At 37.8% G+C, this 72,089-nt stretch overlaps 3 protein-coding genes across 3 annotated transcripts; all 3 read left to right on the top strand.

Moving 5' to 3' along the window:
• Positions 1 to 3,757: 3,757 nt before the first annotated feature.
• si:ch211-202f3.4 (calpain-2 catalytic subunit) lies at positions 3,758 to 17,916 on the top strand. Its single transcript, XM_056477212.1, has 12 exons — positions 3,758 to 3,993; positions 4,074 to 4,146; positions 6,495 to 6,613; positions 6,730 to 6,863; positions 6,940 to 7,114; positions 9,585 to 9,659; positions 10,034 to 10,119; positions 10,205 to 10,279; positions 10,387 to 10,577; positions 12,754 to 12,924; positions 16,257 to 16,491; positions 16,578 to 17,916. Exons 1-12 carry the CDS (start codon positions 3,763 to 3,765, stop codon positions 16,600 to 16,602), a joined length of 1,590 nt encoding a protein of 529 aa, XP_056333187.1. The 5' UTR covers positions 3,758 to 3,762; the 3' UTR covers positions 16,603 to 17,916.
• Positions 17,917 to 20,395: 2,479 nt separating this feature from the next.
• On the top strand, positions 20,396 to 23,567 carry vcpkmt (valosin containing protein lysine (K) methyltransferase). The gene is made up of 5 exons (XM_056476695.1): positions 20,396 to 20,659; positions 20,867 to 20,980; positions 22,237 to 22,309; positions 22,442 to 22,561; positions 23,046 to 23,567. The coding sequence occupies exons 1-5, from the start codon at positions 20,403 to 20,405 to the stop codon at positions 23,151 to 23,153; spliced, it is 672 nt and encodes a 223-aa protein (XP_056332670.1). The 5' UTR covers positions 20,396 to 20,402; the 3' UTR covers positions 23,154 to 23,567.
• Positions 23,568 to 25,315: 1,748 nt separating this feature from the next.
• On the top strand, positions 25,316 to 51,455 carry zgc:162184 (uncharacterized protein LOC559822 homolog). Its single transcript, XM_056476694.1, has 14 exons — positions 25,316 to 25,421; positions 30,186 to 30,398; positions 30,671 to 30,920; positions 34,516 to 34,588; positions 34,685 to 34,803; positions 34,891 to 35,024; positions 36,006 to 36,180; positions 36,312 to 36,386; positions 41,176 to 41,261; positions 43,567 to 43,641; positions 43,725 to 43,885; positions 45,578 to 45,744; positions 45,847 to 45,858; positions 48,980 to 51,455. The coding sequence occupies exons 3-14, from the start codon at positions 30,687 to 30,689 to the stop codon at positions 49,211 to 49,213; spliced, it is 1,545 nt and encodes a 514-aa protein (XP_056332669.1). The 5' UTR covers positions 25,316 to 25,421; positions 30,186 to 30,398; positions 30,671 to 30,686; the 3' UTR covers positions 49,214 to 51,455.
• The last annotated feature ends 20,634 nt before the right edge of the window (positions 51,456 to 72,089 follow it).

The following is a 72,089-nucleotide window of genomic DNA, read 5'->3' as shown; positions in this document are numbered from 1 at the left end:
ATGAGAGGAACAAATCAATAGCATCACTGCTGTTTGAATAAAGATGTTGCATAGTTTTACTGTAGATCAAAGGATTTAAATTGTTTGCCTAAGTGTTGTTTTATTATCAGAGATTATCTACTTTCTCCTAGATCTGTTTAGTTAATTTGCTTTTCCCCCAGAGAACAGAAACAATACAGCGAGACTAAGGAACTATAAGTGCTTCAATTAAAACTACAACTGTGTATTTCTTAAATGTTGCTAACTAAATTAACTATTAACAATGTCAGTTTTTTCATTATTATTTTCATTTATTTAATTTGTATTCAAATTTTTTATTTAGGGTTTAATGCTACGAGAAGGGATTAGAAACCTGTGCACAATTCACTTATGTAACAGGTAAGTTTTACTTAACAAGAAACAAATTCACAAAGAAGTCCAGATCATCATACAACATCAGATTTACAGCATGTAATGTGTACTTACGGGTTTTGCGTACTCACCTCAGTGTGCTGAGAAGAGAAGTGCTGTACATTTTGTAATAAAAACTGCTACAGCCGTCCCTCAAAACTGCTGGTATTAAATTGTAAATAATAAGTGTGATATTATATTTCTTTGAATCTATTCTTTGCAAATTATTTTAAAACACCCTTATCCGGTTAATGGGGAAAGTATGTGCTAATTTGTAGTACCTACTATTATGACGATTTGCTTTTAAGCACGTCATCACGCAGGCTAGTTCCATCAAAATAAGCTGACCAGTGCAGCGTCTGTCCGAGCGCTCGACCCTGCAGAGAGAGAGGTACGTTTGCTGATAGCTGGGCACAAGAGTATAGAAATGAGGCTTATTAAGTGAAATATTAGCTGTAATGTATTATTGACATAGTTTAAGTATTGGAGCTTGATTATTTCGATTTTTTAAATTGTATTCATTTATATTTTTATTACCAGACCTTATGCAGGTTGTGCAGAACCGAGAGTTTTTTCAGTCTATAAAAGAACAACAATTATTAGCAAATTTAGATAATATTGCTAAATTGTACCAGTCTTTGTTGTGCTTGTTTTTACTTGGCAGTAGATTGTAAACGGTCTACAGAACACGTTCTGTATTTTCAGTCGCTGTTCAACATAACTGTTAAGCCCCATGGATCAATTCAGTTTGAACCATTCAGTTCATTCACTCACTGTATTGCTGACGCAACTTAGCCTTCAAAACGCCTGATAAATACAAAGAGCATTTTTTTCACGCTCTTATGTTTATTTTCAGTTATTTTATGTTAATAGCGATGAAAATAATCTATTCTTTGCCATAAAAGAGAAATTAATGAATTACCAGAAAGGAACCTGAGAATTAGTAGAAACTTTCAGATTGCACTTAGGTTTTTGCATCTAAACTCTTCACATTATACATATGCATAATGCATTATACATAATGCATGAATATAAATATCAAAATAAATATAAGGTCTATTATGCCAAAAGATTAATATCATATTAAAAACATATCGGCATGTTGGCAGGTACCTATGGGCACTAAGCCAAGAGCTGCAAGGTACACGCATGCAAGGCTGTATATATATGAGGGGTGTAATTAAAACGGTACCAAAAAACTATAGATCTGTAACCCAGATTTCTGGCTCTTTACACACCAGTCTCTCCAACGTGGGTATATCATAAATTAAATAAAGATAATTCGTTCCTTTTTCTTTAATCTGGAGCATCGACATAACATTTTTTTTCTCTTTCTCTCTTGCTTTCCGGTGCGCCTCCCTTAAAGGAGCCAGAGCACAACAATAACCTTCTCAACTAACATTTATCAAACCCTGTATCAGACATATTGAAAGTAAATAGAAAATCTCTCAAAGTAGATTCAATAATTTTTTTTTACATCTAAGCATCAATTAACAAAAAATAAATTAAAATAATTAGTAAAATATAAGGTTAGAGTTGCAACACTCATGGTACAGTGGTGGTAGGCTACTCTCATGGCATCTATAGATTCCTTTTTTTTATCTTTCATTTTATTATTATGATATTAATTGTTGTGCTGAAATTCACATATCACTGGCTGTAGTTCAAGTCAGCTCAGACAGAGCTCTCATTGTGAGGAAGGGAATCAAAGGTGCTCTGTGTTTGTCTGTGGGCCACATTTACATGTATGCACACTGTGGAGACCAAAAGTTGCCAATTCATAAACAACTGAATATTGAGAGTAAAAAAGTGAAGAGTCTGTTACTTAAATGGTATATATCTGTATAATAATCCGTTACCTTGATTATGATTTTGATAAGAGACAGCAGACTGACATATTTGCATATTTGAGACATTAAAGCTGCTTTCACAGAAAAAAAACAATTAATGTCGCTTGGGGATTATAAAGATGGGAGAACAAAATTTTATAATTTATTTCTTTTAAATAGTTATGTTATAAGTGCAGCAAATAAACCTGTGATATAGAAGCTAACTAAGATATTTGATTGGAGTAAGTGCACAGATTGCATATCACCCGTGCTTTGACGTTTGGCTTCATTTAAGTGTACATTGTTGGTATGTGGAGTGCCAATGGTAGAGAATGTGAGCTGCAAGGACAAAAGAGCCATTATGGGAGCTGAGAAGTTCCTTTATGTTTTGAATTTGTTGTGGCAGATGTACTGGGATGGGAAGGCTTCAGAAAATGACATGGAAAAGACAAGATTTTGCCCAACTGAGCAGAAGTATCTTTTTGATGTGAGCAATGAAGAATAAAGTGGACAGTTGTGCTGATTTTGGACATTTATTTTTAAGCTATATGTTTACATATATGTCCACTGTGAATTAAAGACTTACCTCAGTCTCAATTTCATTTGTTATGATAAAATTATGTAAATGTGCCTGGGTGGAGTATTTCCTATCTTTAAATAATAATAAAAACATTTCTAAATATCAATTGGTCATTTATTATATTAATTTTTCCCTTCCATACTTAATTGGTTCCCAAAGATCTCTGTATTACAAATATTGCCAATACCCTGGGCCTGCCCATTGGTCATAGGACACTGCATCAGAAAAGAAAAACACATAGGTTTGCAATAGTGATGCTTTGTCATGCAGCCCAAGAGTTTGCTGCAGTGCACTTTGGCATATACATCTGCTGATCAGTTAGAATTAGAGACAGGCCTTGTTTTGTTCTCACAAATCCAGTGTATTTATTTTCTGACAGGGTCTGATTAGATTCTATTTGTCCTACGAGCAAATATACTCTTATACTATTTACAGTAAAATGGCAATACTGTACAGCATCAAACACACAGGGTAACAACTAACAAGGAACTAAGCAAGGCAAAGGTGAACATAATCAGTGACTTTGTAACTACAAAAACAGGATAACAAGAAAATCCTAACAAAAATCCAAGGAACATAGCATAAATGTGAACTTGTCCCTGCCTCTAAAGCTCGTCCTGCTGCTAATTATTTTGAGTCTGCAGATCAGTTAAGTTTCATCAAAAAATCCATTTAAATGAACTACGAATTTGAGCTTGGTAACAATATGTGTCAGATTCATTTGTGGCAAAAGCTATATTCAATGTTCTTATTCTTCATGCCACCATCCCAATTGCTGCTTAATTAGGTCTTGTTCAATGAGATAATGCTGGGTAGATTGACATGAATTCACCACAGCCTTGCGTACCCACATTAAAGTTACTTTTGTTACTCCACATAAATGTCATGTCCACTGGGGTGGTGATACACTTATGTGTTTGTATTTGTTTGGTATGCAGCAAAAGGAGGTTCTGAGTGATAAAAATGCCTCCTCCTAATGATTGCCACCACAACCCAAATGAAAATGAAGTGGATTCCCTCACCAGTCCTTTGAACTTTTTGAATCAGAAGTACCAGGAGCTTCACCAGAAGTGTCTGACTGAAAACATACTGTACAGCGATGAGTTGTTCCCTCCAGACAACAGCTCCATTGGCCTGTTTGATGAAATTCCTCCAGAGGTGGACATGTCCCAGATTGTCTGGAAGCGGCCATCTGTATGTATAATGTACAAAGTTTACTATAGATATACATTTACCTTGGCATTCAACTTTTTTTCACATTTTCTTCCTGTCAGGAATTGGTGTCGGACCCTACCTTAATTGTAGATGGTGTGTCCAGGTTTGACTATGCACAGGGGAGTGTATTAGGTAGGATTGGGTTCACATATGAGAGCGGGGACGAAAGTAACATGGGGTGAAAGTAACAAACTGATTACATGCTGAATGTGCTGAGGTTATAACAGCACATTCAGCATGTAATCCTTGATGGAGCTGCCAAATATCATGTCATTTCGGGACCGTGTCCCACAGTTAGCTCCAAATTTCTGTTTTTAAGTGCAAAAAGTAAATTATTGCAGTGGCTTTTTTTACTTATTACAAGTTCTGTTTCTCTTTTCATGAGTCACACTTATGATCAATCTACAGGTTATTTAGTGCAACAACACATCCTTGAGTTTAAAATATCTGAGTTTAAAAGTAAATCCGGTTTAAATGGCAAGAGTTCCTGTGAGGACGAAAGTAACACTGTTATTTATGTCCCACTGCTAATAGACAAACCTTATTTTTCACTTCCACATTAGAGTTTGCAGTATTTGAATTAAGATGTTTAAAAAAATCAATGCATATTGCCAATAATAATAGAAAATATAAAAAAATTTAAACCTTGCATTGTTGGATTGCCTTTGAAAAATTTGATGGAAGTAAAATTTAAAATGAAAATGCAGTTTAATTATATATTTTTGCAAAAATAAAGGACAAAATGTGTTTGCAGTTAAAATTAACAAGGTTACAGTGTTGGGTTACGGCCGGAAGGGCATTCGCTGTGTAGAACATGTGCTGGATAAGTTGGCGATTCATTCTGCTGTGGCAACCCCTGATTAATTAAGGGAACAAAGACGAAAAGAAAATTAATGAATGTTTTGTCAGTTTAGTGGCTAATCCGTATGAATTTGTATGAGTTCAGTCATATGAAATTGTACGATTATAAAAAGGAGGCGTGGCACCTTAAACCCGACTGTAATTGGGGATAAGCAAATTGTACTAAATTGTGCGAATGAGATTGTAAGAATTCATGTGAATTAGCCACTAAATCAAAACGTCATGAATTTTTTTTTTTTTTGACAATGCATTAACCTTTTTCATTCATTCATTTATTCATTTTCTTGTCAGCCCAGTCCCTTCATTAATCTGGGGGCGCCACAGCGGAATGAACCGCCAACTTATCCAGCACGTTTTTACGCAGTGGATGCCCTTCCAGCCACAACGCATCTCTGGGAAAGCCTTAACGTTATTTTTAGTTTTAATATTGTAAACATGTTTTCATACCGTTAAAGTCCCATGTTATATCGCTGTTCTGAGAATGTTATTTATAACATTATTAAAACATCCCGTTCACATTCTAATAATGTTCCAAGAACATTTATCTAACATTCTCAGTAAGTTAAATTGAAACGTTATTGTGTAAGGTTTATTAAACGTCCAGTTTTGTAGACTTTATATAAAGCATATTGTTTTGTCATAAGAACAGTATTAAAATGTTTTACAATGCTCCAGTCATGTATTAATATTCTCAAAACACAAAGGAGAGTGGTGACAAAAGTATTGTGGGACAAAAGTAACAAAGAGATTTTCTTGAAGCCCCGACAACATTTGCTTTCCAGGCTATAACAGCACATTCAGCATGTAACCCTTGATGGAGCTACCAAATATTAGCTGTTATCAGGACCGTGTCTCGCGATTAGCTCCAAATGTCTGTTTTTTAAAAGATAATGTTTTTAGCAGAAATATATTTTGCTGTTGTTACTAACTCACAACAGTGGTCTATCAAAATCAGGTGTTATTCTGTATCAGTGTAGAACAACTCCAATATAACTTCACTAGTTGCACATTGTTACTTTTGACCCAATCAGCAGGGATGAAAGTAACACACGTGTGGGTCAAAAGCAACACAACAATATTTGCTAGATTTACTGGCTTAATCTTGCTTATTTTAAATATATCTGACTATGACCTTGTTAATGTTTACTGCAAACATAGTTTGTTCTTTATTTTAGCAAAAAAAAAAAAAAAAAAAGAAATATATATATATATAATTTTTTTAAACGTCATTTTCATTTTAAATTTCAGTCCCATCAAATGTTTCAAATGCAATCCAACAATGCAAAATGTTACAATTTTCTAAAAATTTTTGAATATTGATTTATTATTATTGGCAATCTTTTAAAACATCGAAAAAATATAGCTTAATGTAGATAATAATTTTGACCTTAAAATGTTTATTAAAAATTAAAAACTGCTTTTATTCTAGCCGGAATAAAACAAATAAGACTTTCGCCAGAAGAAAAAATATTGTCAGACATACTGTGAAAACTTACTTGCTCTGTTAAATATCATTTCAGAAATATATAAAAAAAGGGGTCTAATAATTCTGACTTCAATTGTATATATATTACGGTTGACTCATTATTCTCTTTATGTAAATATTAATTTTTTTAAAGGAAACTGTTGGTTTTTGGCTTCAGTCGGAGCTCTAACCTTTGAGAAAGACATCATGAAACAGGTCCTGCCAGCTGAACAATCATTCACCAAGGATTATACTGGGATATTTCATTTCAGGGTGACTATAATACCTGATCAATATTTCATTATATTTTCTCATACTACAATTTTCTGAGCTCAAAATAATTAGCTTGGTTTCTATTGCATTTTCCACCATGTTTGTTTGTCTTACAGTTCTGGCGGTTTGGAAAATGGATTGATGTTGTTATTGATGACCAGCTTCCAACTATTGATGACGAACTGCTTTTTGTGTGTTCAAAAACGTCTAATGAGTTTTGGCCTGCCTTACTGGAGAAAGCTTATGCCAAGTATTATTTGAAAGAAGCAATGCTCTTCAGTTTTCATCATCCATCAACAGGTTTAAAAGCAAATTTGTCTTTACAGGGTGTGTGGGTCCTATGCTGACTTGAACGCTGGCTTCATTTCTGAGGCCCTAATGGACTTCACTGGTGGGACGCATATGTATTATACACTGAATTCAGCTCCTGCTGACTTGTGGAAAGTCCTGGAATGCGCATTTATATCAAAGACACTTATTGGTTGCGGTTCCAATACAGAGGTAGGAAAGAACTCTCTTAATCTTTCCATTTCTTCTCTAAAAGAAATGTAATAGAATGAATATAAGTGGGCGACGTGGTGGTGCAATGGGTAGCACGTTCGCCTCACAGCAAAAACATGTTCTCTCCTTGTTCGTGTGGGTTTCCTCCGGTTTCCCCCATAAGTCCAAAGACATGTGGTATAGGTGAATTGGGTAAGCCAAATTGCCCATACTGTATGTGTGTGAATGAGTGTGTATGGATGTTTCCTGGTGATGGGTTGCAGCTGGAAGGGCATCCATTGCGTAAAACATGTGCTGGATAAGTTTGCGGTTCATTCCGTTGTGGCTACCCTAAATTAATAAAGGGACTATGCAGAAAAGAAAATGAATGAATGAATGAAATTGTACAGAGTGTATGTGTGTGTGAATGGGTGTGTATGGATGTTTCCCAGTGATGGGTTGCAGCTGGAAGGGCATCCGCTGCATAAAACATATGCTGGATAAGTTGTCGGTTCATTCCGCTGTGGCAACCCCAGATTATATAAAGGAATTAGGCCGAAAAGAAAATGAATGAATGAATGAACATAAGTGATCACTGTACAAAATATACATGCCCCATATAGAAATATGATATATATATATATATATATATATATATATATATATATTTACAGTTTTATGCAAAAATGTGGACACCCCTCTGTGACTACATAATAATGTGCTCTTTCTTTATTAGAGAAGATTGCAGTAATATGCCATTCGGTTTCTACAGAAAGCTACATAATGTCATGTTTTTCAGACAGAAATACATAGTGTAGCAGTATTGAGATGTGTGAAATAAAAGCAAAGGCGAAGAATGACTAGAATGGTCAAAGACAAACCACAGACCACCTCCAAAATGTTGCAGAAACATCTTGCTGCTAATAATGTCATTGTACATAGTTCTACAGTCTAGCGCACTCTTCACAAAGAACAGCTCAATGAAAGGGTGATGCAGAAAAGCCTTTTCTGCATTCTACCAACAAGGTATGCAAAGACTGGAAAAGCCTGAATCATTTTGGACAAATTTACTGTGGACAGATGCCACAACCATAGGCGCTTTACATGGAAGAAGAACACAGCATTCCAGGAGAAGAACATGCTTCCTACGGTAAAATATGGTGGAGGGTCCATCATGTGTGGCAAGCACAGGTACTGGAAACCTTGTCAGAGTTAAAGGTGGCATGGATTCCACCCAGTATCAGCAGATTCTGAAGAACAATGTTCTGGAATCAGTCAAGAGGCTGAAGTTACAGCATGGTTGGATGTTTCAGCAGGACAATGACCCAAAGCACATTTCCAGATCTACCAGGGAATTCATGCTCAGACATGATACAATGTTCTAGAATGGCCATCCCAGTCCCCAGACTTGAACATCATCAAAAATCAATGGAATATTTTGAATCGGACTATTCACACTCTGCACCCATTAAACCTGACTGAACTGGATAAATTTCACAATGAAGAATGGTCTAAAATGATTTCAGCAAGAACTCAGGCACTTATCCTTGGCTATAAGAAGCATCTACAGCAGGGGTCGGGAACCTTTTTTTGGCAAAGAGCCATTTTAGATTTTTTTGGCAAATGCATTTTTTAAAGAGCCATTGGGGATACATATGAAGCATCACATGTTAAGCAAGTCCATGTATTAAGAAATAATAATTTATAAAATGTCTTTCTTTTTGCCTTCCCCACTTATGAATGTTGTTTGAATTTACATGCAAGGTTACCATAGAAATGTAAGTTGCATGCCCTTTATTGGTGTCGCGATTCAAGTTAATCCACAGCGCCACACACGTCTTTTGGATAAAACATCCTTTTATTCTTATTCTTATTCATTTTGCTGTAAAAATATACAATCAAAACATAATTTTAGTTGTATTTTCAATAGGAAAATGATTTTTAGTGACAGTTTTCATTTTTTATTGAAGGGAGACAGCTGGAGAGCCACACATTTTTGGTCAAAGAGCCACATGTGGCTCCCGAGCCATAGGTTCCCTACCCCTGGTCTACAGGCTGTTATTTCTGCAAAATTCTATTGCCGTGCCCAAATTTTGCTCCTGTCTGTTTTTGTTAAGACTTAAATTACATTGCATCTGTTTATTAAATAAGTGTTATGTCAGAACTGAAATGTTGCTTTTTCCCTAGGGTATAAAATATATCTAAATGAATTTGCTTATTTGAAAGGCCAGCAGGTTATGGCTTGCAATTATGAAAATTATTAGGGGTGGCTAAACTTTTGCATAAGACTATATGTGTGTGTGTGTGTGTGTGTGTGTGTGTGTGTGTGTGTGTGTACAATCTTATATGTATATCACCATACTGTTTTTGCTTTTTCAGAATTAAATGTGTGGAATTAATAATAATAAAAAAAAGTAATTTATAAAATATGCTGTATGTGACCAGCTATGAACTGTTATTACATACTTACATTTGTTGTTGTTGTCTTCAGGGCTCACCTGAAGAAAATGAGTTACTTCATGGCATAATTGCAGACCATGCTTACACTGTGACAGGGGTATTTGAGGTAAGGCTGTCTGTTTGCGTATTTTGTGTGCTCGTTTTGGGCTACACAATTGTGTAATGAGTTTTATCATGTTGGTTATACTTGTCATGGTAGTTCAGAAATAAAACTTGTACTAAACCCTGCCCTAAACTGAGAGTAAACACACAGGAAAAACACTGAAGTCTTTGACGTCATTTGTTAAGCTTTTTATCAAGTGAAGTTGTTAGTATTTTACTGCCAAAAATATTCATTTCACCTGGAAACCACAGTGAATTGAATGTAAATTTTTGGCAAGTTTTGTGGAAAGTGGGCTAAGGTACTAGGTTCCAGGTTACTAGGCTCCTTTTTAAATCCAAATCTAATACTCTTTTAAAATATCTGGATTTGTTCAACAGCTAATGAGTGAGGAAAACCCAGTTCAGCTGGTGCGACTGTTAAATCCATGGGGTGAAGAAGAGTGGCAAGGAGACTGGAGTGATGAGTAAGTGCTGTAAATAATGGCATTTCACTAACAAAGTAGTAGAATTTACACTAAATGTACGCATGTGTTGTTTATTCATTTGCAGGTCACCTTTGTGGGAGACAATTTGTGAGGAGGCCCGCAAATGTTGCCGTGAAATTTTAAATGATGGGGAGTTCTGGTGAGCATGACTTTGTCACATTTTTTTGGGGATCAGTAAGCTCTCCCTTGATTAAAAAAAGACTTCCTCATTTACGAAGTACTACATCACGCACATCTTTGCTGCAGGATGTCAATGGAAGACTTCACCAGACTTTTTGAAAGCATAGATATCTGCTGTCTCTGTCCTGATTTTCTGGATGGTTCCTCTGACTGCCACTGGACCTCCAAACGGCATTTTGGCAGATGGAATGCAGAGAAATTCTTGCACAACACATTCATACACCACCTTACAGCTGGTGGTGACATCATTAAGACAGGTACTATTCTATGCAAACACATGTGCTTTCGCATAAAGCGCTTACTAATCAATCAGTTTCAGTGTGGGGAAATGACAATAGCCTATTGGTCATACACTATACAGTAGAGATCAGATTTGTTTTTTAATAGATTTACTCTTTATAGCAATTTATAAAGATTATTTTCAGAAATAATGCCATTTTCATTGTTCAGAATCTGTCTACAGAACAGTATTTTACAAAATACCAATAGCACTTCAACAAAATCCTTTTATTTTGTGGAAAATATAGCCATGAAAATTAGAGAAAGCAGCTTAAAAAATCTGGAGGTTACACATTTAGACACATTTATTGAGAGTTTAGAGACCCTTGATTTGAGTTACTTCGAGTTTCTCTTCTGGAGATTTTCAATTGGGTTTTTGTCAGGACTCTGGGCTATCACTTCTTAACTTCAATGCTTTTAACCTCCCGATTTGCTGCGTGATGGGTATTATTGTCCTGCAATAAATCTTCTGACTGATTGGACAATGAACGTTGACAGGGAATTGCATGTTGCTTAAGGAGCAGCTGCAGTGTTGAACAGATTGCTCATGTCCTTTTGCACATTTGTCTTTTGTGGATGATCACCCTTTTTGGGGACTTAAATGAGTTTATGACATAGTAACGGTGTTGGACGAAGTACACAAATCAGGTGTTTGAATACAATTACAGAGGTAGGAATATAAAGATCTCCTTTTTAACATTACTTGATAAGTACTTTTTAATTTACTTGAGTAAAACCAGTAAAATTACTTGATGGTGAATGTTTATTTTGCAAAAAATGTAATTAATAAAAACTTGTCATGCACACAGATAATCCATGATAATTCAAGTGAAACTGTGGGAAACCACATTCAGATCCATTTGTAAAATCAGTGAATTGCTTACCATAGACTCACTTTGAACAGATTATTTGAATAATTTCTCACTCTAAATGGATCATTTTAATCGGTGAATCATTTACTGGAGACTCACTCTGAACAGTCCATTTGAATCAGTGAATCATTTGCTGAAGATTCACTCTGAATGGATCATTTGAATCAGTTAATAATTTACTGGAGACTCATTCAGAACATTTTCAGGTGACAATTTCTCCCCTTCAAATGAAATTAAATTACTTCTTAAAAGTAAAGAAAAGTAAAAAGTCAAATGTTGTGTTTTGTAATGTAGTTAACGTTTCATAAAATAAAAATACTCCAATAAAGGGATTAAAATATGTAATATTAAAATATTCATATTTGAAATGACCAACTGTTCTTGATATGGCTGTTGCAGAGTCAGTGAAAACTGGAAGTTTGGTTGTCAGTTAAATTTTGTCATATAATTGAAGAAATTACCACCTGGGGCAGATTAACACCTATAACTGCTAGTAAAAGGGTTCTCTAATTTTGATCAGTGTTTTTTTCAAATGTCTTATTTAATTTTTTAACTGTGCTTCAGAATATATGTAACTAATAAAAAATATATTTTTAAAAATATTCCTTTACTTTCCCAGTACTGGGTTGCAGCTGGAAGGTCATCCGCTGTGTAAAACATATGCTTGATAAGTTGGCAGTTCACTCCGCTGTGGCGACCCCTGATGAATAAAGGGACTAAGTCGAAGGAAAATGAATGTATGAATGAATGTTTTGACAACTTAAATGGGGCAAATTGTGGGTTGTTCTCTCTTTTTGATTGCCACTGTATACATCAGGCATGTACAGTACAACTAAGCCAGATACAATGTAAAATAATGCATTAAAAACAAATATTACTTAGATTTTATTGATGTTTCTTTAAGCTGCATTTCAAGTTATGGTATGTCATAATTGAATTTAAGTATTTTAATTCATTAATATTTTATTTTTATATGTTTTTTTTTATTATTTTTTTCATTGTTTGTTTATTTATTTCTTCTTATTATTGCTATTATGCTATTGTTTATTTATTGTGATTTTATTAGGCATGTATATACGTATTCTGTTTTTTAATTAATTATTATTATTATTATTATTTTTCTTTTTATTTATTTATTTATTTTTTTTCTTTAGCTTTGCATTGTTAAAATGGGCATTGTTTGTTGGTGTGTTTCAATGTGTTTTGTGATTAGTAGTTAAAATGTTAATAAAAATATGCAATAAAAAAATAAATATTACAAGCCTTGTTTAATGTGTTACAGAGACTTTCTGGAAGAACCCTCAGTTTCGGGTGACAATTGATGAGCTTAATGAGGATTGTGCTAGTGGGCAGCGCCCTGAAAATATACTGGTGTCCCTGATGCAGAACCATGAGAAGAGAAACAGAAATAGCCAAGAAAATTATGACATTGGCTTTTATGTCTTTGAGGTCAGTATTGGCTAACAGAGTGATGCATATTTACACACAGTACGTAAATATACCCAATTGTAAGCAGTATGTAGATATCACTTAATATGACAAAGCATTATATAAACTTGATTTAGATAGCACTTTATAATATTGGCATGTATTTGAGTCCGTTCACAATAAACTTGATAATACAGTCTGCAAAAAATATACAGTTGAAGATAAAATTGTTAGCCCCCCTATGAAATTGTAATCCTTTAAAAAATTTCCTAAGTGAGAGAGCAAGCACATGTTTCACAGCATTATATTTCTCTTTTTTTTAATAGTTAAACTTCTAAGGTCAATATTATCAGCCCCCTTATGAAATTATATAGTCATATTTGAACTACAGAACAAATCACTGTTGTCCAATGGCCTGGCTAATTAACTGAACTTGCCCATGTAGTGATTATTTACAGTTTGAAGCCAAGAATGACCAGTCTATCAGAAGATGAACAGCCGGAGTCAGAGATTCAATTCAAAAGAAAGTTTACTGAAGATAGTTTGCAGTTTCATCAGCAGAAGCCAACTTCAACAATCTCATAGAGTTTGTAAGCCGCACAGTTTACAATCACAAATCAACAACAATTATACTCTCACATAACATCATTTACTGTGTCATACATATAAGGGATTTAACCTGATTGGTTAAAACACAGATAGACTAGGAAACATTTACATATGGGTGCATGCGTACAACTCTGAACGATTTGCCTCTAATGGTATCTGTAAAAGAGAAATAAAAGTAGAAAGGTGATCATTAATGGGATACTGCAGGGAATGCATAAATCTCAAAAGAAATGTTAGGAGTATCACAACTTTTAAAAAGTTGATGAATACTGAACAACATTAAACAGACAGTTCAACCAAAATTGAAAAATCATTTACTTGTCTTTCAGGTCACAAACCTGCTTGAGATTCTTATATTGAACACAAATGAAGTTATTTTGAAAAAATGTTGAAAACCTGTAACCATGGTGTTTAACTATGGAATTTTTTTTTAATTTGAGAATGGAATATATGATTTTGTATTTAAAAAAAGGAAACTCATATCACAACTCAAACTAACCACTTCAGGATGAGTAAATTTTCATTTTGGGTGAACAAATACATTAATAATTATTCTTTTAATAACTTGCAGTATTTCTTTTGTCTTTGCCATGATGACATCATATTTTACTAGATACTAGATTTCAGCTGAATATGTCATGATCCTTTCGTTTACCTGTCATGTGGTCCATGTGCTATCTGTTATTGTCTTGAAATGATTTTGACTAATGAATAAAGTTAACACATTGCTTAATATAAGGATGTTCAGTGCATTTGCCTGTCTTTTTGTAACTTTATTTTCAGGAGCCCCACAAACCATGACAAAAGTCATGGAGACCTCTTGAGTGGAACTAAAGGGCTTGATGATTGAAAACAACTGTTTTCCTATTTGTATTGCTACTGTATGTGTTAATACTTTCTAAAGTGATTTTGATACTATTATTATGTGTTCTTTTTAAAGTGATTTTTTCCTTTTTATTTAAGAGACTTTGAAGTGAGAATATAGCAGCCTGAGTGTAGATTATACCGGTTTTTAAACGACGTTTGTATTAAGATACTTGCCTCTAATGGTATCTGTAAAAGAGAAATAAAAGTAGAAAGGTGATCATTAATGGGATACTGCAGGGAATGCATAAATCTCAAAAGAAATGTTAGGAGTATCACAACTTTTAAAAAGTTGATGAATACTGAACAACATTAAACAGACAGTTCAACCAAAATTGAAAAATCATTTACTTGTCTTTCAGGTCACAAACCTGCTTGAGATTCTTATATTGAACACAAATGAAGTTATTTTGAAAAAATGTTGAAAACCTGTAACCATGGTGTTTAACTATGGAATTTTTTTTTAATTTGAGAATGGAATATATGATTTTGTATTTAAAAAAAGGAAACTCATATCACAACTCAAACTAACCACTTCAGGATGAGTAAATTTTCATTTTGGGTGAACAAATACATTAATAATTATTCTTTTAATAACTTGCAGTATTTCTTTTGTCTTTGCCATGATGACATCATATTTTACTAGATACTAGATTTCAGCTGAATATGTCATGATCCTTTCGTTTACCTGTCATGTGGTCCATGTGCTATCTGTTATTGTCATGTGATACTTTTTTTCAATTTTCCCACCATTCATTAGTTTCATTAATACCACGTGTTGCACCCCTGTATGTATTCAGTTTAATCATATATATATATATATATATATATATATATATATATATATTTTAGTAAATAATAATTTTGATTTAATTTGATCTTATTTGATATATATATATATATATATATATATATATATATATATATATATATATATATATATATATATATATATATATATACGTAATTTTACGGTTTATTTCTGGCAGCTGGGGTGAAACGTAAAATAATGACCGTTAAATTACAGAAATTTACCATAAAATAACAGACATTAAATTACAGAAATTTCCTTAAATTTTAATTTCTGTAATTCAACCTGTTATTTTAAAGTAAATTTCTGTAATTTATCGACTGTTATTTTACGTTTCACCCCAGCTGCCGGAAATAAACCGTAAAATTACAGATTTTTTTTTACATTGTATATACATATACACGTTTTTATCATTCCCATGCTTTTGTGAGAGAGCTGATTATGACAGAATACTAACTATAAATAAATCCATCCCAGTAAGGATCAACATTTGTCCATTTCTCATTATCCTTTTTCTCAATGCTTTATTAATACTATTTGAATCAGTATTTAATCTTGAAATGATTTTGACTAATGAATAAAGTTAACACATTGCTTAATATAAGGATGTTCAGTGCATTTGCCTGTCTTTTTGTAACTTTATTTTCAGGAGCCCCACAAACCATGACAAAAGTCATGGAGACCTCTTGAGTGGAACTAAAGGGCTTGATGATTGAAAACAACTGTTTTCCTATTTGTATTGCTACTGTATGTGTTAATACTTTCTAAAGTGATTTTGATACTATTATTATGTGTTCTTTTTAAAGTGATTTTTTCCTTTTTATTTAAGAGACTTTGAAGTGAGAATATAGCAGCCTGAGTGTAGATTATACCGGTTTTTAAACGACGTTTGTATTAAGATACTTGCCTCTAATGGTATCTGTAAAAGAGAAATAAAAGTAGAAAGGTGATCATTAATGGGATACTGCAGGGAATGCATAAATCTCAAAAGAAATGTTAGGAGTATCACAAAGTGAAATTAATCCAAATTACAATTCAAGAAAAATTGATGTACATTGTTTTTTAATACACAGACACATTTCAATATTTTTTCTTTAAGATGAGACATCAGAGCGAGAGGTTTGCGAAGGAGTTTTTTGCTGATAGAGAGCCCGTTGCAAAGACTGATGATTTAGTTTGGTTGAGAGAGGTTATGAAATTCTTTAAACTGGAGCCAGGGGAGTACCTGATCGTGCCCTGCACAAAGAATCCTGGTGAAACTGCCTCCTTCGTCCTGTCTGTCTTCTCAAAGCATGAAACACACTTAGAGTTAGTTATTAGTATTATTATGATTATATGATAAAAACATATAAATCTTATTGCTCTGGGATATAAAGTTATTTTCTTTCCAACAGGCAAATTCAAGAGACTACTGAGTAGAATGGAGATGTTTTTTGGAGAGGGTGCGGGGCAGAGCCAGCACTGCACTGCATTCCACTCCACTTTTAGAAACGCACTCCAGAAGGTCCTTTCCCTTGTTCCCTCTGGGGAATCCCTGCCTCCATTTTCAAGTGTGTCCTACTTCAACAAGTGTACGAGGGGAGCTGGACATATCTTCAATCCCAAGGAAGCAAGTCAGCTTCCTATGTCCACTTCAGCACCTTGTCCCTAAATGCCATGCGATTGTGAAATCACAACAGTGTTGTTCCCATATGCTCAAGTGTGCATTCCATTTAAACCCATTCAAATGTTCCATCAATAGTGGACACTTACTTAATGTAATCGATGGGATACATTCGAGGGAATGAGATGGAGTGAAGAGCATAAAAAATTGGACTGGAATGCAGCCCCAGCCCTCAACTGATGAAGGGGCTTTGATATATACGATCAGATGAATGCATATTGTACTCCCAGCTAAATAACATGGTACATTCCTTAACCTTTAACGTGCCATAAAACAAACATCTCGCTGTTACAACAACATACATTTGATCTATTATGCTACATACAGATGGCAGTGCTGTGAAAAATCTTGAAAATAAAATAATTTTATTAAAAATAAAACTAGACCTACATATTAGAAAACACACAAATTACAGGTTTATAAATAGATCATTAAATGTGGACAAAATAAAACACAAGTTTTAATTCTAATATGAGGAGCGGCCACATTACCTCAACAAAAAGCAGTTTATGTGTGCGCAACCATACAAGTTTATTTAACGGAATAACAACCTGACAACTGCAAGTAACCACTGTATATTTCAAAACAGGCTCATTCTGATTGCATACCTCTATATACATTTCTGGAGAGCGCCATATACAGTACATGCCAGGAGCTACGTTTTTTTGCAGCTTTTGTTTTTGCGAATCCTCCAGAGGCTGCTGTGTACGCTTTTTCAGATCTCAAATTTTCTGCTGTTCTTGAGTAAATCCACCAGAGGCCGCTGTCAACACTTACTGACTGACCAACCGACTAGTCATTTTTTTGTCACTCCTTTGAGGAGTTAATTCAAGCCTTCACACAGCAGACACACACACACGCACGCACGCACGCACGCACGCACACACACACACACACACACACACACACGCACACACACGCACACACACACACGCACACACACACGCACACACAGTGTGTGTGTTTAATTTTGCACTGTTTTTGCACAGAAAATGTGACAGGATACACGTTAATATCCAGTGCTGTATGGATATTTGTTATGTTAATGTACAAAATAAACCGGATTTAACATCCACAAACCGGGATTGAAGCATCTTCTTTTATAAATGTACTGACATGTGGCTGTGCTGATGAAAGATGGTAAAATCGCTGTAATTCATTACAAACATGCACTCTTTTAAAAAAAAATTTTAAATTGTAAAACTCATTCTTGATCACATTTGATGATGATTGATGATCACAGAGAGCTGAACAGATCTTTTAATCCCAGTTGCTTTGTGCACATCCTGTCTTGTTGATATGATTATATTTGTTACTAAGGAGGCATGTTAATACGGGCTGTCAATCAATTTTGTGAGCAGGAAAAACTGCACTCCTACGTCATGTTGCTGTAAGCCTCAAAATGGGAGGGATTTGGATCCTATTTTAATTTCAGGAAATTAAAAAAAAAGAGACTTATTGTCTTTATATGACCCCAATATGACTGTAGACACACTATACCTACACACAATTCTGTCCAAACAGCTCCCAAAAGATGATTTTCATCATAGGTGCCTTTTAACACTAATCAAAATGACGGAACACTCTTAAACACCAATCATTTTATCACTTTAGGAAGGAAATTTTATTTCAAAATAACATGTTTCATTATAAATGTATTTTAGCATAATAGTAATTTTAGAGAGCAATGATTTTTAACGCTCCCCCGTCGTTCTGGCCCTAGTAAAGGTAAACACAGTTTTGTCTGTTTGTCTGACAGTTTTTGTACTTTAGTTTTTAAAGTGTCTTTAAAAATTAAAGTGTCTTTTAAATGCATAAGTATAAAGAAATTAGTATGGTGTACATGTACAGCATTAAAGAGCAGGTTGTGACTTCTGTCTCGGGGTGGATGATCTGGCACACACAACACAACCTCGGGTCATTGTGCAAGAAACCAAAGTTTTAGTCAAAGCTACATTTTGATAACATTCAGTAATTGAGTAGTATTTGTACAGTATAGAATGGTTTACTTAAATATGGAAATAATTTAATCATACTCAAGCCTGCATAAATGAGTGCGCACTGCCATCTAGTGGCATTATAAAACCACTAAACACGGTATAGGAATCCCCAAAAGGTATCAACTTGAGCATTACTAACTAACAGCTGTTACAATCCCGATTGCACATCATGTAAATGTAGGCCTATTCGTCTCAAAGACAAGCCTAATTACCCTAACCTAGCTAACCTAATTAACCTAGTTAACCTAGCCTTTAAATGTCACTTTAAGCTGTATAGAAGTGGCTTGAAAAATATCAAGTCAAATATTATTTACTGTCATCATGGCAAAGATAAAATAAATCAGTTATTATCAGTTATTAAAACTATTATGTTTAGAACATAATGTGTTGAAGAAACCTCTATGTTAAACAGACATTGGGGAAAAAAATAAACAGGGGGGCTTAAAATTCTGACTTCAACTGTATTGGTCACCAACAAAAAATATATATATTTAATGAAGTGGACATTGTACAGATAAGTGCTTTAAGAAAGAAGAGGGCTGACTTGATCAAGGCACCTAAGCCCTGATTGCTCATTGAGCACTGGAAGCAATAGCTGCTCATTTTGATGTTTGTGTCTTGACAGTACTCACTTCACTTAACTTCATGATTAGGATCAATAAGGACAGGAGACTTATTAGCAAAAAAAATAAAATAAATAATAATAATAATAAATGAATAAATAATAATAATATAAGTGGAAGTGCAAGTCTAAGTCAGTCTAAAACAAAGAATGCTTTCTAATATGCAGCAATTCTGTATCTTCCCCTATGAGTTCAGAGTCAAGAGTAAACCATCAGCTTTATGAGAAAAAGAATATAGACAGACTGACAAAACAGGTAAAAAAGGAGATGTCAAAATTAAGCTATCAAAAAGTCAAAGGGAAGAGTCTAGTTTGTAAAAAGATAGATCAAAAATGACAGCACAATGGGGTCAGGGAGGTTAAAGGGAGATATCTGTACATAATCCAAAGTAAAGTTATGGAACATAGGATATAGTGACAATACAGGAGAGGGCAAGTTATAACATGTAGAATGAGGATTGGAAATGACAAGCTAAAGAAAAAATATCCAACTGCTATGCGACGAACAAAAGCTGTATAAAGCCACCCCAGCTAAAAAACGATGTTCTAACAGATTCCACGTGTGCCTTGGAAAATATTTCAATCTGATTTAGGGTTTTAATGTGCCACCAACACGCAAATTAGAATAAAATAATACATCTAAAAAAATAGGCTTTACCATAAAGACCTTTAGCTAAATTTTCTATTAAAACCAGTACAGTTTATAACCATTAAAACCAATACACATTATATAAGACAGTATTTTTCAGCAAATTTTTGCCAAAAATTATCATACAAGAATAGCTTCATTATAACTTTGTGCTTATATTTAAACCATGGATTTAAACATACAAACCGAAAGGACGAGTTTATTTGAGTTTTACTACAGGTGGCAGTAATGCACGAGTATGGATTCCACCCTGTTGTTAAACACCAAAGAAGGGAAGAAAAAAACATGGCGTCTGACGAAGACTCGGGAGATTATTTTGTCAGAGAAATAGAGAAAAATGATGGGTCTGTATTGAGAATGTATCAGTGCAGTAAAGGAGACGTGGGCTGTGTCGTATGGGACGCTGCTATTGTCCTGTCAAAATACCTCGAAACGGAACAGTTTTGCAGTAGTGGGTCCGGTGTGAGTATGTTGTCCTGCAAGAACATTATTGAACTGGGCGCAGGAACAGGACTCGTGGGTCTCGTGGCTGCATCTCTGGGGTGAGTTAATGATTTAGTAGTTTAAATCAAGACATTCAATTCAAATATATGTGAAATGCCTTTGCTTTTTTAAAACTAAGAAATTGTATAAGTTTTGAAAGTTGTAGGACTTGATCTGGACTGATTAATTTCTCTGTTATGCACTGTTGATGTGGTTCAGTTGTTACTCTTTTGTTGTAATTGAATCTGAAAAATGTGTATTTATAGGGCAAATGTCACATTGACAGATCTGGAAGACCTGCAGCATCTCCTTCAGCTGAACATTAAGAAGAACCAGCATCTCATCCACACAGGCTCAGTCACAGCCAAGGTACTGAAATGGTTTGTACTAAATTTCATCCTACAGGATTTCTTTGGGAGGGCTTTAATTAAATTGAGTTAGACATATATGAAGAGTTCAGATGTAAAACCGTCTAAATCAACTAGACCTCTTTTATTGTAAATGAGCATTTTCTATCTGGCTCCTATAATTAGGTTCAAAAGTTTTATTTTATATGTAATGATAAGGTTATTAGCTAGTAAATAATTCCCCCCCCCCCAAAAAAATGTCACTTTAATGTAAGTAGAGTAATGCAAACATTGTAAGCTAAGTTTGTTAGATTCAAATAATGCAGTGTAAAAACATTGTGAAACATCAATATCTGTACATTGTCTATTATTATAAAATGCTTATCAGACGCATAAGCAATATGAAGTAATAAAAAGAATGTATAATTTTATACATTATATTTATCTTTTAAAAAATAGCTTAAATTAGCAAATAAAACACAAGGTATGCCTACTGGGCAAAAAGGCATGTCTCTTAGACAATTTTAGAAGATGTCATTCATTTTTACCATACTTAAGGTCTTGTTTATCTTCATAGCATCCACGTCAGATAAAAGTACGGCATCTTAACTCTGTCTTTCGTGAAACTCAGTTGCCGTTTAAAGTATAGTAAATCAGACTCATTCAAAGTAGCGTCGCTGCGCAAATAATCGTTATGAATGCATGCTACACTTCCGACTGTACAATGTGTTTTCTTTTTCTATAATGCACAGAGTTTTGAGGTAAGGGACGTTTTCATTTGCTATTCACTGATAGTCGGACAGGCTGATCCAGTTCATCAAACGTCTTTTAAAATCGAAATCTGAAGCGGAGTGAAACAGTCTTCACATAAACCCGGCATATCAGCGCGCTGCTACATTGAAAACATATGATTCAATTCACACCTTCTGATTGGTTCTCGGGATATAGCGGCTTTTGTTGTCAAAGGCAAGTGGCGTTTAGTGGCTTTTGCCAACAAACTGTTATTCTGAATGCGCTGGTGCTGGGATTTGGATGATTAGAAGCAAATCTATTTGTTGATGGTGTACTACGTGCCTAAAGAATTTACTCAATGTCATCATCACATTTTTAGTGGAAGTGGCGTTTAGCAGCTTTTGCGTCTGAACTCCTATCCTATAAATATAAATATAAATAAATGTACATTTTAAAAAACTAAAAATTCTGTTTTTAACCTTGCAATGAAACTATTTAGTGTAATGGAAATTAACAACAAAATAATTATAACATATTACATGTATTCTATTTTAAAGGGGGGCAAGTGTTGAAGATTTTCTACCTTATCCTCATTACATTCTGATGGCTGACTGTATCTACTACGAGCAGGTACTGTAACAATTAGCATTACGCAAAACAATCAAAAGTATTGGTACCCATATAGAAATAGGTAGCTGTAGAATACAGAATAATTATCAGTATCTAGATTTAATAGACAATAAAACCTTTCATTTTACACAGTCTGTGGAGCCACTAGTGGAGACTCTAAAACTCTTGGCTGGACCAGAAACATGTATCATCTGCTGCTACGAGCAACGCACTGTTGGTGTCAATCCTGAGATAGAGAAGAGATTCTTTGAGGTAAGAAGACAATCCAAATATTAATGCTACACTGAACCTATTAAACATGCCACATTTAGCAGCAAGTTAAAGGGATAGTTCACCTTAAAATAAACATATACTCACCATTTACTGATCCTCAAGTTGTTCCAAACCATTATGAGTTTCTTTATTCTATTGAACTCAAAAGAAGATATTTTGAAGAATGTTAGCGACCCATAACCATTGACTTCCATAGTAGGAAAAGCAAATAATATGGCAGTTAGAGGTTTTCAGCATTTAAAAAAATATCTTCTTTCGTGTTCAACAGAAGAATAAAAATCAAACAGATTCGTGAGTAAGAAGTGAAGGATGAGTAAATTACAGAATTATCATTTTTGGGTGAACTATCCCTTTAATGAGAGTGTGTTAGACCAGTCAGTCTTCAAGCTCCAAATAATAGTATAAATAAGAATGTATATGAAATGGCATTAACATTATTATTATTTCTGCTATTGTCTCACAGCTGCTTCTGCAAGACTTCCAGTCAGAGGAGATCCCGTCTGAGAAACAAGACCCTGAGTTCAACAGTCCTGACATTCACATTCTCCACCTGCGGCGAAGAGTCAGATGAAGGACTTTTGTGCTCCAGTGTTTGAAATAGTGTGGAGGGGTTGCGTGTTTTTGCATTTTAGTGGATGCCGTTGTTGTTGTCCGGATGTCTGTTAAAGTGTCTATTCTGTATAATGACTATTTAATGCAATGATTTTCTTTATAATGTGGTCTTGGAGGATGGCCTTAAGGCAATAGTTTACCCAAAAATGAAAATTCTGTCATTATTTACTCCCCATTCACTTGTTCCAAACCTGTTTAAGTTTCAAACTCAAAGGAAGACGTTTTGAAGAAACATGAAAACCTGTAACCATTGACTTCCATGGCTTTTGTTTCTCCTACTATGGGAGTCAATGGTTACAGGTCTTCAGCTTTCTTCAAAATATCTTCTTTTGAGTTCAACAGAGGAAAGAAAATTAAAAACTTTTTATAACCACTTCAGAGAGAGTAAATAGTTTTTTTTTCTTTTTAAACCCCCCAAAAGTTCAGTTAAATGGTTTGTTTAGTAGGCAAATATGCATCTCTTTTTTTAAAGTGCAATCTGTAAATAAAAACATTCTAAATTTATCCTAAAACATTTTCTTTGTCAGTACCAAATAATTTAAAAGCTTTCAGGAAAATGCTTGATTTCAGCATCATTCATTACTCGTGTTATTACAATGTTATTTTATTATTATTATTTTTTTTTTAACAGGACGATCAGTTTTGCATGCTGTCATTCTGGGTTTGATGTTATAGAGATGACCAGGATATGGGGCTGTTTATTATCCTTAGTTAATTCTTAAAGTGGTAGTTCACCCAAAATTAAGAGTCATCCATTATTTACTCATCCTCCACTTTTTCCTCCACGTTTCTTCTTTCTGTTGAGTGCACATAAGTACTCTATACTATAAGTAGAATATATACAGACAAATGTTGGGAAAGAAACAGCCATTGACTTCTATAGTATTTTTTGTTCCAGGATGTCAATGGCTGGCTTTTCTCAACATTATCAAGATATCTTATTTTGTGTTCAACAGAAGGAAAAAAATCATAAAAGGTTAGAACCACTTAAGTGTGAGGAAATGTACATTTTTGAGTGAACTATCCCTTTAAGACAGTAACTTAATGTCTACCTTTGGATTTCCAAAACTCCTAGAATTGATTCGTTTACATTTATAGCATATAGTATTTATAGATAATCTTTTATTAATTAAAAATGCATTAAAATAGCAGATAATAATAATAATAATAATAATAAGTTCTTAAGAGTCATTCACATTATCTCCTAACCGAGATTCTTAAGAATCTTCTGCTCTGGCCCACTCAAAAAACATGCAATTTTTTGCACAGTTTAGCTCTAACACTAATCACACACTCTAATCAATGTCTTTAAGTTCATTAGAAAATCACAAGTAGGTGAGTTTGGTCAGGACACTGCAGTGCATTGGCCATCCAGGGTACAATTTGAGGAGCCCTGCTTTACCTTTTGTAAGAGACCTTGCCAATTTTTGAGCTGTTAGCTTGGTGTGGGGATTTGATACTTATATCAATACACTTGCTTTGATATTCCTGCACAGGCCTGGATTGTCTATTTTAGCCATGCCATGGTGTAAAGGACAGGTGCTGCACAGTTTAGCTTTAATTCTAATAAAACACACCTGATCAAACTAATTGAGCTTGTTTGAAACCTACAGGTAAGTGTATTGAAGCAGGGTTGGAGCTTAACTGCAGGGCTGTTACCCTCCAGGAACTGAGTTTGACATGCATGGCGTAAAGCTTTGCATTTAGGTTAGTTAACAATAATTTTATACATTTATTTTTTAACTTGGATTTCCTATAATAATATGCTTCAAGGATGCCTAGCATGCCACATCAAATAGAGCAACTTAAATGGGCAGGTCAGCTTGTTGAGACCACATTAACAAAATGGCTCAAGCCACTTTTTAGCCATTATTTTTTTTTACATATAAATCATATTAATTATTGTCATGTTTACAAACTTATGAATCATAGGCATTAATGTTTAGTAAAAGCACATTTATGATTGATTCAATTTGTAGAGGGTTCCGTGATGCTTCCTATAATCTCCAAAAAGGTCGCCAGTTCTGGCAGTGGTGCGTAAGGACATCGTGGGCGTGTGGGTGGCACGAGGTGGCACTGTTCCCCCTTGAAATATGATACTGTCAAATTGGCAATGTACAGTGCCATTGGATTAGATCGTTGTCAATAAACTACGCTCTTAAAGCGCGAAGGGGACCCACCGTTTTTCTTGCAGCAGGAGAGACGCCACGACTTTGCGCTGTTTATGGTATGTACAAACCCTAACTTTCTGTTCAGACCACCTGAAAAGTTTTGTTTATCCCAGTAAATCTGTACACAAATTCGTCAACGCACAATTGCGTAAAACTGCGGATGGCGTTGGGCTCGATCTTCTCCATCTCTGCTCTGTAGCGCGAGCGTCAGAGACAGAGAAAAAAAATGGTTTGTCGATATTTAATCACCCGCATTTGTGCTGTTCTATATCATAAATACAGTTATCATCATGTCATAATTTGTTCCGGAAACATTTTGGTTTCACTTCGAGTTTACACCACATCCTCATACAGTTTAGGCTGGTTGTTTATTAGATTCCTTTCTGTGTGTTAGTTTTGTACTTGAGCGTAGAAATGCAGAGTTTGTTTTTAATGGAAACAGTGTGTAGGAAACAGTGTGTGTGTGTAGGTTTATGTCTGTGTTTGCATATTTGAAATTGAGAGGTAAATCAGGTGGTGTTGCATTTGAGGCAGACTGTGCTCAAAAGTAAACGTAAATATAATAGAGCCGACTACTGCAGTACTGTTAGTATATAATTCAATCCTAGTAATCAATCAATATATTTTTGAAGTCACAACTTCATTGAGCCCGAGCTCCCTTAATATGAAAATACTAGAATTGCCCTGGTATATAGACTACATCTTTCATCTTGTTATCACGATAAAGAGACTCTGGTTGTACATCAGAAAAGGGTATGGCATATATTGTCAGGTTCAGACAACCCAGAATCTATCTGACAAAAGTGTTGTCGTCTATCAAAGTTTTAGGAACAACAAATTATAACTTGACTTCCAGTTGATCGTTTGGTATCAGAAGTGGCTTGTATAAAAGGTGAAGGCCTCTAGATTGCACGTATTTTTACCAAAATTAAACATGATCATGCCTTGATTTTTAATTGTTCAATTAGGATGCAAGGTCTGACTTTGCTTAGACAAAAGTCTTGTCACTTAACAGAAATAATGTACAGTATAGAATATAAAGTCATGGTGCAGTGGGAAAAGGATTAATATTGTGTTTGACTCCCATGAGCTTGGAGGACTGCATCCATACATCTCTGCAATGACTCAAATAACTTAATAATAAAGTCATCTGGAATGGCAAAGAAATCGTTCTTGCAGAGCTCCCAGAGATAATCAAGATTTTTTGGATTCATCTTCAATGCCTCCTCCTTCAACTTAGCCCAGACATGCTTAAAAATTTTCATGTCTGGTGACTGGGCTGGCCAATCCTGGAGCACCTTGACCTTCTTTGCTTTCAGGAACTTTGATGTGGAGGCTGAAGTATGAAAAGGAGCACTATCCTGCTGAAGAGTTTGCCCTCTCCTATGGTTTGTAATGTAATGGGCAGCCAAAATGTCTTGATGCCTCAAGCTGTTGATATTGCCATCCACTCTGCAGATCTCTTGCACGCCCCCATACTGAATGTAACTCCAAAGCATGATTTTTCCTTCACCAAACTTGACTGATTTCTGTGAGAATCTTGGGTCCATGCGGGATCCAATAGGTCTTCTGCAGTATATGTGATGATTGGGATGCAGTTCAACAGATGATCAACTAGAAGTCAAGTTATTTGTTGCTTTTACAACTGGGATCAAGGATAAGACTTTTGTCAGGTAGTGTACAGAATAGACTGAGCTGATGTGGAAAACTATAATCAGGCTCACCACATAACCAAGAAAACTATATCAAACAACTATACTTTTCACTCAGGATCACTTGAGATTTTTAAAATGGAAAATTAAAAATGTAATTACATGGTGATATTTTACCATTTGAGGATTTATAGGGATAGTTGAGACAAAGGAAAACTACCTGATCATTAACTCACCCTAATGTGTTTTTAAAATGAGTTTCATACTTCTGTTGAACAGAAAAGATGGTATTTTGAAGAATACTGGCACCCATTGACTTTCATAGTAGGAAAATAAGTCCTGTAATTTTGAATACAAGTCCACTTAAAGGGATAGTTCACCTTAAAATTAAAATGTACTCAATATTTACTCACCTTCAAGTGGTTCCAAACCTTTATGAGTTTTTTCCTCTGTAGAATACAATGGGAGATATTTTAAAGAAAGTTAAAAACCTGTAACCATTGACTTCCATAGTAGAAAAACAAATACTACGTAAGTCAATGGTTAAAGGTGTCCATAAATGTTTGAAGTGAGTCAAGTATGAATACACAATCATGGGATTTTTATTTTTGGGTGAACTCTCCCTCTGTCTTAGTTCCTTCATCATTATAGTCCATACAGTACCTCATCTCTACTGACCCCTTCTGCCAACTTTTTTGAAAGTGCAGTCCCACTATATGCAGATTAAAGCTTGTCTGAGCTCATCATATATCAGGAGTTCTCCTCAACCGCCATTGTTGGTCCACCAGTTGGGCATGATCAGTCAAACATGGTTCTTGGTGGTCTGCTGTTGAAAAATCTTAAAGGTTTCTGTGTATCCTCAGGGATGACAAGCTTCATTTTAAAGGCCAGTCTCACCTCCTACTTATCCGGTTTCTCATAGAGTTGGTAGAGCACATAAAATCTGTTTCTGTATTCCATGCGCAGCTCAGCGAGAGCTTAATGGTGTGTCTGATGGGGAAATTCATAACGGGTATTTTTGATGAAAATATTCACAAAAGGGGCTTTTCAGCAAGAAATATCAGGCTCAAGTTTGCTGTTGTGATCGCGTCACTTGTTTTTCTCCAGAAAGCACATGGTTTATCCTTCCCGCAGGATTTTTCCAACATCTGCTAGTCTTTAACCACATTTCTTTACTGCTCGCTCTTTCTGATCTTGCTTTGCGTTCACCGCCTTTCCTAACAGTATTCGTCTGATCATGATACTCAGAAAGTAAACAGCCCTCATTAAGGGTTCATTTACTCTAGACACATACAGTTGAAGTCAGAATTATTAGCCCTCCTGAATTATTTGCCATTTTTCCCCAACCTAAAAGTTGTTTTGTTTTGTAGCCAATCAAAAACAAATGTTACTTAAGGGGGCAAATAATATTGACATTAAAATGGTTTTAAAAAATGTAAAAACTACTTTTATTCCAGCCAAAATAAAACAAACAAAACTAAATTTCCTTGCTTTGTTAAATATCACTTGAGAAATATTTAAAAATAAATAAATATATATTGCACAGGAGGGCTAATAATTTTGTCCTCAACTGTGTTAATATTCAGTCATTCAATATATTGTTGGTACAATTGATTGGATCATTGGAAGATGGACATTGCTATCATCATTTAAAACAAGCACCACTATATAAATATAAAAGCAAGAAGAGCCAATTTCAATTTAATTTTAATCTAAAGAAGATTTTTTAACTGAAATGGTTGTCCCTGCTGCTTCACGTAATGTAAGGCAACAGCCAATATGTGAGGCAAAAAATTTAAAAACAATGTCCTGATCTAATCAGAATTTTGAGCATACAAGCATTCAGAATTCATTGTCTTACAAATCCTGGCTTTAAAACGATTGGCCAATATTTCGTTGATTTTGTAAGTAGAACCTAAAAATTCAAGTTTGAACGTGTGCTTTTTAAAAATTGCTTCAATAAGGCATATTTTGAATATTTTTTTAAACTCTTTTCATATTGTACCATGCCACATTCTTAAGTTGATTGCTGTGTTGTCTTCACAAAAACATCTTTAAAAATGCTTTTTCTGAGGATTCCTCTTTAGATCACCTGTCTGATTTACAAATGTAAGTGTGGAGGTCGGAGCTAGCTCAGAATCGGGTGGGATTTTATATCCAAGTGAGCTGTACAAACCTCCTGGAGCATTTGATTGATTTATTTAATGTTTTGTATATGACATTAAATGCAACCTATTGTGTTTTATTAATTTCTACACCTATCCCAACCCTAAACCTTTCCCTTACAGTGACCTATTGTTTATATATTGTGTTTTACTGACGTCTATACCTACACTCTCAGAAATAAAGGTACAAGAGCTGTCACTGGGGTGGTACCTTTTTGAAGGGTCCATATTTATACCTCAAGGGTACATATTAGTACCTAAAAAGTACAAAAGTGTACCTCTTGAAATTCTAAGGAAATAATATATACCTTTGAGGTACCAATATATACCCTTTAAGTACAAATATGTACCTTTCGAAAAGGTACCACCCCAGTGACAGCTTTTGTACGTTTATTTCTGAGAGTGTACCTCAAACCCCAACCCTTCCTCTTACAGTGACCTATTGTGTTTCATTGACATCTATACCTACCCCAACCCTAAAACTACCCCCTTTAGCAATGAAACACAAATTGTTGTTGTACAGCATCTCAAAAATGATGCTATTTATATGCGCAAGCTAAGTAGCAGCAGTTTGTATACTTTCTAGCCCTATTCCAACCTCCCCATGGCGTAAGTCTCTTCCACTTGGAGGTCACTGGGCTGCTGTCCAAAAATGCAATAAAACAAAATTACACAGATATTGATTTAAAGTAATACATGGGATAGATTTAGTGTATCGTGGGCTCATACAACGTCTCTGGTGTGAACATTAGAATTGAGAACATAGGAACTTAGGACTGAGAAGTGATCATAAAGCTTTTGCATTGGAGCCATTTTAAAGATTGGTCTAATTATTGATTATTAAATTATGTAATTATTCATTCTAAGGTAAAAAGTACATTTGAGGAATACAAATATATAAAAAAGAAAGGAAAAAAGTACACTTGAGACTGCCCTCGTTGCATGTTCATTTTATAGAGAAAAGGTTACTTTTGGAGAAACTCATGGTTATGTAATTAAACAGGTGGGAGGAATTTGGAAGACACCCCCAGTTTGCGTAGTGGATACCTGTGCAGTGACGTGTTATGCAAAACAAAGGCTTTCGAACATAACACTACACACTTCCTGAAAACCTCATTCAGCCCAAACAGGAATTCCAGAGCCTTGGGCAGAACAAAGAGAAAAGTCAAAGCCAGAAAGACAATCTGTTCATTTAGGCGAGTTGCTCTCCTTGAAGGTAGGTTTAACATTTAAATCAGATTTAAATTTACCAACTGATTATATTTTACAGCTGTTATACTATCTTATAGTGATAACTGTTAAGATCTGTCCTTCAAGATTACACTCCTGGACAGGTTTGACACGTTTAGAGTCCCTTATCTTTTAGGTCTTTAAAAATAAACAGACACAAAAACAAAAGTAAAACAGTGAGTGCTCAGTCTGTCTAGTAACAGACCGATGTGACATCAATATCTGTATTTCATTGTATTTTTTCTCCCTATTAAACAGTTTTAGTGCTGGAAAAATGCCTCCCCCTCAGGTGAACAAACCCAGGTCTGAAATGACCATAAAAGAAAAAGCAGGCACTCTTGACATGCCTCTGAATTTCTTGGGTCAAGACTACCAGGAGTTGCTGAAGAGCTGCATCACCAACAGGATGAGATTTGTTGATGACAGGTTTCCTCCAGACAGCAGCTCTATTGACCCAAATAACAAACTTGGACTGGATATGGACCAAATCCAGTGGCTGAGGCCATCAGTAAGTTACCTGCGTTGACTTATTGTCTGAAAGAGTCTTATTGAAAATAACTGCCATCAGAGGGTTGCAAAATCTCTCACAGGTCTTGTCAGGACAGGCTTATCTGTCACCTAAATCAAATATTCAAAAAGTGCATTCAAAAATAGATCTTAAAATTACGTGATGTGAGCTTACTGTTGTATGTGTATAGATCAGTTAATGTAGACGGCAGGATTGTAATTAAACTGGTTACTAAAGACTTTTAAATTTGATTAGTATTATTGAAATAACACTAATAACGCTGTTCATGAGAAGAAAATCTAGTAACTTTAGAATAATGGTCTATTAATGTTACTTAATGTATTTACTAGCATTAACTAAGTGTGAATAATCTTGTAAAGCATTTATTAATCATAGTTCAACGCATACTAATGCGTTATTAAAGGGGTGGTCCAGAGTGTATTTTTAAGCCTTAGTTGTGTTTATAAGATGCAAAGCAATGCGTGCTCATACTTCTTTTGTAGAAAATCATGTTATTTTTTCATATATCTTACTTTGATTATATGCTGCTACTCAGCTAACATGAAAACGACTGTCATATTTCCTAGTTCCTCTAAAAAGCCTGCCCTCACGAGGCTCTGATTGGTCAGCTAACATGATGTGCTGTGATTCGCAGATTGTCTCTACGTCACCAGGAAAAGCGTCACACCTCTGCTGTGTAAATACTGTCAGTCAGAGTAGCTGTTAGCCATATCAGTTTGAGCCTAAATCAGAAAAACAATGACACTGAAGACACAGCTGAACCTCACACCTGCTCTCTAAATAAAATCTGAGTGTCTTTCACATAATTCAGGTTATAAGCATGTGTAAGTAATATGAAATGCTCACATATCTTTTGCGAGTTCATTATTTGAGATGTGGAACGCAGGTAAAGCAGCCTCAAAGAGAGACACTGCTGTCCTGGTAAAGATTGTGGGTGTTTGACGAATAAATAGGAATTTGTAGCTAAATTGTTAACAGTGCCAAACAGCATTTCCTGTTGTTTACATCCTTGTTTATGTCCTTGCTACAACATACCATTAACGCTAGAAACTGTGCATGTAATTGAAGTTGCTCCTTCTGTGGGAACTTTAAGCCGAATCCAGCACTGAACTGGGAGATTCTGGAAGCTGTGCTTTGTCAAATGCTAGAGCTATATATAGATTTTTTAATTCTCTGGAACATAATTAAAATTAAATTGTAAGCACTTCTCTCTTTGTGTCATGTCATTTAGAGGCCCAAAAACAGAAACAGAACAAGCTCTGTGGAAAAGCAGCATTTGGGCAGCTTTTTAGCTTTCTCTGCTATAACATTACAGCACCTCTGGCCACACCCCTTTGCTGCGCTGGGTGTATGCGTGTAACCCGAAGCACTTGTGATCTCACTAAACTGGATGTATTTTTTTTGTAGTTCCCAAACTTTGTTCGCTGTAGGCTTTCATAAGCTAACTCTGTAAAAGCCAATGTCTCCCTTTGCATTGAACTTTGAGCGTATTACATTTAGAGATGTTGTTCATGTTCCTCAGCTACGTTACACATCAACTAAAGTTTAAAATATGTATCGTAGAGGACCACCCCTTTAAAATACAAAGTTGTGTATGTTAAAGAGCCCCTATTATACATGAAATAGGGTCATATTTTGGTTGTAAGGGTCTCCAACAAGTCTAATATGCATGCAAGGTCAAACAACACTTTGATGGTCTTATAATCTGCATTTATTTTTACCTAATTATCCCAGCGACTCCCATATGAATCGTTCAGCGATTCATTTGTTCCTAAATCCCTCCTCAGCGCGAAGCTAATCCAATGCGCTGATTGGACCGATGACAGTCTGCTGTGATTGGTCGACACTGACAGGCTTCAGCGCGAGACACAGTGAAATGGCCAGCTGCTAATCAACAATATAAAAGTAGTCACAGTGCACACACGCTTCATAGTGGATTTTGGCTGCCAGTGGGTGAATGTAAATACAGGCGATGGGACTAGAAAATACAGACGCCTAACTATTTTATTGAGCAAAAAGTCCAAGAACTGGCGAGATCTCCTAGCCCGTCACAGTCTACCTGCTCTTTTCACACACACACACACACACGGCCGGCGCGTCCATAGAGGTGACCTAGGGCGGCAGAATAGAGAGGGCGGCATCCGCGACACCTCCCTCACCACCCGCGTCCTCAGTTATATCCACGAATATCCCCCCCCGGTCCTAACTTTACTAACGGGTCCCTTTCGTTTTCACTATCAGGTTGCGGGTGGCGTGATCATCCTTTGCCTAGAGCGGCAGTTCAGCTTGCTCCGGTCCTGCACACACACATTACCCTCCTCAGAGGAGACAACACACACACATTACCCTCCTCCCCAGAGGACACGACACACGCCTAGAGCTCCAGTTCAGCTTGCTGGGTGCAATTTAGACACCTCACCTCGAACCTGAGCTATTATGAACTATTTTAAAACTTGACCGTTGCATGCGTGTAGGAACATCTGACGATCTGTAAACAAAGCGTTTTCAACGTGGCTTTACACGCGATTATGAGAATATAAAGAGTTTACCTGATACAGTACACGCGGTTACAAGTAACAAAACACAACTAAATACATAATTTGCAAGCTAGAGTAAACGAGGCAACAATTTTAATCGCACGTACTTGCACTTGTGGATTGGGGGAAGAAACTGATTCATGATGCACTGATCCATGTTCAGACAGTCTTTACTGATCCTTCCTTTAACAAACGGATGAAGTCTTCTTTGTAAGCATGTAGTTTCCAGAAGCACTCGAACTGCTCAAGGCTGGGCTATATTGCTGAGGTTTCATCTTTGGGTAGCCTGTCAATAATATCCATCTGCATAGCGTGACTTCATTCGACCGGTGTCTGTGTGTATGTGTGGCTTTTTTTTCTGTTAGTGGGCGGGGCTGCAGGTTTCAAATCTCCCGTTTCTCTCTACTTGTTTCGTAGTCGCGTCATCACGAAACGCCTAATGACTCGTTATCAAGACGACTCGTTTAAAGCACTGAGTCGACTCTTTTATAGATGAATCAACAGTTTTAAACACTGTACACTTACAGATTTAAGCCATAGCTGGATATTTAACTTCACTTAGAGCTGTGTTACACACTACATGGAAGGTCATTTTCAAAAACCCATAATATGGGCTCTTTAACATTAGTTAATGCAATGAGTTAACATGAACTAACGTTATTTAACTTAACATTAACAATGATGTAATGAATGAGTTACTAATTGTTTGGTCATGTTAGTAAAGACATTAACTAATGAACCATTATATTAAAGTGTTACCGAAAAGTTGTTTATTAAAGTAAGCATCAATATGTAACTGATAGATTGAGTTCAGTCTGTTTTCTTAAATGATTTACTTAAAAAATTAAGCTAATACAGTGAAGACAAGATTAGATCAACTCAATAAAACTGAGTTTTCAATTTTCCCAATACTCAACTAAACTAACAGAATCGCGTTCCTCAAATAAGTTGAGTTGTCTCAACTTAACTTAAGACGTCTTCTGCATTTCCAAATTCCCCAAATTTCATTGTATAATTTATTAGTTTTCTCTCTTTAGAAAATAGTGGCAGACCCTCAGTTCATTGTAAAGGGAGTTTCCAGATTCGACTATTCCCAAGGATCTTTTTTAGGTACGTTTATTTGCATATTTTTTTATAGGTGTTAGCTTTTGAATTAAATCTATTCAGTGTCAAACTTTTGCTAATATTTGTGATTTTTCACCTTAGGAAACTGCTGGTTTCTTGCTTCAGTTGGGGCTTTAACCTTTCAAAAAGATGTCTTGTACCAAGTTATGCCAGAAGGCCAGTCATTTGGTAAAGATTATGCAGGAATATTTCACTTCAGAGTGAGTTTTGTTTATCTTTTTAAATCATAATAACTCAAGATCCTATTACCAATCTATAAACCCATTCATGTTCTCCCTCATTTGTAGTTCTGGCGGTTTGGGAAATGGATCGATGTCGTCATTGATGACAAACTGCCGACTATTAAGGGTGACTTAATTTTTGTTCATTCCAAAACATCAAATGAGTTTTGGCCTGCCTTACTGGAGAAAGCTTATGCCAAGTAAGTCCCACCTGTGTTGTGATACTACATAAGCAGAATAATTGTATCAAACACATGCTTGTTTTTTTAACATTTAAACTATATAGTTTAAAGACAAAGTATGTAGGCATGGGATGATGACCGGTTTTAAGGTTTACCGTAGTTTGGAAAAGTCAAGGTATTAAAATCAAACAAATGTTTTGTGGTACCGTTTCAAAGGTATATGTAGAGGGTTTATTTTTAAGTGTTTTTTATGTGTTGTAAGGAAATCTGTGTTTTTGAAGCTAATGAAGAAAAAGAAAAAGAAAATCTAAAATATTTAACCATAATTACAAGATATTATGGCCAGTATTGTGTGCTTTGTAAATACTCATGCTTTGTACACTGTAAAAATGCAGGGTTCATTCATGTTGTCCCAAATTAATTTAATGTAACTAATTTAAGTAGATTGGACATGAAATAATTACGTTTGCCCCAAAATATTTTCCAGAATTGCATTTCAGGTCGTTTTTAGCAAGTAGTTTGAACAAGCAGCAAAGCTATTTTTTGGAGTGTACAGTAAATGATTCATGGCTGTAACCACCATAGATAATGATGAAAAATAAACTACTAATGGGAAACTCTGAGATAATTTTGAGATTTTAAGCTGGGACATTTTTGTTTGTTTGTTTTAACCCTCACACTTTTGAAGTAAAATGATGGCATCCAATTACTCAATTCATGTAATGTGATCGGTTAAGAAATAAATAAGACACACTGGATTAAAAAAAAACAATAACTTCCTTCACAGTTCTGTTTCTTCATAATTTATGCAACACCAGTCAGCCCAGTATTGAAGATGTGGGTTTAAGCCTTACACACAACTAAGAAAACAGTCATTGTCCTCAACAATTGTCATAATCTACAACAATTTGAGGAATCTCATAGAATGAAACATTGAAACCTTGTTGGTCTGACGATGTACATATACAGTATGGTTGACTTACAAAATTTCTTCTCCAGGGTGTGCGGCTCCTATTCTGACATGGACGCTGGTGTTGTATCCGAGGCTCTGCTGGACTTCACCGGTGGCATCCATGTGCGTTTTGAACTCGAAAAACCTCCCCTAGATTTGTGGAGCTTGATGGACCGAGCTGCCAAATGCAAGGCCCTGATGGCTTGTGGCACTTATCCAGGGGTAAGCAGTGACCTCAGACTTTCTTTGACAGATATTTTCATCTGCAGCACTTTCACTAAATCTCAGATTTTGTAATAAAGACTTCTTTATAGTCTTGTAACCTATAGTCTTTTTTTTCTCTTCAATATCAGAAAACATCTGCAAATACAGAATTATCTAATGGCATTGTTCAAGGACACGCATATTCAGTGACAGGGATTTTCAAGGTATGTATGCACTGAATCAAATGTCAGTTCACAGAAAAATCAAGTTACTTAAACTAGTTAGGGCAGCTGCCTACAAATTTCACAAAGGTTTTGCATGGTTTAGCATCAAGTCATTCATTCTCACACAAGTACAGTGGGGAAAATAAGTATTGAACACATTGCTACACGTTGAAATTTTCACTGGATGTTTATAGCAACCAAAGAAATCCATATATGCAAAGCAAATCAATCTAATTAGTTCACAAATGAAGTTATGCCTAATAAAATGAAATGACACAGGAAAAAAAAGTATTGAACACATGAAGAAAAGGGAGGTGTATAAAGGCAGTGAAACCCCAGACAGCAGCTGAAATCTCTCAGTAGTTATTCAACAACCCTTTGCCCTCAGTCAATGTAAATTAATATTAGCTGTTTCAGTCCAACATCTACATTATCAAGATGATTAAGATGAAACCAGGGGGGACATTTCAGCAAGACAATGATACAAAACACAGCCAAGGAAACACTAAAATGCTTTCAGAGAGAGAAAATCAAGCTGTAAAATGGCCCAGCCAATCACCTGACTCAAATCCAATAGAAAATACAAAATAAATTTTGTTTTTACCAAAATCTGGTTCAATTTCACGTCAACAGCTTCTTTAGAAATATTACTCCCAGGAAAAATTATGGAATAATCAAAATTAAATTGACAAACAAAATTATACATATTTATTTTGTGCTGAAAATCTTTTGAAAATGTAATAAAAATCCTCTTCTATGGAGACTTCATTTTTTAATTAAAAATATGAATTTCTGAAATAGAAATCAGATATTTTGACTATTTTATTTATTTGTTTGTTTGAATGCTCCAATTCAAGATTTTTAAATAGTTTTTTCTCTGCCAAATATTGTCCAATCCTAACAAACAATACATCAATGGAAAGCAATGGTCTTATAAACCTCAATTTTCAAAAATTATCAGGGTCACCGTACAATATACTTCATTGTACAATCTTATCAGCACCCGCTGTTTGTCAAACCTATGAGTTTGCTTTCTCTAAGTTTACTGTAAATAATCGGCTTCAGTGTTTGCCGAAACCCTGTCTCAATATAGTAATATAGTACTTCTAAAACCCTTAACTTTCCATGTCTAAACCTGTCTAGATATTAATGTATTTTCATGCTTCATATCTCACTGCTGCATGACTGTACATCTATTGGCAGCAGAAAGTTTATACATTTTTTTTAAGTGCACTGCAGGGCCAGTTGCACTAGCAGTGCATAAGTTAAAACATAGCCTAGTTGTGACCTAAAGGGACACTACATTACAACTTACACATTGCTAAATATGTTTGTGTTGCACCACTGATCCACTGATCGCTACGTTCGAACTAAGTATTTTACGACAGCCTCATCCCATGTATAACAATAGAAAAGAGATGACGGTGAGATTAGTTTACATTTAGGAGCTCGCAATCATAATGAAGAATGGTCTTCCTCAACTCAGCCTTAAGTTCCTCCCAAATATTTGCAGTTTTTTTGTTTATGAAAGAAAAGTTTAATTATCTTTCAAGGGGTGTTTTGTTATTATTGTATCCATCAGTTAAAACGAGAATTTCTTTATAACTGAGTTTTTCATCCTGCTGTTTTCTCTTTCATGAGTAGGATATAAAAAAAATTGTAAAAAAAAATTTAATTAAAGTTTAAACCGTTTAAAGGTTTGATAACTTTGTGTGCATTCAATTTTGCCTGTATTCACGGCTCGCGATGCAGATGTGTGCGTCGTCTGTTATTAGTCACTGATTGTAATTTAATGTGCTATAACAATGTCATTTATAATTTCATTTTCATAGAACAGTTATATATAGATGCATTAGTTGCAGGATTTTAAAACAGTTTAACAATTTAACTTCTTTTTATTGGAAATTACGTTGTTCAATGTGACTATGCTTGACTTTACGTAGAGCTTACGACCTACTAACTACGGTTTGCCTTAAAGGGCACCTATGGTGAAAAATCTACTTTTCAAGCTGTTTGGACAGACATATGTGTCGGTATAGTGTATAGACCATCATATTGGGGTGAAATAAACACACCCAGTCCTTTTTTTTCAATTTAACAACATAAAAACGGTGGACCAAATGGAGCAGTTTTGAGACCGACCGCAACTTGACATAGGAGTGCGGTACCCCCGCCAGCCCACCAATATTGATTGACAGGTGTGCATTACCACATCTTCAGTTTGTTGTTTCACGTCCGCCATTTTCAGCCTGTGAGTCAAAGCGATGTCACCAAAGGAACACCCTTGCTCTATTTTTATATGTAAGACTTATTGGGCTCAACACAAGAGCCTTCATTGTCATCCTGCAAATAAGCAACAGAGATTTTACATTTAGCGGCCATTTGCAATGAAGAAGCAGTGAATGCAACGTATTGAGATTCGGGCCATTAAAAACAGCTGATCCACCGAGTCTTTAAGCACTCTCTCTGAAAACATTCGATTGATCTCGGCTGGCGGATCAACATTCACCACATGATTGCTCTCATCGGCGCCATTGTTTGTAACTTTAGGTGGGTTTCCAAACTTTTCATTGCACCTTCCTTAAACTTCCACTGTTTGCATTTCCCGCGGTCACAGAAGCTCCCTGTCATCTCAACTAGGTGCGGCTGGAAAGTGTGAGCGCGTTGCCTCACATGCGCATCCCTCGATTGGAAATGACAAACTTGCCTTGGTTATAGCCTTAGTTATAGAAACACGGTGTTGAGAAGACTTTAAGATTAACCGTGACTAATTAAAGCATGATAAATAGTAAAACCAGTTAATCATTACATCCCTATATGGATGACGTATGCATTATATAGCGACTATAAAACTATACAAAGACACAAATGACTTTGTAACTACCACTCTGACACATTCTGGCACATTAGGAATATTAATTCCTCAACAGTAGTCTCTGCTTGGTCTGTGTCTGAGTCGTACATTTACGTCTGAATGCTGGTCCTCTCACTCATGTTGCTTTTCTCTGTCTGCCTATCTTTCGCCATACACAAAGCGGGGAAGTTCTTGGCTCCGCCCGCTTGATAAGTTGGGCGGGAAGTTGAAACTAATTTTCATGTGAAGCAACACACCCCCTAAAACAGCGAACTGTGGACACGCCCCCCAAAATGACACTTTTTAACACATTATAATAAAAAAAAATCTGAATTGTGTTTTGAACTAAACCTAAACTGGAACACTCAGAAGAACCTTAATATTAATATTAAATCTTAAAAAGGGGGTAAACTAGGTGCCCTTTAAGATCATATGGTGCAACTGAATTGAGAAAAAATTTTGTTACAAACTAACTAATAGTTACTAAGCCCCTAGTGTGGACTTTACTTTCCAGATTAAGAAAGAACTTAGAATCAGCTTGTGCAACCTTACCCAGGAAAGTAGCTGCATGTACTATGCCAATAAAAAAAGTCAAGTAACCATGTTAATCAGTATGAAATGACCAAATGTAATAACATTTTTTGTAAAGGATTGTTTCTTGTAATCTGATCGACAGCAAGTTGAAAACTTACATTAACATACTGTAAGTATAACGATGAATAACATAACGAATGAGCTATGGTGGATGAATATAATTGTGACAAAAGTGACTCTTGATTCATTTCAAATGGTGCAGGACAATGATGCTTTGGACCTTCATCCATAGACATCTTCTTTGTTAATATTTTTCATGAGACAGCCAAGTTTATAAGTTCATTGCCTCCTAAAGTTGCTAAATATGTAGCCTCCTTTTTTAAACAAAGAATGGAAAGTAGGGACAGCTGAAACCTACAGTAAAGTTGTGGAGTGTGAACATTTCAGAAGATTAAATCTGATTTTAAACTTGTAACAAATACACACATCAACCTGACCAATTTATTTAGTGTTCATGTAAGAACTATGAAGGGACTGATTAGATGGGAAGATTTATTTCAGACAGAAATTAAAATATAAAGTGCAGCAGTGTGCTCTGTTTCAAATAATCTCAGGGTTCATTTGACAATTATAGTCCCATTTCTAAAAAATATCAAAAAATTCTTCAATCCCTTTAAGATATGTCAAAATATAATCTAGCCGAATTGCAATTTCTGAAAGTTCTACATTAAGACCTGTCACAATTTTATTTATTTATTTATTTATTTATTTATTTTCAAGCTATTGTTGTGTTTTCAAGAAGTAGTGCTCTGACGGCTCTTTTCTGGGACCTTTCTTCATCTGTAACCATCTATTTTCAACCAGCAAGTAGTTGAGTTAGTTACACCAATATTGGCTAATTATTTGAGAAATTATTATTCATATCAACAGACTTGAAATATGAAAAGATGGGCGTTTTCTAAAACATGCTTGCTTTGTTCTAATGGTAATTGTTGTTGTAATTGTGTACACAATAGTATTTATAGACTCATTGCCTTCCTTTGCTCATGTGAGCTGCTCCACCCTTTATTATGTCATTTGTACATTTTGCACTGTGATGTTGTAAATTAAATGATTGTATGTTAACTCAAAACATTTTAAACAGGTGCTTCAATCACGTCGGTATTTCATCATGACACTAGTCAAAAACCAAGCATATCCAATGTTTTTGGCAGTTTAACTATCAGTTGTACAACCACATTTTTACAACAAATACCATTGTTAAACTATGGTTATTGCAGCAGAATCATGGTTAATTTGTGGTTATCATATGGCACATGTATGTACACTGTTGTGGTACACCCAAGGGATTTTTTAAAAGCTTTTTGAATTAAATGTGTTGTGTCATGATGTATTTGACAGGTAACATGGCAAGGAACACCAGTAAGGCTGGTGAGAGTGTTGAACCCATGGGGAAAACGCGAGTGGACTGGTGCCTGGTGTGACAAGTAAGAGTTACATGTATATTATATTATATTATATTATATTATATTATATTATATTATATTATATTATATTATATTATATTATATTATATTATATTATATTATATTATATTATATTATATTATATTATATTTGTAGTCACTGCAGATAAGATACGAAATAAATATTTGGTGGAGTAACTCAGATTTTCAGTCACAACAAATGAAAACCTTACCCTTTACTAGTTTTTACTAAATCCAGGTAATTTCATGTATATAGTGAATATAGAGCATATACTTTTAGTGAATTTAAGCAAAACAGTTTTAGTAAACCATTATATTTATTCAAATAAAATAGTGTAGTCACCTAACATATGCCATTACAGCTGTTTTAAGGAGTGTTCACAGTATACATCATTGTAGATGTTTTTATTTGCATGGCTTACATCACCAACCGTCAATTTCATTCATATCTCCTGAATCGCCTCTTTTACTGAATGAATGACATTTTGTTGTCTTTTGTTTAAAGGTTGCCTTTAGTCAGACTTTTGCAGTATAGACTGTCCCTTCAACAAAAGACAGTTCTGAAATGACTTCATCTTTTGTGACTGAAATAAACACAAACATCAATCAGTTGAAGCAAAAGAGTTTTGATGGCTAATCAATATTACAGGCATCATGAACTGATTTTTAATTCAGTTTGGGCTAACGATTTCATCACAATTTTTATTTTACTTTATGTTTTTATATTTAAACCTGTCATATTTTAGTAAGTAATGTGTAATAAGCTATTCTCTGTCCTGTTTTGACTGCCTGAACACTGTTTGAACAGGTGTGGCAGACTGTAGACTCAGATGTGAATGACCACTGGTTTTATGATTGTAGATCAGTTTATCCACGTGTTTGACACCATACAGTACACCTTCATACATAGAGGTTGCTGTGATTTAGGTTTAAAACCCATAAGTACATGTTAAATTATCTGCATAAAAAATGTTAATCACACTTGTGTGGCACATATTTTGCACATCATCATCTCATCCTCAAAATCAAGTCAAGTGTGCCTTGTTTGTGAATGAAGTAAACAAAGGACCAAGATCTGAAACTTCACTAAAAACAAATTTCATCCAACTGCTTCCTGATGCTGAGATCAGAGGGAATGAAATTCAGAGTTATTCGTAAACAAGCTGGCTCTGAAAATAGGATGACAATATTATTACAAAGCATTTTAAAGGGGACTTATTATGACAAAATCACTTTTATAAGGTGTTTAAACACTTTTTAAAGGTGTTTTATAAGGTGTTTTATTGTACATGTTAATAGAGAGGTAAAGCCCTGCCCATTAGTGACGATCTCTCTTTCATTAGCATAGACAGCCCTGAGTGAGAAACAGCCGTTTTGAATCTGCCGCAATGCTAATGCATAGCCATTTTTTAACTTTTTCAAAATAGGACTAGGAGCACAATTTCATTTGAATTTAAAGTGACAGTCACTAAAATGGCATCAAAAGCACCATTTTGGATCAAAGCTTAAAAGGGGCCGTATCAAAGACTATCAATGGGGTATTTTGAGCTGAAATTCAATTAGTTTGTTTTATTCGTAAATTTTTTCGACCTTAAAACAATGTAAAAAAATAGATGAGTGGTAGAATAAAGCTGCTTTTCCACTATCATGCTGAACCATTCTAAGAACAGTCAGGTGCTTTCCAATTATTTTTCCTTGTAAGCCTAAAATGGTGAAGCACGGTTGCTAGCAGTTTTTAACCTGGCATTCTAGGCATGGTTAGACAACTGCACTGAACAGTGCTGTACTGGTAGGCACAGTGACATCACCACTTTGTTGCCTGGCTGCCAGTTTCTCCATAGTCAAATAAATGGAAGATCGAGGCAACCACTGGCGCATTTGTACTACATTCCAAAGAGTTCCTTTATCAGCATCGTGGTGAAATTCAACTATTTCTGAGCTGACTGGCCCAGATTGGCAGTTAAGCAAACAATTCAGCCTAACAGTGGGACAGTAGCTTAACTTTTTAACTATATGAATTCTGCCTGTCCATTCTTGTCAGCGAAATGGACATATTAGCAGATTAGTGAAATCTGCTTTGTTGGTAACAGGCAATTGTGCTTACTGCGAAAATTGCATAGTGTTGCTTTAATTTTTGTAGAATTAAAAAGACTGCATAGTCTCAATATAAGGGTATCCCCTCAGTCAGCATGCAGGTTATCTAGGGCTTTTCTTTCCATACTTATTTTTCTCTTTAATTGCTGCTGTTATGTACTAAGCTTTATCATAACCCCAATGTTATATTAATGTGTATGTGTAATTTTCAGGTCAACATTGTGGAACAAAGTGAGCGAGAGTGAGCGAACAAAGTGTTGGTCTTTGGCCAATGATGGTGAATTCTGGTGGGCATTGACTTTTAGTTTTTGATGAAATCTTTTCTGCGTAAACAAGTCAGACTTTGTCAGTAACACATATTTCACTGTAGGATGTCAATGGAGGATTTCTCCAAAAACTTCGAAGAGGTTGATATTTGCTGCTTCAGTCCTGATTTTCTGGACAATTCCTCTAAATGTAGCTGGACAACTGTACGCTACAATGGCAGCTGGGAAGCTGGAAAAACAGCTGGCGGCTGTCTCAATTACAAAGGTATCCAGTGAATGCATTATTAATAGAAATAATAGATGCAGGTGTGCATGTGAAGCATAAAATTAATGAACCAGGGAGTTTAAATTATATGCTTAACAAGCATGTGTATACTGTATATGGGTCAAAGATTAAAAGGGATCTTAAAACATCAAAACCATAATAAAACTTGATATCTTTCTGTGCATAAAATAATGCTTATATTTCTACTCCGATTTACAGGAAATGTCCACAAAATTGTAATTCAGTGTACAAGTTTATATATAAAAAATTGTATCAGTTATATATAAGTAGAATCATTTGATGACTTGTTAAAAGACTCTATTTTCACAGGATTTCACAGTACAGCGCCAAAAATATACTAAATAAATAAATAACAAATACTAAATAAATACTAAATAACTGCTGTTTTAAGTCACATTGCCACTATCTTTAAAACCACTAGTTATTTTTTAAAACTTTGTTAGCAAGATGTTTCAATCAACACAATATAATCATTTATTATATTATATTTTAATACAGCTCAAAACAATTATGCTGTTTAATGTTCACATACATATTTGAAATACATTTTTATTCTTTTTCAAAAGATTTTTTGAATGCACAATAATATGTTTCTGTTCTTTTCCAATAATATTGTTTAAAATAGACACTTTACATGCATTTAATATGCTTTCTATGTACAGAATGCATTTTTTTTTTTTAATTCTGACCATAAATAGAAATCTCATTTTTGACCCATTTACACTGCCTGACAAAAGTCTTGTGGTCAATCCCAGTTGTAAGAGCAACAAATAATAACTTGACTTCTAGTTGATCATTTAGAAAAGAGGCAGAAGGTAGATTTTTCTGCAACAGCATTTCAATCCTCGCAAATACTGCTAAAGACCTATTGGGACCTGCATATGGACCCAAAATTCTCACAGATATCAGTCAAGTTTGGAGAAGGAAAAATCATGGTTTGGGGTTACATTCAGTATGGGGGTGTGCGAGAGATCTGCAAAGTGCATGACAACATCAACAGCCTGAAGTATCAAGACATTTGTGCTGCCCATTGCATTACAAACCATACATTACAAACTCATACTTCAGCCTCCACATCAAAGTTCCTAAAAGAAGGTCAAGGTGCTCCAGAATTGGCCAGCCCAGTCACCAGATATGGATATTATTGAGCATGTCTTGAGTAAGATGGAGGAGGCATTGAAGATGAATCCAAAGAATCTTGATGAACTCTGGGAGTCCTGCAAGAACACATTTTTTGCCATTCCAGATGACTTTATTAATAAGTGATTTGAGTTATTGCAGAGATGCATGGATGCAGTCCTCCAAGCTCATGGGAGTCAAACACAATATTAATTCTTTTTCCACTAAACCAAGACTTTATATTCTATACTGGACATTATTTCTGTTAAGTGACAAGACTTTTGTCTAAGCAAAGTCAGACCTTACTTTCCTAATTAAATAATTAAAAATCAATGCATGATCATATTTTATATTGGTTAAATAAGCGTATTCTAGAGGCCTTCGCCTTTTCAAATAAGCCACTTCTAATACCTTATGATCAACTAGAGGTCAAAGTTATTATTTTTTGTACCTAAAACTTGGATAGGCGACAAGACTTTTGTCAGGTAGTGTAAAATATGTGTGTGTATTGAACATATGCAACAAAAGTCTAATTAAACAAATGTCTTTCAGAGTCTTTCTGGACAAACCCTCAGTTTCGAGTGACCATTGAGAAGCTTGACGAGGAATGTTCTAGTTCCCAGTGCCCCGAAAATATACTGGTGTCCCTCTTGCAGATCCATGAAGACAGACACAGAAGTCGTGTTAAAAACTGCTCCATCGGCTTCTGTGTTTTTGCGGTCAGTATGACCAAAAATACCCTATTAGGTCCACAGAATACCATAATTTTGGTTCCCACTTATTAATGATGTATTTTATTAATATACGTTTTCTCTTAACAGATACCACCAGAGGTAAGTAAAATATCATTCAAATATAAAAGAGTTAATCCATATTTTTTTATATTCAACTTTATATTAAGTGACCTTATATAATATGTACTTACACTGAAATTAATAATCCGTTACAATGTACTTATTGTGTAAATACATGTTTTAACATTGTACTTATGCTTGATTAAATACCTGGATGTAATCGCATCTGTAATTTCTGTAATGTCCTTTATAATTGCACATTTATTTATTTATTTATTTATTATTTATTTATTTATTTATTTATTTATTTATTTATTTATTTATACAGGGACAATGTACAACAAAACATGTTGTGCCAGAGTTAGCTATAAAGCTAATTTACATCTGTAGTCCCTGGGCAGGAAATATAACAAATTTAACAGTAAATAAAATAAAGCAATATACACTTACAGTACAATACATACAATAAATCCTTGTCAATAAAATGAAAACAAATCAGTGGCTGCATATCTGATTTTGTTTAAGCCAAATTTTAAGAGCAATTTTAAAATGAAAAGTGGTACTTATATGCACTGGTTTTTTATTCCATCTTTCTACTGCTTTAACTGAAAAAACTGATTGTCCGAAAGCAGTTCTCCTAATTTTAACTGAACAATCACCTCTAACCGATGACCTAGTCTGTCTTATATTGTCCTTGCCGACAATCACACATTGTTTAAGGGGTGGTGGCGCAAGATCATGAAATAATTTATACATTAAACACATGTCAGCATAAAATAAGAAACTGTCGAATGTTAGTAATTTATGTTGTGCAATACAGTTACAATGATGATAGCTCCTTGGCTTTTTAGCTTAATTTTGTTAAATTAATTCAAGTTTGTTTATATATAACATACAATGGTTTTAATGTTGTAATGTTCATGTAGGACCAGCTTGTAGCTCAATAAGATAAGTGAGGGAAAATCATTGTATTGATAAAAAGTTTAGCAGCAGCCAAAGGAAACTGATGCCTAATGCACTTTTGGAAACCTTCTTAATGTTTTTTTAGATTTAAGTTAGAGTCAATAATTATGCCTAAAGATTTAAAATGATCAACTATATCTATTACTTCTCCATTAACTAAAATATCTGAGCAATGCTTCTCATTTTTCTTAATTGAAAAAAAAACATTCCCACAGTTTTACTTACATTTGAGGGTAAGACATGAACAATATAACCTGTCTGAAACTTTCTTGAGTGCAGCAGTAAGTTTGTTAGCAGCTTGATCTTTGGTTTTTGCATGAGTATATACTACTGTGTCGTCTGCATACACTTGAACCTGAATTTCTGGACACACTGTATGCAAATCATTAATATATGAACTTAACTAAAAATTGGTCCAAGAATTATTCCTTGTGGAACTCCAAAATTACAATTGATGAATGGTGAGCATGCGCCATTAATTCTTGAACATTGCTTTCTCAATTTTAAATATGACTCCATCCATGATAATGCATTAACAGAAAAATTTAACCTTGATAATGTTAATCACAATGTACTTTTATCTAAATTATCAAAGGCCTTTTTAAAATCAAGAAAGACCGCACCAACAACTCCACCCCTATCTAGACTGGATTTAATTTGTTTAATAAAGTAACAGTTTGCGGTCTTCGTAGAATGACGTGCTCTAAATCCAAACTGCATAGAATGTAATGGAAATTTATCTAAATTTAAATGCTCTACCAGCTGATTACAAACAACCTTTTCAATTACTTTAGAGGCAATTGGTAAAATACTGATAGGCCTATAATTAACAAGATTAGCAGGATCACCAGTCTTAAATATGGGTGTTATAACTGTTGATGTCCAGGCACTTGGAACATAAGATTGTCTTATTGATAAATTAACAAGGTGAGTTAAAGGTGTACTAAAAACATTTGCATACTCTTAAAAAAATGCTGAGTCACATTCAAAGGCATCTTTAGCTCTAGAACGCCTGAGTTGACTTAAAATTTTTAGTATACAAGATTCAGATACTTCAGAAATATTAAAAACACTAAAATCATAATTTGGCACTATAATGTCTTTTTTCTTCTCACACTAAATCCTTGTGTCTATAAAAAATCTATTCACCTTGTGCTGAATCTATAAAAAAATTATTAAATACCCAAGCAACTTGATGCTTATCTTGAATTAAAAGTCCCTGAGATTGTAACTGAATAGCTTTATTGTTAATATATTTTTTTGCACTTTATTAATATTCTCCCATACTTCCCTACTATTCCCTTTTGCATTATTTATAAGATCAATAATAATATTGCTTTTGCTTGTCTTAGTTCCTTTACAACTTTATCACGCAGTTGCTGAAATGTTCTTTTATCATGGGCTAACCTTGATTTAATTGATTTCTTTAGGGCATGATCCCTCTGTCTCATTAATTTCCACAATTGTTCATTTAACCAAGGCAAATTTTGCTTTTTTTTTAGAGAAGGTGATATTTCTACTAAATTTACTTTTGGTTTTATTAATTTCTTCCATTAAACACTCAGATGCATCCTCTAGATTATCCAACCCAGGTTGCGATTATCTGTTGATAATATCTTATTTAAATCAAATTTTTTAATTTCCTCTTCAAATTCATTTTTAAGCTTTTTCAGTATAACATTTAACACATTTCTTTTATCTTGTTGATATAAAACCTATGCTTTGTTAATTTTCTTACCACTAATATAAGATTATGATCTGATATCCCTGTTAATATGTTTATTGACTTTGTTACTCCTTCTGGTTTATTGCTTAAGATCAAGTTAATTTGGGTTTCAGATGATGAAGTAATTCTAGTAGGCCCCTGAATTAACTGCACTAGATCAAAACTGTTTACTATTTCTTGAAGATTTTTCTTATGTAACTTTTCAGTCCAATTAATATTAAAATCTCCAACCAAGATTAATTCTCTTTTTGGGTAATTCTCTTTGTTGACCATTCCTTACACTTTAACCCACCCTTAAACCATAAACCTGTCCTTAACCCTACCTGTATCCCACTTTAGTACCACCAAATGTGTTCTGCAATACATTATTAAGTACATTGTATTTTTAATTTGATGTGAGTACATAGTAGTTAAGGTCACTTGATATAAAACCACACTGGTTTCTTGAATATATATTTCATTCTCTTACAGATGAAAGATGAAAGGTTTCCAGCAAGCTTCTTCTCTCATAGACGTACCGTGGCAGAAAGTGAGGCCTTCGTCAATTCGAGACATGTGATGAAATTCTTCAAGCTGGAGCCAGGAGAGTATCTCATCGTGCCGACCACTTTCAAACCAAATGAGAGCGCAAAATTCATGCTGTCCATCTTCTCAAAGAGTGAATCCCACAGGAAAAGCAGGAAACCGGAGATGACGTATGTGTGAGATGATTATATCAATGGTGAAACAGTGGAAAGTCTAATGAAAAAACTGACCATATTGTTTGTCTATACTGTGGACATTTCCTTTTATTGTTATTATTATTTTTTTTTTATTTAAAGGTTCCGTGAAGTGCTTTGAAAAGTGCAGATTTTTTTGAATGTATGACGTAATCTTAAAGTTAAACTTAAAGGTGCAGTAGGTGTTCTGCCAGAATGCTAGCATTAGCATAATAGCTTAGAAATTTTACAACCCTCCCCTGCCGTCCAAAGCCATGCCTCCTTAAGTCATGAAAGTGCACTGATTAGATATAACACTAGATCATGCCATTCACCAGTTAGAAAACATTGGGGAGTTGACAGGCCAGTGGGTGGAGGAATTATATTTCCCCAAAACTTTCACAGGCTGTCACTGTTCAAAAATGGATGAATGTGTGAATATAAATCAAACTTCACTTCAGTAAAGCTGGTTAAGAGGAAGAGCACTATTGCCTTGTTATTAAACTAAATAAAAATGAGATCAGAAAAAAGTAGGGCTAAAAACAGAAATATCCTGTCATCTTTTTACATGACGCTTACGTTTACGTTACCAAGACTTTTCATATTCAGTGACTTTTCATTCTCAACTGTGATTGCTGGTCTTCGTACATCGCTTGTTTTCAGCTCCATTTTCACTTGGACAACTTATCGAATGCTTATGTCTATTTAACCGACTATATTATCGATGCTGTAAATGGTACTCCATGAACTTGAAAATAGCCAATCTTTTGCCGGACATTTTAGTGGCTGAATAACACTTCTGTGCATATAAACCCCTTCATAAACAAGAACACAATGTACATAAGCTTTGCGTGGCTATAATAGTTTTAAAACATACCTGTCTAAAAGAAATACTTTAGCCGCGGTGTCACCCTTCTGATCGTTGTTTTGAACTGCATATCGCCATTGCCTTCCAGCGTGCAAAAGTAATTCTGATACTAAATCAATTATTTAATTGGATGAACATTTTTTTTGTTTTATGCCTCATCCAGAATATAAAAATACATATAAATACATTTAGATTATTTACTTTAATCAATACTACTGGAATGTAAAGAGACTTTCAACCATCACAACAAAAAAATGTTTCTGAAGACAATTACCTACTGCACCTTTTAATATTAGGGCAGGACATAGAGTAGCTCCTCCTCTTTAAAAAGAGACTGACAGTGGTTGAGCTCATGAGCATCAAATCAAAAGCAAATGAGAAAGCATTTGATTGGTCAAGATTTGATGAGAAAATGAAGTATGAGGTGAATAAATAGTTGATCCATTTAGCTGAAAGTGATGTTTATGTCAGTTTTGTATCTTCTAAACAGGAATTTTGTCACCGTTTTGGAGCACTTGAGATTATAGATATCCTTAACTAAAACGTCTAAAAATGTTATTGTAATTTCACGGGACCTTTAACTATCAACCAGCTACCCTGGACCAATCTAGAGCTAAAGTTCATTAAAAAAGGTAAATGTACGGTTTGCTCACCCTCAGGTGATTCTTAAATTTTATGGGTTTCTTTTTTTTTCAGTTGAACACAAAAGAAGATAGTTTAAAGAATGTTAAGGCAGCACTTATCAATAAAGTTTCATTAGTTAATGTATTTACAAACATAAACTAATAATGAACAATACTTATACAGAAATTATTAATTTGATGCGTTACTAAAATCCAAATTTGTGCTTGTTAACATTAGTTTATGCACTGTGAGTTAACATGAACTAACGATTAAGCACTTTATTTCCATTAATTAACATTAACAACTATGAATACATACTGTATTATTAATGTATCATTCCCTGTTTTTTCATGTTAGTAAATACATTAACTAACCTTCAACCTTGTTGTAAAGTGTTACTAGTGTTAGAAACCCATTGAATTCCTAATAGAAAAAACAAATACTTTGGAGGCCAATAGTTACAGGTTTCTAAAACATTTTTCAAAATAACTTATCTTGTGTTAGCAGTCTTTTGAATCTATGTAAACAAAAAAGAGGAGTAACCAAAATGATTATACTTTTTTATTCTACATCATTTTTTTAACTATACTTTGTTCGTGTAATATATGCCTCTGTGATTGGTGAAATGAATGTTATTAATCACATTTGTTGTTTATTCAATGTTTTATCATATATTTCAGTGCATGGCCAGTCTGAATTTTTAGAAGACTGTTTACATTGTTAACAAAATAAATAAATGCTTATTGAAGTGTCACAACGCTTTCTTTCATTCATTCATATTCCTTCGACTTCATCAGGGAATAAACCGCCAACTTATCCAGCATATATTTTACACCGGATGCCCTTCCAGCTGCAACCCAGTACTGGGAAACATCCATACACACTCATGTGCTGTGCAGTATAGGCGTACAACTTTTGCATGATCAGTCTTCTCAGTTAGAGCCAGTCATTTCTGGAACACATCCTATGGATTTAAGGGGTGTTACAAATTATTCAACATTTAAATACAAGTTAAAGAAATGGCTAAAAGCAAATCAAGTTTATAATCATGTGAAATTCTTTTGTCCAACATTTTAAGAAATTCTAATTACATGTTTTATGCCTTTGTCACTTTACTGTTTTTGTGTGTGTGATGATGTGGTTTTTGATTTCAGGTTGCCTTTTAAAATCTGGCAGGGGCAACAGATGAAAATTAGCCCTTGTGGCTAACTCTGGCTTATTTACAGTTCTACTGTTTATTAATGAGCATTGTCCCTGTTGAATAAAATAAAAAATAAATTCAACACACTTCAACCAATTTAGTTTATTCAATTTTCCTGTACCGCATGTCTTTGGGGGAAAACTCGAGCACCCGATGAAAGCTCACACAAACCCCAGGAGAACATGCAAACTCCGCACAGAAATGCTAACTGGCCCAGCCGGGACTTAAACCAGCAACCTTCTTGTTGTGAGGTGACAGTGCCTAAATTAAAGCCTGTTCTTTAAATACTAGTACCCCTTTGATACTTTGATAAAGATACTAGTTCTTAATCATTAGATATAATACATACTGGTCAAAACTGATTAGTTAAGCATTTTATTTTAGTGTTTATTATAGTCAACACTTTTTCTATAATACATTCATGGTTGATATTTCGATTCTCCAAAAACCAAGGGCAACTAACAAAATCTGGAATTCTCATGAATTTCTTTCTTTTTTTTTAACGAACTAAATTGTTCCAAATCCATCAATCTATTGGATATTATCTAAATGCTTAAAGGTATAATTCACCCAAAACTGATGAGAATTCTGTCGTCATTTTCTCATCCTCCACTTGTCACAAACCTGTTTGAGTTTCAGCCTTTTATTAAACACAAAAGAAGATATTTTTTTTGAAATGCTGAAAACCTGTAACTGACTTCCACTGTATTTGTTTTTCCTACTATGGAAATCAATGGTTACAAGTTTGTAATATTTTTCAAAATTACTTACTGTTTTGTTCAACAGAAAAAAAGAAACTTATAAAGGTTTTAATCCAATTGAGGGTGAGTAAATAGTGACTAATTAAAAATTTTGGGGTGAACTATCCCTTCAATATCGGTTTAAGATAAAAGAGGTGCGTGACTTAGCACTGTAGTTATGGTTTTCCTACAACAGAGGGCAGTAGATTCCTAAAACTATCAAACGGAAAAAAACAGAGGCACAAAAAGGATTTAAACCTGGATGACAAAAGTGAATCCGTTTTCTGGAAGACAAAATTAGCAAATTTTTTCTTGGAAATGTGAGTTTATATCTCAGAATTTTGATGCAAATTGAACACAGATGCAAATTGGCATCTCACTGTCAAAAAACAAGTCATTATTAAGTTAGATTTCTTACTTTTAATTACAGTTAAGTTTATTTCACTCTATACGTAACTAAAAAAGCACAACTGTGAATTCTAAAAAAAATAATTTAAAATCAGTGAGATGTTAACTCATAATAATTAATAACATTATTCATTCATTCATTCATTTTCAGCTTTTTTCCCCACATTTTTTCCCCTTTTTTAGTCAAGGGTCGCTACAGCAGAATGAACCGCCAACTTATCCAGCATATGTTTTATGCAGCGGATGCCCTTCTAGCTGCAACCCAACACCGGGAAATTATTAAAACAAAATACTGAAATCTTGAACATTTAAAATAAAAAATACTATGGTAATGTTTCTGTATTATACCTGAGACAAAAGTACTTGAATTAATCTGCTGTGGTAATTGAGGAATTTGCATATATATATATATATATATATATATATATATATATATATATATATATATATATATATATATATATATATATATATATATATATATGTGTGTGTGTGTGTGTGTGTGTGTGTGTGTGTGTGTGTGTGTGTGTGTGTGTGTGTGTGTTCAAATGGGTTTTACTTTGAATGATTTTACTTTAAAATATGTCTTGTTGAATTGTTATTATTGCTAAGATTGACATACTATTCAGGTTTAAATATAATATAATATACTGTAAATATTTCCCAGCACTGGGTTTAAGGGCATCCGCAGCTTAAAATATATGCTGGAATAGTTGGCAGTTCATTTCGCTGTAGCAATCCCTGATAAATAAGGGACTAAGCCAAAGGAAAATGAATGAATGAATGAATGAATACTGTATATTTCACATACGGTATAGTCAAAACCCTGTTTGCTGGTGGTGGACAGGAGGCCATGTGGAGGTTCTATAAATATTGGGAGAATGTTTTACAGACCCAAAGCTTCCCGTCTGCATGTGTGAGTCTCTACTACAATCACAACCAGTGGCTGTTGACACAACACACAAAGCACTGAACCTCTGCACGTTTGCGCCATTTACTGTACTTCTGCTGAATTAAAGGGATAGTTCAGTCAGAAATCAAAATTGTCATTATTTATTTACCCTTCACTTGTTTCAAACCAGACAGATTTTCTTACAAACACACAGATATTTTGAAGAATGTTGGAAATGGTTAACTATTTACTTTTTCTTTTCTATGGAAGTCAATGGTTACAGGTTTACAGCATTCTTTTGGTTGGAATTGTATTATCATGAATTGAAGCAACACATTTCGCACATGCTCGAGTGACGTCACTGTCGCTGTCACCGGACGGTAGCTTCGCTGCGTGTGTTTGGAGTTTAGATTCGCAATTTACTTTTTTTATCATAAAATACCTCCTCATTCACTAAATATTTATCTCTCCTACTTGGGGTGAACAATCCCTTAACACACTCATACAAACAAATCTACTTTTAAACGTTCTGTCTCTCGAGCATCCGCCTGGTGTTTGTAGCTTTAGCCTGCTAGCACCGCTGGTCAGCTAAAGCTACCGACCTCTTTCATTCACTTATTTTCTCACTTACTGTCTATGCTGCTGGAAGCAGTGGAGTCCCAGATTCGCTCCCTCGAGACGAAGCGAGCAGAGCTCAGGGCTAAGCTCTTAACCCGTACTCGCTCATCTAAGGTAAGTGTTCGATACAACGACAATCCTCCTGCCTCCTCAACCCCGTGTGCTTCTCTGTCCAGGCCCAGCGCACCGAGGAAGCGGTTCGCCCAGGCGTCGTTCACGCCGACACCCGGCTACCACGGCCCCTGGGTGCAGCCGCGTAAGGCGCTTACCGGGTCCCGGGGCAGAACCTCTCCTCCTCCGGTGTTCGAGATCCCCACGGAGAACCGCTTCGCCCCTCTCCGCGAGACGGGTCGCGATGTGGCCATCATTGGCGACTCAATCGTGTGCCACGTCCGCTCCGCTTCCTCCAAAGGTAACAAAGTACGCACTTTCTGCTTCCCTGGTGCCCGAGTTAAGAATATTTCTGCACAGAAACCTACTATCCTGAGCGCTGCCGAGAGCCTCGGTGCCATCGTCCTCCACGTGGGGACGAACGACACCGGGCTCTGGCAGACGGAGATCCTAAAGAAGGACTTCAGGAGCCTGATCAAGACGGTTCGACGCACCTCGCCCGCCACGCAGATCATTGTTTCTGGACCGCTTCCTACCTACCGCCGAGGAAATTAAAGGTTTAGTAGACTTTTTGCTCTGAATAAATGGCTATTAACATGGTGTGAAGAACAGAAATTGCTCTTTGCCAATAACTGGAATCTTTTCTGAGAGCGTCCTAGGCTTTTCCGCGCTGACAGGCTGCACCCCAGTCGAGCTGGAGCTGAACTCCTGTCGGACAACATCTCCAGAATACTTCGCTCTATCTGACTAGTAAGTAAAAATTCACAAAATTCACAATTTAGCCATACAGACTCCTATTCGTCCCACATAAATAACAGTAATGCATACCTAGCTAACCCCATAGAGACTCTGTCTGTTCCTCGCATTATTAGATCAAGAAACAAACGTACTGTGCTCCAGAAATAATCTATTAAGAATTAAACCAGAAAAACCACTAAAAAGTGAAAATACAATTTATGCACTCTGTCTCACTGAAACCTGGCTGAAACAAAATGACTATATTAGTTTAAATGAAGCAACTCCTCCAGGATTCCTTTATAAACATGAGGCTTGTCAAACTGGTCGTGGTGGTGGAGTTGCGTCAATCTTTAGTGATATTCTTAATGTTAATCAGAGAAACAGACTTATGTTTAGCTCCTTTGAAGTATTAGCGCTTAATGTTGTCCTTCCAAACACTATGCAAAAACCTATGTTATCTCTCACTCTAATCACCATATATAGACCCCCAGGACCCTATGTCAATTTTCTAAAAGAGTTTTTATCTCTGACTTACTAGTTAAAACTGATAAAATACTAATTGTAGGAGACTTTAACATCCACATAGATGACGCTAACGACACATTAGAGCTCCCGTTTATGGACTTACTACATTCATTAGGGATAAAGCAAAATGTTATCGGTCCAACCCATCGCTTAAAGCATACACTAGATCTAATTCTGTCTTATGGAATTGAGGTCATTGATGTAGACATTATACCACAAAGTGATGATATTACAGACCACTGCCTCTTACTATATAAGCTGTGTTTACCTGAAATTAGCAGATCCGCTCCGATATATCGCCCTAGTAGAACTATTGTTCCATTCACCAAAGATGATTTTATAAATAACTTACCTGATCTTTCTCTACTTCGAAATGCACCCGTAAACGCAAATGACCTTGATGTAGTAACCAGCAGTATGGATGCCATCTTTACTAGCACTCTAAATACTGTGGCACCCATCAAACTCAAAAAGGCTAGAGAGAATAAAACTACACCATGGTATAATAATCATACCCGCGCTCTCAAAACAGCAACCCGTGCCCTGAAACGTAAATGGAAAAAAACTAATTTAGAAGTCTTTAGAATTGCGTACAAAGACAGTATGTCCAGCTATAGGAGGGCTTTAAAATCTGCCAGGGCTGAGCACCTCCGCAAACTGATAGAAAATAATCATAACAATCCTAGATTCTTATTTAAAACCATTGCTAAATTAACAAATAATCTGTCATCTTTGGAACAAAATGTTCCACCGCAAATTAGTAGTGATGGCTTCATGAATTTTTTCAGTGATAAAATAGAAGGCTTTAGACAGAAAATAGGAGATATTAAACTTTCTGCACCGCCTTATACTTCAGATCCAGTAAACATTCCACTGAATCAAAATAACCTACAGTGCTTCAAAATCATAGAACCGGAAGAGCTAGATAAAATTATAAATAGTTCTAAACCAGCTATGTGTATATTGGATCCAATTCCAACAAAGTTACTGAAAGAATTGCTACCTGTTATAGGAGAACCTCTTCTTAACGTTATCAACTCTTCTTTATCTTTAGGCCATATTCCAAATCCTTACAAGTTAGCTGTTATTAAACCTATTATTAAGAAACCACAACTGGACCCCAGCAACTTAGCTAAATTATAGGGCTATTTCAAATCTTCTATTTATATCTAAAATACTAGAAAAAGTTGTTTCTGCTCAATTATGCTCTTTTCTGCAGACGAACAATGTTTTTGAAGTGTTTCAGTCAGGTTTCAGAGCTCATCACAGTACAGAAACTGCATTAGTGAAAATAACCAACGATTTACTCTTAGCTGCTGACCAAGGGTGCATCTCGCTATTATTTCTACTCGATCTTAGTGCGGCATTTGACACCATTGACCATGGTATCCTCATAAATCGCTTAAAGTCTACAGGTGTCCAGGGACAGGCCCTACAATGGTTTAAGTCATACTTAGCTGACCATTACCAGTTTGTGAATATTAATGGATAGCCTTCACAAATCAGCCCAGTAAAATACGGGGTGCCTCAAGGATCAGTTTTAGGCCCTTTGCTGTTTACAATATACATGCTACCCCTGGGAGACATTATTAGAAGACATGGGATCAGCTTTCACTGCTATGCAGATGATACTCAATTATATATTTCAACTAAACCTGATGAGACGTCTAAACTGTCCAACCTAACTGAGTGTATTAAAGATGTTAAAGACTGGATGACCAACAATTATCTTCTCTTAAACTCAGACAAAACAGAATTATTACTTATTGGGCCTAAATCCTGTACACAGCAGATCTCACATCTCGACCTACAATTAGAGGGATACAAAGTTAGCGTTAGCTCTACTATAAAAGATCTGGGTGTCATATTAGACAGTAATTTCACTTTTAAAAATCATATATCCCATTTCACAAAAACTGCTTTATTTCATCTGAGAAATATCGCTAAGTTACGAAGTATGCTATCCATCTCAGATGCAGAAAAGCTAGTCCATGCTTTTATGACTGCTAGGCTGGACTACTGTAATGCACTGTTTGCTGGCTGCCCAGCATCCTCTACTAACAAACTTCAATTAGTACAAAATGCAGCTGCCAGAGTTCTTACCAGGTCTAGAAAATTTGATCACATCACCCCAATTTTATCCTCCTTACACTGGCTGACTGTTAAGTTTCGTATTGAGGTCAGGGAGAGAAGTTGGCCCCTGGGTAGCTTGCTGGAGTCATGGACCCTTTAGATGGAGGGCAAGGGGGCCCTCTGGGACCCAGACTGCAAATCCAAGGAGGGAGATTGGTCCCAGGATAGCTAGCTTGGGTCAGGGACCCTTTAGGTGAAGGGCAAAAGGGCCCTCTGCAGCCCAGACTGCAAATGCAGGGAGAAAGGTTGGCCCCTGGGTAACTTGCAGGGGTCTCTGTCCCCTTAGGTGGAGGGCAAGGGGGCAATCTGGGGCCCAGGATGCAAGTCCAGGGTGAGAGGTTGTCCCCTGGGTAGCTTGCTGGGGTCAAGGACCCCTTAGGTGGAAGGCAAAGGAGCCCTCTGCGGCCCAGACTGCAAGTGCAGGGAGAAAGGTTGGCCCCTGGGTAATTTGCAGGGGTCTCTGTCCCCATAGGCGGAGGAGAAGGGGGCAATCTGGGGCCCAGGATGCAAGTCCAAGAAGAGAGGTTGGCCCTTGGGTAGCTTGCTGGGTTCAGAGACCCATTTGGTGGAAGGCAAGGGGGCCCTCTGAGGCCTAGACAGCAAGTCCAGGGAAAGAGGTTGGCCCCAGGATAGCTTGCTGGCGTCAGGGACACCTTAGGTGGAGGGTAAGGGGGCCCTCTGAGGCCCAGACTGCAAGTCCAGGGAGAGAGGTTGGCCGCTGGGTAGCTTGCTGGGGTCAGGGACCCCTTAGGAGAAGGGCAAGAGGGCCCTCTGGGGCCCAGACTGCAAGTCCTGGGAGAAAGGCTGGCTGCTCGGTAGCTTGCTGGGCTCAGGGTCCGTTTAAGTGGATGGCAAGGGGGCCCTAGAGTCCCAGACTGCACATCCAGGGAGAGAAGTTGGCCCCTGGGTAGCTTGCTGGAGTCATGGACCCTTTAAATGGAGGGCAAGGGGGCCCTCTGGGACCCAGACTGCAAATCCAAGAAGGGAGATTGGTCCCAGGATAGCTTGCTTGGGTCAGTGAGTCTTTAGGTGAAGGGCAAAAGAGCCCTCTGCAGCCAAGTGCAGGGAGAAAGGTTGGCCCCTGGGTAACTTGCAGGGGTCTCTGTCCCCTTAGGTGAAGGGCAAGGGGGCAATCTGGGGCCCAGGATGCAAGTCCAGGGAGAGAGGTTGGCCCTTGGGTAGCTTGCTGTGGTCAGGGACCCCTTTGGTGGAGGGCAAGGGGGCCCTCTGAGGCCCAGACTGCAAGTCCAGGGAAAGAGGTTGGCCCCTGGATAGCTTGCTGGCGTCAGGGACACCTTAGGTCGAGGGCAAGGGGGCCCTCTGAGGCCCAGACTGCAAGTCCAGTGAGAGAGGTTGGCCCCATGATAGCTTGCTTGGGTCAGGGACCCTTTTGTTGAAGAGCAAGGGGGCCCTAGAGTCCCATACTGCAAGTCCAGGGTGAGAGGTTGTCCCCTGGGTAGCTTGCTGGGGTCAAGGACCCCTTAGATGGAGGGCAAGGGGCAATCTTGGGTGCAGGATGAAAGTCCAGGGGGAGAGGTTGGCCCTTGGGTACCTTGTTGGGGTCAGGGACCCCTTTGGTGGAGGGCAAGGGGGCAGTCTGGGGCCCAGGAAGCAAGTTCAGGGAAAGAGGTCGGCCCCTGAGTAGCTTACTGGGGTCAGGGACCCCTTTGGTGGAGGGCAAGGGGGCCCTCTGAGGCCCAGACTGCAAGTCCAGGGAGAGAGGTTGGCCCCAGGATAGCTTGCTGGGGTCAGGGACCCCTTTGGTGGAGGGCAAGGGGGCCCTCTGAGGCCCAAACTGCAAGTCCAGGGAGAAAGGTTGGCCCCTGGGTAGCTTGCTGCTTTTGTCAGGGACCCTTAAGGTGGAGGCCAAAAGGGCCCTCTGGGGCCCAGACTGCTAGTGCAGGGAGAAAGGTTGGCCACTGGGTAACTTGCTGGGGTCTGGGACCCCTTAGGTGGATGGCAAGGGGGCCCTCTGAGGCCCAGACTGAAGTCCAGGAAAAGAGGTTGGCCCCTGGATAGCTTGCTGGCGTCAGCGACACCTTAGATGGAGGGCAAGGGGGCCCTCTGAGGCCCAGACTGCAAGTCCAGTGAGAGAGGTTGTGCCCTGGGTAGCTTGCTGGGGTCAGGGACACCTTAGGTGGAGGGCAAGAGGCGCTCTGGGGCCCAGACTGCAAGACCAGGGAGAGAAGTTGGCCCCTGTGCAGCTTGCTGGTGTCAGGAACCACTTATGTTGAGTGCAAGGGGACCCTCTGGGGTCCAGAATGCTAGACCAGGGAGAGAGGTAGGCCCTGCCTAGCATACTGGGGCCATGTACCCCTTAGGTGGAGGGCAAGGGGGCCCTAAGGAGCCCAGATGTAAGTCCAGGGAGAGAGGTTGGCCCTTGGGTTTCTTGCTGGGCTCAGGGACCCCTTAGGTGAAGGGCAGGGGGCCCTCTGAGGCCCAGACTGCAAGTCCAGGGAGAAAGGTTGGCCCCTGGGTAGCTTGCTGCTTTTGTCAGGGACCCTTAAGGTGGAGGGCAAAAGGGCCCTCTGGGGCCCAGACTGCTAGTGCAGGGAGAAAGGTTGGCCCCTGGGTAACTTGCTGGGGTCTGGGACCCCTTAGGTGGAGGGCAAGGGGGCCCTCTGAGGCCCAGACTGAAGTCCAGGAAAAGAGGTTGGCCCCTGGATAGCTTGCTGGTGTCAGCGACTCCTTAGAAGGAGGGCAAGGGGGCCCTCTGAGGCCCAGACTGCAAGTCCAGTGAGAGAGGTTGTGCCCTGGGTAGCTTGCTGGGGTCAGGGACACCTTAGGTGGAGGGCAAGAGGCGCTCTGGGGCCCAGACTGCAAGACCAGGGAGAGAAGTTGGCCCCTGTGCAGCTTGCTGGTGTCAGGAACCCCTTATGTGGAGTGCAAGGGGACCCTCTGGGGTCCAGAATGCTAGACCAGGGAGAGAGGTAGGCCCTGCGTAGCATACTGGGGCCATGTACCCCTTAGGTGGAGGGCAAGGGGCCCCAAAGGAGCCCAGATGTAAGTCCAGGGAGAGAGGTTGGCCCTTGGGTTTCTTGCTGGGGTCAGGGACCCCTTAGCTGAAGGGCAGGGGGCCCTCTGAGGCCCAGACTGCAAGTCAAGGGAGAAAGATTGGCGGCTGGATAGCTTTCTTGGGTCAGGGACACCTAAGGTGGAGGGCAAGGGGGCCCACTGGGGATCAGACTGCAAGTCCAGGGAGAGAGTTTGGCCCCTGGGTTACTTGCTGGGTTCAGGTACTCCTTAGTTGATGGGCAAGAGGGGCCACTGGGGCCCAGACTGCAAGTCCAGGGAGAGAGGTTGGCCCCTGGGTAGCTTGCTGGGGTCAGGGACTCCTTAGGTGGAGAGCAAGGGGGCCCTATGGATCCTAGACTGCAAGTTCAGCGAGAGAGGTTGGCGCCAGGGTAGCTTGCTGGGGTCAGGGACACCTTAGGTGGAGGGCAAGAGGCCCTCTGGAGCCCAGACTGCAAGACCAGGGAGAGAGGTTGGCCCCTGGGTAGCTTGCTGGGGCCTTGTACCCCTTAGGTGGAGGGCAAGAGGCCCTCTGGAGCCCAGACTGCAAGACCATGGAGAGAGGTTGGCCCCTGGGTAGCTTGCTGGGGCCTTGTACCCCTTAGGTGGAGGGTAAGGGGGCCCTAAGCAGCCCAGACTGCAAGTCCAGGGAGAGAGGTTTGCCCCTGGGTAGCTTGCTGGGGACAGGGACCCCTTAGGTGGAGGACAAGGGGGAACTCTGGGGCCCAGACCTCAAGTCCAGGGAGAGAGGTTGGCCCCTGGGTTACTTGCTGGGTTCAGGTAATCCTTAATTGATGGGCAAGAGGGGCCACTGGGGCCCAGACTGCAAGTCCAAGGAGAAAGGTTGGCCCCTGGGTAACTTGCAGGTGTCTGGGTCCCCTTAGGTGGAGGGCAATGGGGCACTATGGGGCCCAGACTGCAAGTCCAGGGAAAGAGGTTGGCCCCTGGATAGCTTGCTGACGTCAGCGACACCTTAGATGTAGGGCAAGGGGGCCTTCTGAGGCCCAGACTGCAAGTCCAGTGAGAGAGGTTGTCCCCTGGGTAGCTTGCTGGGGTTAGGGACACCTTAGGTGGAGGGCAGTGGGGCCCTCTGAGGCCCAGACTGCAAGTCCAGGGAGAAAGATTAGCCCCTGGATAGCTTTCTTGGGTCAGGGACACCTAAGGTGGAGGGCAAGGGGGCCCACTGGGGATCAGACTGCAAGTCCAGGGAGAGAGGTTGGCCCCCGGGTTGCTTGCTGGGGTCAGGAACACCTTAGGTGGAGGGCAAGAGGCCCTCTGGAGCCCAGAATGCAAGACCAGGGAGAGAGGTTGGCCCCTGGGTAGCTTGCTGGGGCCTTGTACCCATTAGGTGGAGGGTAAGGGGGCCCTAAGCAGCCCAGACTGCAAGTCCAGGGAGAGAGGTTGGCCCCCGGGTCGCTTGCTGGGGTCAGGAACACCGTAGGTGGAGGGCAAGAGGCCCTTTGGAGCCCAGAATGCAAGACCAGGGAGAGAGGTTGGCCCCTGGGTAGCTTGCTGGGGCCTTGTACCCATTAGGTGGAGGGTAAGGGGGCCCTAAGCAGCCCAGACTGCAAGTCCAGGGAGAGAGGTTTGCCCCTGGGTAGCTTGCTTTGGACAGGGACCCCTTAGGTGGAGGGCAAGGGGGAACTCTGGGGCCCAGATTGTCCAGGGAGAGAGGTTGGCCCCTGGGTTACTTCCTGGGTTCAGGTACTCCTTAGTTGATGGGCAAGAGGGGCCACTGGGGCCCAGACTGCAAGTTCAGGGAGAGAGGTTGGCCCCTGGGTAGCTTGCTGGGGTCAGGGACCCCTTAGGTGGAGAGCAAGGGGGCCCTAAGGATCCTAGACTGCAAGTTCAGGGAGAGAGGTTGGTGCCAGGGTAGCTTGCTGGAGTCAGGGACACCTTAGGTGGAGGGGAAAGGAGCCCTCTGGGGCCCAGACTGCAAGACCAGGGAGAGAGGTTGGCCCCTGGTTAGCTTGCTGGGGCCTTGTACCCATTAGGTGGAGGGTAAGGGGGCCCTAAGCAGCCCAGACTGCAAGTCCAGGGAGAGAGGTTTGCCCCTGGGTAGCTTGCAGGGGATACGGACCCCTTTGGTGGAGGGCAAGGGGGCCCTCTGAGGCCCAGACTGCAAGTCCATGGAAAGAGGTTGGCCCCTGGATAGCTTGCTGGCGTCAGGGACCCTTTAGGTGGAGGGCAATGGGGCACTATTGGGCCCAGGATGCAAGTCCAGGGAGAGAGGTTGGCCCTTGGGTTTCTTACTGGGGTCAGGGACCCCTTAGGTGGTGGGCAAGGGGGCCCTCTGAGGCCCAGACCGCAAGTCCAGGGAGAGAGATTGGCCCCTGGATAGACTTCTGGGGTCAGGGACACCTTAGGTGGAGGGCAAGGGGGCCCTCTGGGGATCAGACTGCAAGTCAAAGGAGAGATGTTGGCCCCTGTGTAGCTTGCTGGAGTCAGGGACACCTTAGGTGGAGGGCAAGGGGGCCTCCTTGGCCCAGACAACTGGTCCAGGTAGAGAGGAAGGCCCCTGGGTAGCTTGCTGGGGTCAGGGACCCCTTAGCTGGAGGGCAAGGGAGCCTTCAGGGCCCAGACTGCAAGTCCAGTGAGAGAAGTTAGCCCATGGGTAGCTTGCTGGGGACAGGGACCCCTCAGGTGGAGGGCAAGGGGGCCTCTGGAGCCCAGACAGCTGGTCGAGGGAGAAAGGTAGGCCCCTGGGTAGCTTGCTGGGGTCAGCGACCCTTTAGTTGGAGGTGAAGGGCACCCTCTGGGTCCCAAACCGCAAGTCCAGGGAGAAAGGTAGGCCCCTGGGTAGTTTGCTAAGGTCAGGGACCCTTTAGGTGGAGGTTAAAGGCGCCCTCTGGGGCCCAAACTGCAAGTCCAGGGAGAGAGGTTGGCCCCTGGGTAGCTTGCTGGGGTCAGGGACCCCTTAGCTGGAGGGCAAGGGAGCCATCAGAGCCTAGACTGCAAGTCCAGGGAGAGAAGTTGGCCCCTGGATTGCTTGCAGGGGTCAGGGACCCCTTAGGTGGAGGGCAAGGGGCCTCCGGGGTCAAGACTTCAAGTCCTGGGAGAGAGGAAGACCCCTGGGTAGGTTGCTAGGGTCAGGGACCCTTTAGGTGGAGGGCAAGGGGGCCTCTGGGGCCCAGACTTCAAGTCCAGGGAGAGAGGAAGGCCCCTGGGTAGCTTGCTGGGGTCAGGGACCCCTTTTGTTGAGTACAAGGGGCCCTCTAGGGCCCAGAATGCAAAAACGGGGCAAGAAGTTGGCCCCTGGGTAGCTTGCAGGGGTAAGGATCCCCGTGCTGAATGGGTCTGACTTTGGGCTATTGAAGGCAGTGGTTCCAGAGAGCCCTGCAGAGCCGGCGCTTGTCTGGAAAGTGTGAGCATCACCGGGCAAAGTGGGTCTGGCTTTGGGCTCTGGAGGGCAGTGGTTCCATCGAGCCCTGCAGAGACGGCGCTTGCTCGGAAAGAGTGAAGATCCCTGGGCAAAGTGTGTCTGGCTTTGGGCTACGGAAGGGAATATTTCCAGGGAGCCCTGCAGAGCCGGCGCTTGCCCGGAAAGGATAAGGATCCCCGTGCAGAATGGGTCTGGCTTTGGGCTATTAGAGGCAGTGGTTCCAGGGAGCCCTGCGGAGCCGGCGCTTGCCCGGAAAGTGTGAGCATGACCGGGTAGAGTGGGTCTGGCTTTGGGCTCTGGAAGGCAGTGGTTCCATCGAGCCCTGCAGAGACGGCACTTGCCCGAAAAGAGTGAGGAACCCTGGGCAAAGTGTGTCTGGCTTTGGGCTAAGGAAGGGAATATCTCCAGGGGACCCTGCTGAGCTGGCGCTTGCCCGAAAAGGATGGGGATCTCTAGGCAGAGTGGGTCTGGCTTTGGGCTATGGAAGGCAGTGGCTTCAGGAAGCCCTGCGGAGCCCTGCAGAGCCGGCGCTTGCCCAGAAAGGGTGAGGATCCCTGGGAAGAGTGGGTCCGGCTTTGGGTTATGTAAGGCAGTAGCTCCAGGGAGCCCTGTGGAGCCGGCGCTTGCCCGGAAAGTGTGCGGATCCCTAAGAAGAGTGGGTCTGGCTTTGGGCTATGGAAGGCAGTGGCTCCAGGGAGCCCTGCGGAGCCGGCGCTTGTCTAGAAAGGGTGAGGATCCCCGAGCAGAGTGGGTCTGGCTTTGGGCTGTGTAAGGCATTGGCTCCAGGGAGCCCTGCGAAGCTGGCGCTTTGCCAGAAAGGGTGAGGATCCCCAAGCAGAGTGTGTCTGGCTTTGGGCTGGTGAAGGCAGTGGTTCCAGAGAGCCCTGAGGAGCCGGTGCTTGCCCGGCAAGGGTGAGGATCCCAGGGCAGAGTGGGTCTGGCTTTGGGTGGCAATGGTTCCAGGAAGAGATACACACATACATATAAACGCATGCATACATACATATACACACACACACACACATATATATATATATATACGTATATATATACGTATACATACGTATATATATACGTATACATACATTTATGTATATACACAAATACATACATGCATAGATACATATACATATAAATACATATATGTACACATACATATATATACATATATATTAGGGGTGTAACAAAAATCACAGTTCGGTTCGTTACGATACACAGTGGTGTCACGGTTCGGTATGTTTTCGATACAGCAAAAAAAGAAAAAAAAACGGAGGATTTCTCTGATTTAAATTTTTTTTATGTATTAAAACTAACAACATTAAAGTATGATCTTGTTTTTTTTTTTTTTTTTACTTTAAACAGTGATAGAGCTATACCTCTGGGGTTTCTGGTTAGCAGCAAATAAAACTAATCCTTCTTTAAACTTAAAAACAAAAAACTGTTTATAAAAATAAATGTTATTTTGTAGTAGTTAAACAAATAAAAACAGAAGAACAATTTAGTTTTTATATGGAACTTATATGGAAAATTTTTATTTTTATTTTCAGAAAGATGAGTGTCCACTTTTTCTTCAGGCAGCACAGATCTGCTTGATTTGACTGTCACCTGCCATTTTTATCTGAAAGCAGGAATTATCTGACTGAAATGGGCTTATGAAGGAATAATGTAACGGGGCACTTTTACATTTAACATTTTCTTGAAACCTGAAATTACCACTACCGGTTAAGGTCTCTCATATCCACAGCTATAAACGTACCGATCGTCTATGTGATTTGTTTTGCCCTGTTTAAATCTGTAGAAATTGTCTGAATGCTGTTCCAGTTCCAGTTACTGATTCCGTGATGTCAGTGTAAATGAGTTGATATGCTCAAATATTACCGCTAAAATAGCTTACTGTCATAGCAGATGTTATTGTTTTTTTCCACCACTCTCTTGGTGGCGGTGATGGTGCGCGACGTACCTGAAGAGCGGTGGGGGTGAGTTGTGCCCAATGTACCTGAAGAGCTGGGAGGGATGTGGTGGAGAGGGGTGTGCGACGTATTTAAGGACCGGGGGAGATTCGCGATTTCTGGAAGATTGACCTTCGTTTGCTGGTGTTCAAAACACCCATCAGATTATTTATTATAGCTGTTTGAAGTGTCTATATTATAGCTGGAAAAAAGTTTTTTCTGTTTTTTATACTGGCCCTTTAAGGCTAGTCCTCCCCGCCCACCGTTCCCACGTGCCTCTCAGCAATCGCCGCCCAGTATTTGATGCATTTTTTTGTGGATTTGCAACAATGAGTCACACTCAAAGTCATTACAAAGTTCATGCACACACACAGCAAGGACACAAACACATAGCGCAGACATATACACACACACACACACATATAGCTCAGACACGCAGACACAGAGAGAGAGAGAGAGAGAGAGAGAGAGACAGCGAGTTAAGCTTTGCACTCGTTTTGCACACATATGTGACATGATACTGGTAATCTCCACTGCTGTATGGATATCTGTTATGTTAATGTACAAAATAAACCTGATTTAACGTTCACAAATCGCGATTGAAGCGTCTTCCTTTATAATTGTTCTGATACGCGGCTGTGCTGATTAAGTGAATCTGAAGTGAATCGCTGTAATTCATTACACACATGCTCTGTTTTAAAACATTTTAAACTCGTGAAACTCATTCTTAATCACGTTTGATGATGATTGAGGATCCTAGCGAACTGAACACACATTTTATTCCCAGTTGCTTTGCGCTCGTCCTCTCTTGATGATATGATTATATGATTATACACGTGACTACCGGACATGTTAATGCGCGCAGCTGTCAATCAATATTGGTGGGCAGGGGGACCGCTCTCCTACCTAAAGTTGCGGTTGATCTGAAAACCGCTCCAATTGGTCCTCCATTTTATGTTGTTAAATTTGAAAAAAAAAAGGACTGGGTGTGTTTATTTCACCCCAATATGACAGTTTATACACTATACTTACACACATTTCTGTCCAAACAGCTTGAAAAGTAGATTTTTCACCATAGGTGCCCTTTAACGTTACTAGCCATTTTGTGACCTTGTGCGGCGCATGCCTGACTGGAGTAGTGTTTGGAGGTGGGCGTGTGTGGTGATATGTTCTGTGTCGGGATATATATATATACATATATATACATACATACATATACATTTATACACACACATATATATATATACATTAATACTGAGCAAGGAAATTTTCACAGTATGTCTCACAGTAAGTCTTATTAGTTGTATTGTGGGAAGAATAAAAATAAAAAATTTTAAAACCCATTTTAAGGACAAAATTATTAGGCCCAAAGCTATATATTGTTTCGATTATCTACAGAACAAACCATCGTTATTCAATAACTTGCCTAATTACCCTAACCTACCTAGTTAACCTAAGTAACCTAATTAGGCCTTTAAATGTCTTTTAAAGCTGTATAGAAGTGTCTTGAAAAATATCTAGTAAAATAGTATGTACTGCCATCATGGCAAAGATAAAATAAATCAGTTATTAGAAATGAGTTATTAAAACTATTATGTTTAAAAAAAATCTTCTTTCCGTTAAACATAAATTGGGGAAAAAAAATAAACAGGGGGCTAATAATTCTGACTTCAACTGTGTGTGTATATTTAAATATATATATATATATATATATATATATATATATATATATATATATATATATATATATATATATATATATATATGAAAAGTAACTAGTAACTATTTACTTGAGTAATTTTTTTATCAGATACTTTACATTTACCCGAGTAACTTTTAAGATTGTTACTTTTACTTTTACTTGAGTAAAAATGTCCACAAGTACTTGTACTTTTACTTGAGTATAGATTTTGGATACTCTACCCACCTCTGGTAATGATGTATTGATATGTAAATTAAATGTTGTTTGATTGTGAACTAATGATAACTTAAGGCATGAGCTAATTAAAAACTTTAACCACAATATGAGTCACATGAGTTTGTGTGACTACATTAATTACTTGTTTGTTAATTACTACAGTAACGACTACATTAATTACTTGTTAGTTGAATAATTTATTAATTAACTTTTATTTAAGCTAAATGTAACTCACTCATTAAAAAAAATAAATTTCATTAGTAGGAACATACTAATTCAATGGCTGCGGCTTTGCAACGTTCTTCAATGTATCTTCCTTTATATTTAGAATTTAAAAAATAACTTTGAAACAAGTGGAGGATGAGTAAATGATTAAAGTATTTTCATTTTGGGGTAAACTATCATTTAACTAGATTCCAAGTTATGAGGAGCAACTTACCGTGATTGGGCGATAAAAGGTTATGACTGTCCGAGGAGATTTCTGGAAGTGAGCAGTCGGACTGATTGTCCTCAGAGGCATTGCTAGACATAAAGCTCTACTGGGGCACGCACCCCCTTGCCCCACCCCCACCCCTACCCCCTAAAAATAAAAAAAAAATAATATAAATAATAATAATAATAATTAAAAAAATATATATATATTTATATATGTATATATATATATATATATATATATATATATATATATATATATATATTATATATATATTTTTTTTTATTATAAATATTTATTATAAATAAAAGTGTTGTTGTTATACAATTATTCTAAATAATCTTAAATGTAACTGGAAAGCAATGTTACACAACTGGAGTGATATGCAAAGATCATTTAAGAAATCTTTTGCATGAATATTATTTTCATTTGAATGAATTTCTATAGACAATTCAATAAAATACAAACAAAAATATTTTATAGAATTATCTGTTGTCTTAGACGACACATGGCAGAGAATTAAAGTTAGATTTATTAAGTCTTACCTCCCTGACTCGTCATCCCGGCGCGGCGCGTGAGCAGCAAGTAGACTGCTTTTTTGGCACGCATTTAAACTACCGGGACTTGCACCGGCAGAAAAGCAGCGCGTGCGAGTGGCGCGTATTCTCTGCGCACATACGGAGATGCGTCAGTCTGCTTTTTTGATTACATTGCTTTCATTAGCATTGGTTCGGTTGCGCATAGAAAATAACGTCTTTATTTCGGAATTATGATCTTAATCAATACACTTGCATATGAAGTAAATCATATCTCAATGAATTTACTGGGGCACTGGAGATTTTTACTGGGGCACGTGCCCCAGTAAATTGGGTCTAGCGACACCCCTGATTGTCCTCATTACTGTAACAGTAAGGGTGCAGGGTTCAGTGTGTTCATGAGCCTAAAAAAAGAGCAAACTTCACACATTTTCTCTGTGACAATTTTAAAAGTCTGACAAACAACAAAAAATGGCAAACAGAATGTTAAAAAGCTCCAACTGACAAAATAATCAAAACCATATCGCAAGTAATATTAAGATTTAAAGGAATGACAATATCTAACTGTCAGGGAGCAGAACAGACAGAAGTGCAGGTCTCTCTCAAAAATTTATTAGTAACAAAATTACCCAAATGGGCTTAAGCACAGGGAGAAAATAAAAATCCAAATTTCAACAAAAACTGCTCCGAAGAGGATAAAAAAATGGTACAGGGATTCTTAATTGGGGGCTTAAGAAAAACAAATAAACAAAATAAAACGAAAAAGAGTTCCAAAAACGGTCAACAAAAACCACTCCGTAGAGGGGCGAACGGTATCTCAGGGTGTAGTTTCTCTATAACTCGGCAGGGGGTGATACGGCAGTTTACTTGATCCGGCGGGCGGCAGACCTGAGAGGAAGAACAAGAGTGGGACAGGTGATGGACAGGAATACCAAGCCCAGAGATCAGAGACAATCGACCAAACCATGAAGAGAAACGGTTACGTTGACCCTTGGAGTAATATACCCCAAAATAAGGTAATTTCTTTTTTTTCCACAAGTCCATCAAACATATTCCCGTATCGATTATTTTTTTTATAGACAGCTCCTTAATTCCTAAAGTAAAATCTGTTCAGTACCACCCCATTGTTATTTCTGATCATGCAATCACTGTTGATGTGCAATTGTTTGCAATTCCACAATATTCATCACCATTGAGATTAAATTCTCTCCCTTTGTCGGACGAAAATGTTATTGATTTTATTTCAACCTCTTTTGATGATTTTATGGATATCAATCAAGATGGTGTGGTCTCTTACTCGCTATTTTGGGAAACATTTAAATCTTTCTGTTACCGACTCGGTCCCAGTCATTCCCCTCGCTGGCCAGCAGAGGTCACCATCCCCGGACTTTTAAGGATTACATCATCCATCTAAACTGATTGTGCACACACCTGAACTGAATCTAGTTAACGACCCACGCTTCCTATATAAGCCACACTCAAACACCAGTTCATAGCGAAGTTTAGCCCCGGCCAGCATTACTGAGCGGTCTTTCCTGTCTGATCTTCTGAGAATAACCCCGGACTGTTTCTGACTCTGAGTTGCCTTCTGCCTGCCCACGACCCTTGCTTTATACACGGACTCTGAACCATGCTGCCTGCCCTCGACCCAAGCATCTCTAATGGATTCTGAACCACACCGCCTGCCCCTGATCTATGCCTGGTAAATCACTCTGTGTCTGTCAGCCGCCAGCCCCAAGACTATTATTGATTACTGTTGATGTGTGTTCGCACTTTAGTGCGTATTGGATGTTTGACTGTGACTAATAAATACTGCATAATGGATCCCTCCGTGTCAGTCTCCTCGTTACACTTACCTACGTGGCCAGATTATTTCTTATTTTGCACACTTAATTAGACTTCGTACAGCAAAATACATCAGCTTACTTCTGACATATTTAATGTTGGCCAGCTTTCCCTCACAAGTTCAGATTAAACAACGTCTTGACCTGCAGGATGAATTGGATCTTATCTTGACAAATGATGCAGAGCGGCTTTTATTGTATTCTCGTAGTAACTATTATGAACAAGGTGATAAAGATAGTCGTCTCTTAGCACACCAATTAAGATGTCAGGTAGCTAGTCGATCAATTCCACAAATTCAGGATTCAGTTGTTAATTTGGTATCTGCTTTTTATACATCTGAAGCTCGATCTGAATCAGAGGCTATGATTTCTTTTCTACAAAGTTAATTCGCACATCAACTATGCGCTGCAATAAAGCCCCGGGCCCAGACGGCTTACTGTTAGAATTTTAAAATAAATTTCAAAATAAACTAATTCCCCTACTTTTATCAGTGTACATAGAATCCCTAGAGCATGGTTACTTACCAGAGACACTCACAAAAGCATCTATAATTCTCCTTTTAAAAAATGATAAAAATCCTAAATTATGTAGTTCATATCAGCCTCTCTCTTTGCAAATTGTAGATGCCAAAATATTGGCCAAAGTATTAGCCTCTCGTCTTGAAAACGTACTTCTAAAAATTATATCAGAGGAACAAACGGGCTTATTTAAAGGGAGACAATTATTTTTTAACGTTTGTATACTCTTAAATGTAATTTATTCCAAACATTCTAGAAATACACCTGAAGTTGTGATTTCATGTGACACTGAAAAGGCGTTTGATCGCGATGAGTGGAGGTTTATGTTTGCAGTCCTTAAAATATTCGGGATTGGGGACAATTTTTTGAAGTGGATATTTTTTATATAATTCCCCTCAGGCAAGTGTGCATACCAATAATATTAGATCCAGA

This window comes from Danio aesculapii, chromosome 17, assembly GCF_903798145.1.
Source record: "Danio aesculapii chromosome 17, fDanAes4.1, whole genome shotgun sequence".
Lineage (NCBI taxonomy): Eukaryota > Metazoa > Chordata > Actinopteri > Cypriniformes > Danionidae > Danio > Danio aesculapii.
The sequence above is the reverse complement of the archived record's forward strand: the minus strand, read 5'-3'. Positions and strand labels throughout refer to the sequence as shown.

Bases quoted from the DNA above. Each gene is read 5' to 3' on its own strand.
- si:ch211-202f3.4 (XM_056477212.1), top strand. From the start codon at position 3,763: ATGCCTCCTCCTAATGATTGCCACCACAACCCAAATGAAAATGAAGTG. The intron at 3,994-4,073 runs GTATGTATAATG...TCTTCCTGTCAG, and splicing joins TTGTCTGGAAGCGGCCATCT to GAATTGGTGTCGGACCCTAC. The intron at 10,280-10,386 runs GTGAGCATGACT...TCTTTGCTGCAG, and splicing joins TTAAATGATGGGGAGTTCTG to GATGTCAATGGAAGACTTCA.
- vcpkmt (XM_056476695.1), top strand. From the start codon at position 20,403: ATGGCGTCTGACGAAGACTCGGGAGATTATTTTGTCAGAGAAATAGAG. The intron at 20,660-20,866 runs GTGAGTTAATGA...GTGTATTTATAG, and splicing joins CTCGTGGCTGCATCTCTGGG to GGCAAATGTCACATTGACAG. The intron at 20,981-22,236 runs GTTTGTACTAAA...TCTATTTTAAAG, and splicing joins ACAGCCAAGGTACTGAAATG to GGGGGCAAGTGTTGAAGATT.
- zgc:162184 (XM_056476694.1), top strand. From the start codon at position 30,687: ATGCCTCCCCCTCAGGTGAACAAACCCAGGTCTGAAATGACCATAAAA. The intron at 35,025-36,005 runs GTAAGTCCCACC...TTTCTTCTCCAG, and splicing joins CTGGAGAAAGCTTATGCCAA to GGTGTGCGGCTCCTATTCTG. The intron at 36,387-41,175 runs GTATGTATGCAC...TGTATTTGACAG, and splicing joins CAGTGACAGGGATTTTCAAG to GTAACATGGCAAGGAACACC.